Below are 72,089 nucleotides of genomic sequence, written 5' to 3'. Positions count from 1 at the left end.
CCGATAATATCAGCAACAAGACAGAAGAATAATTTCAAGAAACCGGAATAAACAGGGTAATAGAACCAACAAGACTATGACTAAAGGCCCAACAGTGAAAGGGCTTTTCATCCAAGAATACTAGAAAGCCGGGCAGGAAGGCTCAGGTTCTGGAATCTGTATAGACCTTCTGCATAGTCAGTGATAGGCAGAAGCACTGAGGAATTAGAACTCTGAGAGAAATTATTAAGAGTGATCTCAGTGACCAGCGCACACAGTCATACCTCTCATGGTGAAGATTCAGATAAACACTGTAACCCAGAGGAATATCAACTCAGCACTTTAGCAGAGCAATAAACATGAAGCCCAGAGTTGCCTGGATATAAAATGCCTCCAAAGGAAAGGAAAAAGCTTCATTTCCAAAACCTTCAAAATGTATTTCAGCTTTGAGTTAGTCTTTCTGAACACTGCCACAGTGGAATGTGACCCCTGAGAAGTGCAGGGTAGGGGAGAGTGACATCCTAGCCTTGCTTATTCAGAACTCTGTGTATGTCACTGAACATAACTGAATCTCAGTTTCCATGTGTGTAAAATGATCATCTCTGAACTTTCTTCTGGTGAAAAAAACAAATTCTTTATTCTATGGCAGAAGTAAGAGAATGTGAGCCAGCTGCCCCAAAACACACTTTACATTTCACAGAGTAATTAGCCAATCTAAAAAATTCTTTCAGCTACTATTTGAAATTGATATCTTTTTCATTTGCCACTTAAAAATCTTGCCTTTAGATTTAACTGGTTTTATTGGTGCGGAAATGAAAATTTTCAAGAGAACCATTTATTTGCTTCTGCCAGTGAACTCTGGTTTTAACACTTCTCTCCTGTTATATGATAGAGAAACTGGCTTAATGTTTAATACCCAAGGGAAAGACTTCCGCCTCTCATACACACCCCCACCCAATTTTTCAATTTCAATAATTTCATTGGCAAAGAATAGCATACCACAAGTGGCCAAAATTAATATGTCAAGTAACTAATATGTCAAGAATATCTCTAGTTTCAATTTGACAAGCCAATAACTAACTCAAAAAAAAGGGGGTGCGTAAAAAGAGAAATAGAAAATGAAGATAGAGCAATTTTTAACTAGAGCAATCCTATGCCCCTTAGAGTAAGAAGTGAAACACCAAGCAAAAAAAAAACCAAATATCAAACTATTGTAAATTAATTTTAAAAGAAAATATAGTAGCAAGCAATTAAAAATTTCTCATAAATAGAATTTTAAAAAGACTCAAAGTTTCTTATCAAAGGATCACATTTTTCATCACTTCTTGAAAAAGAAATATAGCAGAGAATCTGAACTAAAACATGGGGAAAAATTTAAGTTTCTTTTTTTTTTTTTTTGCTTTTTTGGGTCACACCTGGCAATGCACAGGGGTTACTCCTGGCTCTGCACTCAGGAATCACTCCTGGCGGTGCTCAGGGGACCATATGGGATGCTGGGAATCGAACCCAGGTCGATCGTGTGCAAGGCAAATGCCCTATCCGCTGTGCTATCGCTCCAGCCCCGAAAAATTTAAGTTTCTTAAGGGCATTTTGCCTAAAATGGTTTCTTCAAAACAGGAAGTTCGCTATTCATTATCACTGTATCACTGTCACTATCATCCCGTTGCTCATAGATTTGCTCAAGAGGGCACCAGTAACGTCTCCATGTGAGACTTGTTGTTACTGATTTTGGCATATTGAATACGCCACGGGTATCTTGCCTGGCTCTGCTGTGCGGGTGAGCTTGCCAGGATTTCTGAGAGGGGTGGAAGAATCGAACCCAGGTCAGCCACATGCAAGGCAAACGCCCTACCCACTGTGCTATTGCTCCAGCCCAACTTAAGGGTAGCACAAAGAAAATGCATTAGAATCATTTTACATTTTATGTGAGTTTAGTTTATTTCAAATGAATTTTCAGATTCATCATCTAAGTACTTAGGAGCTAGAAAGGAAAAATGAAAGCTTTGTAGGGCCTGTAACAAGACTAGAAAGAAAGCCCAAGAGAAATGGTGTTGAGCAGGTTCCCCACATTAAATGATAAATTGATCTTGTATCTTCATTCTTCTTCATGAAGGAGACTTAAGGAGTTTTTTGTAGGCTGGGTAAGGGTTCCAAAAGGGTATCTGGTATGAGTTATTCCTGGAACATTTCTGAGATCTGACATTTAATAACATACGCTTATTCCTGGAACATTTCTGAGATCTGATATTTAACCTCTTCTGAGATGTAATAGGTGTCTTACTGCTTTAACCTTTTTCAGGTCGTAAGTTACTGTGTCTGACAACCTTATTATGGCCACACCATTGTGGTTCATGAAATTAAACCATGTCATATTTTGGCTGGCATTTTGGACTACTTCTAGTAGTCTGACAAGGATTTAGCCTTCTATCAATTAATTTAGCCTTATATCAATCAATTTAGCCTTATATCAAGTGGGCTGAGATGATCCATTAATCATTTTTCTTTCCTGTGATTTACTGGGATTTGATATTATTCAGGATTGGGCCATTCTCCTCAGTAACTGACTCACAAAAATGTTTGACTCTTGTTCTTCCTTGCTATCCACATACTAAGAAAGCAATTTGGTCAAATATCTCAGCTGTCCCCATAATGGATCCTCTCCTCAATTGTTTCCTGGGTTAAAGAGTTAGGGATTGTCTAAAACTGTTTGAAAAGTTTTACATTCCTTTGGACCATTCTTGAGTATTTTGTTGCTGTTTTTTCTTTAGACTGGTTGTTAGTATAACTTAGGAGATGCTGGCTTGATTCCTATTCAATATAGTACTTGAAGTCCTGGCCATAGCATTTAGACAAGAAAAAGATATCAAGGGCATACAGATAGGAAAGGAAGAGGTCAAGTTATCACTATTTGCAAACAATATGACACTATACTTAAAAAACCTTACGGACTCTATAGAAAAGCTCCTAGAAAAAGTAGGTTGATATAGTAAAGTGGCAAGCTACATAATCAACACCCAAAAGTCCATGGCTTTCTTATATACAAATAATGAAAGAGAAGAAAGAGACATTAAAAAAACAATTCCATTCACAATAGTACCTCAGAAAATCAAGTACCTTGGAATCAGCTTAACCAAAGAGGTGAAGGACCTATACAAGGAAAATTACAAAACACTACTTCAAGAAATGAAATAGGACACTAGGAAATGGAGACACATCCCCTGCTCATGGATAGGGAGAATTAACATTATCAACATGGCAATACTGCCCAAAGCTCTATACAAATTTAATGTGGTCCCTATCAGGATACTTAAGACATTTTACAAAGAAATAAACAAAAACCTCCTGAAATTCATATGGTACAATAAACCCCCATGAATAGCTAAAGCAATCTTTGGGAAAAAGAAGATGGGTGGCATCACCTTCCCTAACTACACTCTACTACAAAGCAGTAGTAATTAAAACAGCATGGTATTGGGTCAGTAGCAGACCTGCAGACCAATGGAACAGAGTTGAATATCCTGTCACAGACCCCCAAATATATGGCCACTTAATCTTTGACAACGGAGCAAGAAATGCAAAGTGGAACAAGGAAAGCCTCTTCAACAAGTGGTTCTGGGAAAACTGGATAGCTACCTGCAAAAAAATGAACTCTGACCTCTGTCTAGTCCAGGCACAAAAGCCATATAAAAGTGGATTAAAGACCTCAATATCGGACATGAATCCATAAACTACATAGAGGACAATATAGGCAGAATTCTTCATGACATGGAAGTAAAAAGCATCTTTAAGGATGAAACAGCACTGACCATGCAAGTGGAAGCAAACATAAACAAATGGGATTACATCAAACTAAGAAACTTCTGCACTTCAAAAGAAACAGTGACCAAAATACAGAAAGAGCTCACAGAATGGGAAAGAATATTTATCCAATACCCATCTGATAAGGGATTAATATCCAGGATATACAAGACACTAGTAGAATTGTATAAGAAAAAAACCTCCAACCCCATCAAAAAATAGGGAGAAAAAATGAATAGAAGTTTCCTCAAAAAAGAAACACAAATGGCCAAAAGGCATATAAAAAATGCTCCACATTGCTAGTCATCAGGGAGATGCAAATCAAAACAACAATGAGATATCATCTCACATCAGAGAGACTGGCACACATTCAAAAGAACAAAAGCAACCAGTGCTGGCATGGATGTGGGGAAAAAAAGGACGCTCTTTGTTGGTGGGAATGACAACTGGTCCACCCTTTCTGGAAAACAATATGGACAGTCCTTCAAAAACTAGAAATTGAGCTTCCATATGACCTAGCAATACCACTTCTGGAAATAGATCCTGAGGATGCAAAAAAGCACAGTAGAAATGACATCTGTACCTATATGTTCATTGCAGCACTGTTCACAATAGCCAAAATCTGGAAACAACCCAAGTGCCCTAGAACAGATGACTGGTTAAAGAAACTTTGGTACATCTACACACTGGAATACTATGCAGCTGTTAGGAGAGATGAAGTCATGATTATAAATGGATAAACACGGAGAGTATCATGCTAAGTGAAAAGAGTCAGAAAGAGAGGGACAGACATAGAAGGACTGCACTCATTTGTGGAGTATAGAATAACAAGTATAGATACAAGGGTATAGAGGATTGCCCCATAGCTGGCAGCCTGCTTCATGAGCAGAGTGGAGAAGGCAGATGGAATAGGGAAGGGATCACTAAGAAAATGATGGCTGGAGGAACCAGTTGGGATGGGAGCTGTGTGCCGAAAGTAGATAATGAACTAAACATGATGACCTCTCAGTCATCTCAGTTGCAATCCGTAATGCCCAAAAGTAGAGAGAGAGTATGGGGAATATTGCCTGCCATGAAGACAGGGGGAGGGTGGGAAAGGGGGGGTATACCGCGGATATTGGTGGTGGGGAATGTGCACTGGTGGAGGGAAAGCTTGTAACTATCTCACAGTAATTCAATAAAATTATAAAAAAAAGAGAGATGCTGGTTTGGTCTGAAGGAGGCAGGAGATTGCATTTAATTCTGGCTTACAAATGTGATCATCTTTGTCACTTTGCTGTGGTCTTAGATGAAAACTTTTTATATACATTCAAAATAACATTACAATATATACTTAAAACATAAGTATGGATATTATATATTTGTATATAATATTTACGTTTTCTATATTTTAAAAAATATAAGTAAATACTTTTGGTTGAGTACAAGGTTTGTCAGATCTTACAGTACATCATGTGAGCCAAAATGAGTATATAATGGTCTAAGTTTCTTAAAGTTGTTCACACTATTTTAGTCTCAGCTCTTTACCAGAGGGTCAGATGTGAGTATGACGACTTGGGAACAAAATGGCCAAGTGACAAGCTTGGGAATGGGACATAGAAAAAAAAAGAGTAAGTCCAAGCACAGGGACACAACACATCTAGGAGCCAAGAGCATCTCTGAGTGTGGGCCTACTGGAAAGAGATGCATAGAATTATTTTCTCTCAGAACTTCTCCTGGAAACTTCTTTGAGAAGAAACAAAACCTGGTATGGCTTTTCAAATGGTTCCAAACAGCACATGCTGGTTGATCCGACTGTTGGTTCTTCCATTCCTCCCCTCAGGACTCTTGACTTCATTCCTTGACTGTGAAGTCCACTGACAGCAAAACACCGCCTGCTCTCCTGTACCCAACACAGCCCCGTGCTTCTCTACCTCCATGCTAACCTCAGTGAATCCAAATGCTTAGCAGCATACCACTCAGATCTTTCCTACATAATTTCCCTAGTTATCATTCATTTTCTGGTGTGACTGCCCCTCAGTGTCTCCCACTGAGGGGCAGAGGACTGAACTCAATTGCTGAACTGAGGAGGGGATTCTGAGGCTTACCAGGAGGCTAGGAGTCCCAGGAGGAGGTCACGTGACCATTGGCGTCCCCAAGTGATTAGGTCCCATTTGCAGAGACCTGCTAAATATCTCTCTAGAAAACATGGCAGCTTTCATCTTCCAGGAGAGTTTTCCAAGTGATGTAGAAAATAGCTCGTGGAGAGCGCAGATAATTGTGGACAATCACTCCAACATAAAGCTATCCTTGATTCTTTCGGAAAGCGCTCCATGGAGGTGATGGTCCATTTTGTTATTTATATAAGCTCCAGGGCCTAGCGTCCTAGAGCAGGAAATTAGTGCCTGTCTTAACTAAAATGATGGCCAATGCCCTCCTTTCCCCCTTGGTCCTGTAGACCAAGGTAGGGCTTATAAAATTGCTTGTACATTCTGTGAAGCCTGGATCAACAATTTGGACCAAGTTGTATGGTCAACACAGAAATGTAAGCAAGATTACTAGACCTGAAAGATAAATATTTAATGCTCCATGGCGTTTGTTCAGCCGGGGTTCTGTCTGAAAGGGACCAGGACCTTGGGAGACATAACTCAGGTCATTGATACTGGTTGGTTTTACTCTGAGACTTGAGTCCTGTTGTTAGTGGTCTTAATTCAGTGATAATTGAAACAAATTGAACTACTTTGTTTTGCAGCTAGATAGCAGGATTTAACAAGTATCACAACAATATGCTATATTTGGGAATGCATCTTAACCTCATTGTAGGAATAAACTAAGACTCTAACTTCTATTCAGAGAAGTACAGGGAAACATATTTCTGAAGGGTAAATTGGAAACAGCAGTTATTCTCTATAAATATAATTCTAGTTCTGCATATGTTAAAAGTACCAGGTCAAAGTCTTGCATATCAGCTGTCTCCATGCATCATCTCTGAATTTTCTTAAAATATCTGCATACTTTTGGCATTTTTTTCTTGAAATGTATGCATAGCTTTGGAAGTTTTGTTCTCTTATTACATATCAAAAAATTCAGTTTATGTGATAAAGACCATGCATAAATGTGTCCTGGCTAATGATATTTGAACATCTTCTTTTACCTAGCAAAAAATTCTCAATAGCCAAATTGCTTGTTGGCTACTAACTTGGCTCTCAGCTCATTTTGGTAGACTAAAATAGAAATGGTCAACTTTCTAGAAAGAATACAATTAACATATCAACTGACATGATCATTCTTACTAAACTTTTGAGAAAAAGGATTATCAATCCACATTTTACTTCACATTATGAAAGTAATAAAACTCATTCCAAACAAGAAAAAGTGTTATTTCTTTCCATTCAGACACCACCTTTTTCTTTGCAAAATTCCTGTCTACAATAATATAAATATCTCAATTTATCATAATGGAACATTATTTTTTCTTTGACCAGTTCCACTCTGCCATGTAAAAATGTATCAACATTATTTCAATCTTTGGCCCTAGGAAATGTTTATGTGGTATCACTGTGTCACTATCATCCCGTCACCCATGGCGTTTATGTGGTAAAGTAACACTAAGGTCTAAGATACCAGGAGAATGACTGAGTGGTTTCTTTAGGAGGATTAAACCTATAAACTCCAGTCTCAAACTTTGCAATCTTTTATTTGTTTGTTTGTATTTATTGAATCACCGTGAGATAGTTACAAAGTTTTCATGATTAGGTTTCAGTCATACAATGTTCCAACACTCATCCTTCCAGCTGTGTACATTTCCTACCACCAATATCTGCCACCTGCCCCCACCCCATACTCTATATCTACTCTATAATAAGCACTTTTCCTCTCTCTCTCTCTCTCTCTCTCTCTCTCTCTCTCTCTCTCTTTCTCTCTTTGGGCATTATGGTTTGCAGTACAGATACTGAGAGGCCATTTTATTTGGTCCTTTACCCACTTACAGTACACATCTCCAATCCAGAGTGATCTCTTTGAACCATCACTGTCATAATGGTCCCTTCTCTATCTCAACTGCCTTCTCCCCCAGCCCTTGAAGCCTTTCCAAACATGGACCACTTTTCCTGGCTCTTGTTTCTACTGTCCTTGAGTATTAGTCCCATACTGTTTTTTTTTTTTCATATCCCACAAATGAGTGCAGTCATTCTGTCTGTCCCTCTCTTTCTGACTTATTTCACTCAGCGTGATACTCTCCATCCATTTATAAGTGAATTTCATGACTTCATTTTTTTCCCTAAAAACTGTATAGTACTCCATTGTGTATATGTACCATAGTTCCTTTAATCAGTCTAGGGCACTCAGGTTGTTTCCAGTTTCTGGCTATTGTGATAGTGCTGCAATGAACACACAAGTGCAAATGTCATTTCTGCTGTGTGTTTTTGCACCCTGGGGGTATGTTCCTAGAAGTGGTATTGTTGGGTCATATGGAAGGTCAATTTCTGGATTTTTGAGGAATGCCCTTATATATGTATATATATATACACACATAAAAATATATATATATACATATATATTTCACAGCCACAAATACCTAGCTTTGAGAGATCCCACTGACAGGACAATACACAGCTCAAGATTAGTGAGAAAACCAGCTAAATGATGGCCTCTGCATGTATTGTTTGTGTAGAAAGGTTTGTGTAGAATATATTGATTGTGGGTGGTTCAGAATACAGTAAAAAAACATGATAACTGAGAATTACTATCCTATCACCAAATGGATAGGAGATCAGAACTGAAGATTATTTATATAAAATGCTTAGTTTCCAAGCACAGTTCAGTGAGTGGAAATACTTATGACCACTACATGCATGTATCATCCCATTCCTGGCCAACAAGACTAGCAATACCTTAAATTTGTTTACCTTTACTTTTTATCAAAAGGTTTTATATATGTTAGATAACTGGATCCTCACACAATGATTTCATAGGAGAGTATGGCGTAGCAAAGCTGGGATTTAGTCTAGAGTATGATTAAAGTATTCACAAAAAAATAGAATTTTTTCTTACACTGTATGTGATATGTGTACCCTAGCTCTGAGGGTCCCAGGGTTCTTGTTTGACATGTATATATATATATTTATATATAAATATATATATACACATATATAATTATTATTATGTATATATTTATATACATATATAATTGTTATTATATGTATACATTTATATATATACATATATAATTATTATTATTATGCAACCATTCCTCTGTCCCTCTCAGAGAGCCTGACAAACTGCCAAGAGTATCTCACCTGCACAGCTGAGCCATGGCATGTTCGATATGCCAAAAACAGTAACAACAAGTCTCACAATGGAGATGTTACTGGTGCCTGCTCGAGCAAATCGATGAGCAATGGGATGACAGTGATACAGTGTACAGTGATGCAACCATAAGGATTTTAAACATGTGTGACAGCAAGTATATTTTAACCAAGATATTAAAAGCATCAAGAGGTTGAAGGTCATTAAAAACATAAGCTATCAATAAACACTATGAACCAAATCCTCTCTAAATTCTATTAAGTTCTCACATACTTATCTGTGTCTTTCCTTTATATTTAGTTTCTATTCTTAAAAAAGAAATGGGGGCTTCCCCCATGTCAGAAAAGTCTGCATTCCCTCCTATACACATATGTCTAACTCTATTTTGTAAAAAAGTATTTTTTTTGCCACACCCAGCAGTGCTCAGGGCTTACTCCTGGATCTGTGCTCAGGTATAACTCCTGGCAGTGCTTGAAGATCCATAAGCAGAATCAGAATCACTCAGAAAAAATTTCAGAGTAAAGAATGTATAAGGGATGTAAGTGATTATTTCAGAAATATAAAGAGCTCAGTTCATCCTGGGGCCATGATAATTTTATGTAGTCATGAAAGCAATAGCAGAGCTTCAAAACACATGAAGCAAAACTGACAGAACTACAATAAGAAACAAATAGAGTTGGGAATGTAAGTGCTCCTATTTCAATTTATATAGCAGGCAGGCAGAAAGTCCAGTATCAGTAGTCTGGAAGACTACACACTTAGTCTAACTGCCATTTCCAGAGCACTCAGCTGAAAGTTTCAGCAAACACACTTGTCTGAAGCACACAAAAGCTTCACCAGGAGAGAAGGTGTTAGGGGCTACAAAAAAATTTCAATGAATTCAAAATGTTTCAAGTCATGCAAAATACGCTTTTTGATCAAAATGGAATTAAACAAAGATCTCCAGAAAATGTCCAAATATTTGGAAACAAGACAACATGCTTTCAAATAGGCTAGGAACCTAATCACTAAAATAATATTCAGAGTGGATTTTTGCCAGAAAAATAAAGTGAAAACACAAAAGTTTTACAAAAAAAATTGGAATGTCGTAAATAAATTATGGTGAGGAAATTTATAGCACTAAGAGATTCTTTAGAAAGTAAGGTTTTAAATCATTTTTATTTATTTATTTATTTTTTATTTTATTGAATCACCGTGAGACAGTTACAAGCTTTCATGTTTGGGTTACAATCTCACAATGATCAAACACCAATCCCTCCACCAGTGCACATTCCCCACCACCGATATCCCGGGTATACCCCCCCTTTCCCACTCTCCCCCTGCCTCATGGCAGACAATATTCCCTGTAATCTCTCTCTACTTTTGGGCATTATGGCTTGTAACACAGACACTGAGAAGTCATCATGTTTGGTCCGTTATCTACTTTTGGCACACATGTCCCATCCTGACTGATTCATCCAGCCTTCATTTTCCTAGTGATCCCTTCTCTATTCCATCTGCCTTCTCCCCTCTGCTTATGAAGCAGTCTTCCAGGTATGGGTATGGGGCAATCCTCCTGGCCCTTGTATCTACTGTCCTTGGGTGTCAGCCTCATGTGAGATGTTATTCTATATGCCACAAATGAGTGCAGTCCTTCTATGTCTGTCCCTCTCTTCTGAACTTTTTCTGTCTTAAGAAACTAAAATAAGTAAATTAAACCCAAGTTAAGCAGGGAAGAATATATATCAGTATGAAGTTGATAAAATAGAAAATAAAGAATCAAAGAAACCTAGGGCCCACATTTTCCTATTTATCAATGAAATTGATAAACCCTCTACACATGGATACAGAAAAATAAAGCCCCAAATTATCAATACCAAGAATAACAGAGATGCTATTGCCACAATTTTTACAGCTAGTAAACAAGTAAAGCTAATAAGGGAATATGCTAATCCATTTGAAAAATGGAAAAATTAGATACAAGTAACAAACTGAGATATACAACATATGAAAGCTCATTTAAGAGCATACCATAATATAACTGTCTAAAAGTTGCATTTATGATTAAAAATCTTCCCATAAGAAGTTTCCAAGTCCAGCGGGTAATGAAAACTCTAATGGTAGGTATCAGCAATAGCCATAGAAGTCCCAAACTTATATCAATACTGCTGTAAGCCGGGACATCACAATTTGAAAAATGAAGGGAGAAAAGTCAGTGGCTGGAAACACAGTATAATGGTTAAGGCTTGGCAGGCCCCTGACCCATGTTCCAAGCTCTAGCACCATCTGGTTCCTCAAGTCCCTGCACGGAGTGATCTCTGAGCACAGAGGCAAGTGTAAACCCTGAGCATGGTTGGGTATGGCTCAACTTCACTTCCCCTGACCAGAAAGACAACTCCAAACCCAGAGACTTTGCTGGCAAATTATATCGATAATAGAGTATTTAAAAAGTAATAAAAGTAATCACACACAAACTTTTGGAAAAAAGTCAAAAGAAGTAAACATTTTCCAGCTCACTGACCTGATACCAGAGCTGGATAAAAACAGAATTATAAGAGAATGAAACTACTGGGAAATATTCCTAATAAATACAGAAATAATTTTTCAAAACAACAGCTAATGGATCTAACACTACATAAAAACGATCAACCATGATCAACTTTAGCCCAGAATGCAAGGTTAACTATTTGGGAAAAAATGTAATTCATAATTTTAAGAGACTAATAAAAATACCACCGGAATCATATGATCATCTTAATAGATGCAAGAGCATGTGCATAACCCAAAATATATTTCTGATCAAAAAGTCACAGCAGAGAGGTGTGTGGATCCCTCTGGTTGGCCTCCCATTCCCCCCACCTGAACCCTGGCCCTCCACCTAAAAAAAAGCTCCTCTTCCCAGCCTCTCCCTCCCCTGCCAGCCACCACTCCAGAGCATCTAACTTGTCCATCAGGTGTGTGGACCCCTAGTGTCGCCTCCCTGGATCTACCCATCATGGCATACCTTTACAATCTCTAACCACAAAACCACAAGGTTGTGTCCGAGCAAATAAGTTACTGTGTCTGCACTCCACATTTGAGGTACCAGTTAACCCAGGCCTCACATATCTTTATCTATCAATAAGCAACAGTAATACACAAAGATAGCCCCATTGCAGGGGCAAAAACATACAACAACATGGAAAAAACTCCAAAACGCAAAGGTCATGATGGTTAAATAATGCAGAAACTCATCAGGCTCAATGATTGAAGTTGCTAGCCCAGATGAGTCAAATAGTAATAATAAACTATATAACCTCTCAGATAACAAATTTAAAATGGAGCTTTTAAGGATGTAAAAGGAGCTCAAAGAAGCAATGGAATGCACTGCTGATAAAATACAAGTAGGTGTGAAAGTGGGAGTGAGGAGAATGCAAACAAAAATACAAGCAGGAATGACAGACCTAAAAAACTTGGTAGGTGAAAAGAAAAACTCAGTGGTAGGTCTCAGCAACAGAGTAGCAGCTACTGAGGACAGAATCAGTGAGCTCCAAGACGAGGCGCAGAGACTCTCCAGACAAAGGCAAAAATGGAAAGGAACCTCAATATAAACCAACAGATCACTTGTATCACTTGTCATCCCGTTAATCTTTGATTTGCTCGAGCAAATGCCAGTAACATCTCCATTTGTCCCTGTTGCATGCTAGTGTAGCCCAATGGCGTCTGCTCACTCCAGGAACACGAAGAGCCTCAAAGCGTTCATTCAGGGTTTTGACGAAAAGTCCGACCATCTCGTAGGTGGTCGGCCATGTGGTCTCTTGACGTCCCTTGGAATCCAGTCGGTAACAGCTCTAGTCCAGCGGTCATCTCTGAATCACATTACATGTCCAAATGGCACGTAACAGATGTCAAGAGAAAATCAGGATGAAGCCAAGAGGAATAACATAAGAATCATTGGAGTCCCAGAGGGACAGGAAGAAAACCCTGATGAAGAAAAAACTGTCAAACACATCACTGCTGAGAAGTTTCCAGAGCTGAAGAGCACATGCAAATAGATTCAGGAGGCTTGAAGGGTACCAGGTGAAAGAAATCCAAATAAAATATTCCAAGAAACAACCTTATCAGAATGATGAAAACCATAGAGATAAAATTCTGAAATCACCATGATCAAAGAAAGAAATTGTTTATAAAGGAGCATCTTTAAATTACACAGCAGACTTACCTGATAAAATCCTCAGGGCCCCAAAACAGTGGTGGTATATAGTGAAAATAGTCAATGAAATAAATGCCTCATCAAGAATACTTTACCCAGCTAGACTCTAATTGATATCGGTAGAAAAAACATACAGCTTCACATACAAACAATAACTCAGGAACTTAACAGACTCAAAACCATGGTTACAAGAATAACTAAATGGGCTAATCTAAGACAACATGAGCCCCTCAAATACACCAAAATTTGGCAAAAAGATGAGATAAAACCCCATGACAATAACCTTTCTCAATGTCAATTAGCTAAATGCACCAATTAAAAGACACAGAATGACAGGATGGATCCTATACTTGAACTTAAAATTCTGCTGCTTGCAAGAAGACACATCTGAATAGTAAGAGCAAACACAGACTCAAAGACAAAGGATGGAAAACAATTCTACAAGCAAACAACTCCCTCAAAAAAGCTGAAGTGGCCATACTAGTATCAAATCACATAAACTTCAGACTGAAGAAGGTTACAGGAGACGGTGAAGGTCATTTCTTAATGACCAAAGGATTTGTATATCAGGAAGAACTTATACTCTTAAATGACATGAGCCTAATGAGAAACCAGCAAAATACTTAAAATGACTGCTCATAGACTTGAAGACATTTAAAGCAACACAATAATAATTGGATATGTCAATACCACTTTATCATCTCATGATAGATCAACCAGACTTAAGCTCAGCAAGGGCATACTTTATCTGAGTGAAGAAATGGAATACAGGAGTTGAGCATACATATTTATAGGACATTTCATCCCAAAAAATCTGAGTACACATTCTTCTCAAGTGCACATGGGACATTATCAAAGATAGACCACATGCTGGGCCATAAAACATACCTCCATAAAATTAAGAGGATAGAAATTGTTTCAAAGATCTTTTCAGACCATGATGCACTGAAAAAAAAAAAAAGAAGTGAATCACACACAGAAACAAAAAACAAAAATCCAAATCAACACCTGGAAATTAAACAGCTCACTACTGAACAATCAGTGGCTTAGAGAGAATATCAAAGAGAAAATCAAAAGATTCCTGGAAACAAATGAGAATGAAGACATGATTTACCAGAATTTATAGGACACAGCGAAAGCAGTGTTAAGAGAATAGTTTACAGCTCTCTAAGTGTAAAAAACTAAGGCACGCCGATGGCCGTGTGCACTTGAGGGCTCTCCGGGCGGCTCTGTTTCACCGCCCACGTTTGGTGCTCTGGAACCGCTGTGTATGGGCTGGATCGGGATGGCTGTTGGCCAAGGATAGGCGAAGGAAGAAGGAGGACCAAGCTGGTTGCTGATTAGTTACCGTTTATTCAATCTTCCATCTTTCTCATCTCCTGCACCTCTATCTCTGTCCTCTCTCTGGATCTATTGCCACCTTCTCCTTCACTAGTCTCTCCCCCTACTCCCCTACTCATCTCTCTCCACCTTGCCCTCTAGGCTACACACAGCCAGGTAGCAAAATCAACATAAGAAAGCCCTTCCTGAGGGTCATCAGGTTCAAAGGGAACACTACCTAAGGCATTCCAAAGCCCTTCCTGACTGTTAAGGTGTTTTTCTCCTTTCCTTAGTCCAAACACTCATTAACATCTTAATACTAATTATTTTTGTATGGGCATAGCAAGAGATACATTGAGGCTTGCAAGGCAGCTCTCCTGGCAACATCTTGCCACAGACTCAGACTACAGCACTCTGGCCAGATTAATCATTCTTAAACCTAGCAGGGTCCAAATCACTGTTTGGATCATGACAGCATTTGTCCATGACCAAGCTTTTAACTTATAGTTAAGCATTAGGCACTTTGGCCAGGCCCATCTCGATGCCAGGGTAGCACACAATTCACCGCTTGCCCTGGGTCCGTCTCGTCCCTTGTCGGGTCCCTGTTTTGGGGGGTGCTAGGAAGTAAGGGCAGCTGAGGCTTAGGTTGAGAGAACAGATGCCCAGGAGGAAAATATCATGTAGAGTCAAATGACTCCCAGGTTACAAAAGCATAGCATTTGCTAAGTCTTCCTGTATCCATACAAAAGGACATGTCTCTGAATAAACTATGCAAAGGACTCAAGGAAGGAAGAGTGAGCCCATATAAGTAACAACCTCACAGTTTAAGATCTTGGAGAATGACCAACAAAAGGAACTCAACACAGGAAGGAGAATGGAAACAACAATTAGAGCAGAAATTAATGACATGGAAAGCTAAAAACCAACCTGAAAGATCAATGAAACCAAGAGCTGGCTCTTTGAGACAGTAAACAAGATCGATTAACCACAAACAAGACTCACAAGGAAAGAGAAAGAGACCTCTAATAAACAGAATCAGAAACAAAAACGGGGAAACCACAGAAATTCAAAGGATTATTAGAATTTACTTTGAGAAGCTTTATGCATGAAAGCAGAAAGTCTCTTGCCCGCACACCTGGCTGTCTTCCCTGGGGCCCCTTGGAGGGGATGGGCTCCAGCTTCCCTCCCTGCCCTGAGCAGAGCTCCTGGTGGCCGAAGACCACCAGAACCTAGCCACAGCCATGCTCGAGGCCTCTCTCCACATGTTCGGACAGGCCTCACGCATGAAGGTATCGGCAGAGGAACCCAGGTGTGTGTAATCCCATCAACGGCCAACATCCAGAGACTTAAAAGCAAGCTCCCAGAAGCGAGCAGCCACTTTGCAGCTGCACAATATCTTGTAGCCTACTTCTCCCTCTGGGAGAAACTAGCAAGCTTCTGAGAGTTTCCTGCCCACATGGGACAGCCTTGCAAGCTTCCCCTGGTGTATTCATGTGCTAAAGCCAGTAACAAGCCAGATCTCATTCCCCTGACCCTGAAAGAGCTTCCAGTGCGACATCATTGGGAGGGCTGAGTCGAGAGAGGCTTCTACAATCTCAGGGATAGGACGAATGGAGAGGTTACTGAGCCCGCTGGACAAGTCGATGATCAACAGGATTTCGTGATTTGTGATATGCATGAAAACAAGAAAGCCTCAAAGAAATGGATATATTACTGGACTCCTATAATCTCCCAAAGCTGACCCAAGAAGACTTGGAATACCTCAACACATCTATCACTATCAAGGAAACTGAAATATTAATCAAAACTCTCCCCAAAAAACAAAAGCACTGGCACAAATGGATTGACTAGTGAAGTCTTCCAAACCTTTAAAGAGGGCCTACTCCCAATCCTGTTCAAGTTTTTCCAAGAAATTGAATAAACAGAGACACTTCTAAGGAGTATCTATGAGGCAAATATCACCTTCATACCAAAATCAGACAGAGACACCACCAAAAAAAAAAAAAGAATTAAAGGCCAATATTCCTGATGAATACAAATACAAATGCAAATATCCTCAACAAAATACTAGCAAATAGAATCCAGCACCTCATAAAAAAGATCATACACCACGACCACAACCAAGTAGGATTCATCCTGGGGATACAAGGATGGTTTAACATTTGTAAGTTAATCAACATAATACATCATATCAATAAAAGGAAATATAAAACCATATGATCATATCAAAAGGTGTAGAGAAGGTATTTGACAAGACCTAGCACCAATTTATGATAAAAATTCTCAGAAAAATGGGAGTCAAAGGAACTTTCCTTCAATATAGACAAAACCATCTACCAGAAGTCCACAGCAAACATTATTCTCAATGGAAAAAACTACAAGCCTTCCCTCTAAGATCAGGGACAAGACAAGGTTGACCACTCTTACCTCTTCTATTCAATATAGTACTGGAAGTACTTGCCATAGTAGTTCAGCAAGAAAAAGATATTAGGGGAATTAAGATAGTAAAGGAAGAATTCAAGCTATCACTATACACAGATGACATGATATTATACTTAGAAAATCCTAAAGACTACAAAAAAGCTCCTAGAAGCAATAGGTTTGTATAGTAAAGTGGTAGGTTACAAAATAAATACCCCAAAGTCCATGGCTTTCCTATATACAAATAATGAAAGAGAAGACAGAGATATTTTTAAATAGCTAAAGCAATCCTTGGGAAAAAGAAGATGGGTGGCATCACCTTCCCCAATTTCAAACTATAGTAATTTAAAAAGCAGTAGTAATTAAAACAGCATAGTATTGGAATAGAAACAGAAACACAGACCAATGGAACAGAGTTGAATATTTTGGCACAGCCCCTCAAGTATGAGATCACTTAATCTTTGATATAGGAGCAAGAAATGTGAAGTGGAACAAGGAAAGTCTCTTCAACTAGTGGTGCTGAGAAAACTTGACAGCTACATGAAAAAAAATGAACTCAGACCTCAATCTAATGCCAAGCACAAAAGTCAGATCAAAATAAATTAAAGACCTCAATATCATACCTGAATCCATAAGCTACATATGGAGGGACATGTAGAGAGAACCCTCTATGATATTGAAGCTAAAGTCATCTTCAAGGATGAAACACCACTGACCAAGTAAGTAAAAACAAATATAAACAAATAGGACTACATTAAACTAAGATGCTTCTGCACCTCAAAAGAAACAGTGACCTTTAACCAGTCACCTGTTCCAGGGTTGTTTCCAGATTCTGGCTATTGTGAACAGTGCTGCAATGAACACAGTGGAATACTATGCAGCTGTTAGGAGAGATGAAGTCATAAAATTTGCTTATAAATGAATAGACATGAAGAGTATCACGCTAAATGAAATGAGTCAGAAAGAGAGGGACAGACATAGAAGGACTGCACTCATTTGTGGCATATAGAATAACATCTCACATGAGGCTGACACCCAAGAACAGTAGATATGAGGGCCAGGAGGATTGCCCCACAGCTGGAAGCCTGCCTCATGAGCAGAGGGGAGAAGGCAGATGGAATAGAGAAGAGACCACTAAGAAAATGATGGTTGGAGGAATCAGTCGGGATGGGAGGTGTGTGCTGAAAGTAGATAACGACCAAACATGATGACCTCTCAGTGTCTGTGTTGCAAGTCATAATGCCCAAAAGTAGAGAGAGAGTATGAGCAATATTGTCTGCCATGGAGGCAGGGGGAGAGTGGCAAGGGGGGGTATACCAGGGATATTGGTGGTAGGGAATGTGCACTGGTGGAGGGATGGGTGTTTGATCATTGTATGATTGTAACCCAAACATGAAAGCTTGTAACTATCTCATGGTGATTCAATAAAATTTAAAAAAAAAGAAGAAACAGTGACCAAAAAAACCAGAATGAGCCCAGGGAATGGGAAAAATTATTTACCCAATATCCATCAATAGGGGCTAAATATCCAGGATATACAAGACATTGGTAGAAACTTGCAAGGAAAAAAAACCTCCAACCCCACCAAAAAAAAATGGGGAGAAGAAATAAACAGAAACTTTCTCAAAAAAAGAAATTCAGATTTCCAAAAGGCACATGAAAAAAATGCTCTACATTGCCAATGATTAAGGAGATGCAAGTCAAAACAACCATGAGATATCATCTTACACCATAGAGACTGGCACACATCAAAAAGGACAAGAACAGCTAGTGCTGGCATGGATGTAGGGAGAAAGGGACTCTCATTCATTGTTGGTGGGATTGCTGACTGGTCCAGTCTTTTTGGCTAACAATATGGATATTCCTCCAAAAACTAGATTTTGAGCTCCCATTGGACCAAGCAATATCACCTTTGGGAATATATCACGGAGATTAAAAAAAAAAAAACAACTACCCAGAAGTGGTATTGCTGGGTCAAATGGGAGCTCAATTTCTAATTTTTTGAGAAGTGACTATACTGTTTTCCGAAAGGGCTGAACCAGTCGGCATTCCTACCAGCAGTGTAGGAGGGTCCCTTTTACCCCACATCCACGCCAACACCGGTTGCTTTTGTTCTTTTGGATGTGTGCCATTCTCTGTGGTGTGAGGTGCTATCTCATGGTTGTTCTGATCTGCATCTCTCTGATTAGTGATGAAGAGCATTTTTTCATGTGCCTTTTTGCCATTCGTATTTCTTCCTTGAGAAAGTTTCTGTTCATTTCCATCCACCATTTTTTGATGGGATTGGGAGTTTTCTTCTTGTAGATTCCAACCAGTGCCTTGTATATCCTTGATATCAGCCCATTATCTGATGGGTATTGGGTGAATATTCTTTCCCATTCTGTAGATTGTCTTTGTACTTTGGTCACTGTATCTTTTGCAGAGCAGAAGCTTCTTAGTTTAATATAGTCCCATTTGTTTATCTCTGTTTCCACTTGGTTGGTCAGTGGCATGTCATCTTTGAATATACCAACAGTTTCAATGTCGTGGAGAGTTTTGCCAACCTTGTCTTCAATGTACCTCATGGATTCTGGTCTGATGTTGAGGTCTTTAATCCATTTTGATCTGAATTTTGTGCATGGTGATAGGTCTAGATCTAAACCAATTTTTTTATAAGTGGTTGTCCAGTTATGCCAGCACCATTTGTTGAAGAGGCTTTCTTTGCTCCACTTCACATTTCTTGCTCCCTTATCAAATATTAGATGTTCATACAATTGGGATTGTGTGTAGGGATATTCCACCCTGTTCCATTGGTCTGTGGATCTGCCTTTGGTCCAGTACCATGTTGTTTTGATTATTACCACTTTATAGTATAGTTTGAGGTTGGGGAGGGTGATGCCTCCCATCGTTCTTTTCTGGGAATATATCCTGGAGAGGCAAAAAAGTACAGTCGAAATGACATCTGCAATCGAATGTTCATTGCAGCACTGTTTACAATAGCCAAAGTCTGGGGAAAAACCCAAGTGCCGGAGAATGAATGACTGGTTAAAGAAACTTTGGTATATCAACACAATGGAATACTATGCTGCTGTTAGAAAAGATGAAGTCATGAAATTTGCATATAAGTGGATCAACATGGAAAGTATCATGCTAAGTGAAATGAGTCAGAAAGAGAGACAGACATAGAAAGATTGCACTCATCTGTGGAATATAAAATAAAATAACAGAATAGGAGACTAACACCCAAGAATAGTAGAGATAAGTACCAGGAGGTTGGCTCCAAGGCTTGGAAGCGGCCCCGCATGCCGGAGGAAGGGGCAGCTCGCATAGAGAAGGGAACACCAGGTAAAGTATGGTTTGAGGACCCGCACGGGATGGGAGATGCACTCTGAAAACAGAATATAGACCAAGCACGGTGGCCACGTAGTGCCTGTGTTGCAAACCACAACACCCAAAAGGAGAGAGAGAGAACAAGGGGGAATGCCTTGCCACAGAGGTGGGGTAGAGTGGGGGGTGGGGTGGGAGGGTGGGAGGGATACTGGGAACATTGGTGGAGGGACCTGGGCACTGGTGGAGGGATATAAACAAAATACAAACATAAAAGTTCATAAGTTTGTAACTGTAACTCATGATGATTCACTAATAAAAAATAAATAAAAATTTTTAAAAATCCCAGTATAAATGACATCTGCACTTGTATGTACATTGCAGCACTGTTCACACTAGTCAGAATCTGGAAAAATCCTGAGTGCCCAGGAACAGATGACTGCTTAAAGAAATTTTCGTACATCTACATAATGGAATTCTATGCAGCTGTTAGAAAAGATGAAGTCATGAACTTTACGTGTAATTGGATGGACATGGAAGATATCATGTTAAGTGAGATGAGTCAGAAGAAGAGGGACAGACATAGAATGACTGTACTCATTTGTGGAATATAAAGTAACATAAAACGAGACTAACATCTAAAGACAGTAGAGATAAGGCTCAGGAGGATCGCTCAACAATTTGGAAGTCAGCCTCATGTGCTGGGGGAAAAGGCAGTTGGGATGGAGAAGAGATCACTAAGTCAATGATGGCTGGAGGGATTGTTCAGGGCAGGAGATGTGTCCTGAAAGTAGACTAAGGATATAACATGATGGCCTCTTGGTATCTGCATTGCAAACAATAATGCCCCCAAATATAGAGAGAATAAGAAGAAATGCACTTGCCACAGAGGCAAGGGGTGATGTGGCGGGGCAGACACTGGAAACATTGGTGGTGGAAAATGTGCACTGGTGGAGGGATGGGTGCTCAATCATTGTATGACTGAAACTTAAATCATGAAAGTTTGCAACTGTATCTCATGGTGATTCAATAGAAAAAAAAGTCACAGCAGAGCCTGAGTGATCATACATAAAGCTTCTGTGTGGGATTATGGTTCCTGAAATATATAGCCAAGAGTAGCCCCTGGCCACCACCAGGTGTGGCCTTCTCCTACTGCCCCCCCCCCAAAAAAAAAGAGTCAACTTCCCAAGACAATAAAGATACTGTAGAGAAATTTTGAGGCTAAACATACTTAGAGTAAAAGAAAAGACTAGATACTTTCCCGGAAGAACCAGAATGAGAGAGAGCAAGAGTGAGTGAGCAAAAGAGACAGAGAGACAGAGTCAGAGATAGGGAGAGACAGAGAGAGACAGAGACAGAGAGAGACAGAGACAGAGATTGAGGCAGAGAGTAGAAAAGTGCCTGCCATAGAGGCAGACTGGAGCTTGGGATGGGGATGGCAGGAGTTATATGGGAGATAGTGGAGGTGGGAAATGTACACTCATGAAGGAAGGGTGTTGCAACATTGCATGATTAAAACCCAATCATGAACAGCTTTGCAATGGTCTATCTAATGGTAATTCAATTAAAACGAAAGAAAACCATGCTTAGATTGAAAGACCGAATACTTTACCCAAAAAGCCAGAATAAGATGATGTGTGTAAAGTTAACACTAATAAACATTTGTAGTAGAGGTCCCTGCTGGTGCAATAATACAAAGAGCAACAATGAATAACAACAAACTAACAGAGATAGTCAAACAGGAAAGAAAGCAAAAGGCAAGTGGAAAGTGAAACTGTGGATGGGATGGAAATAGTACGAGTAATTTCTTTTAAATGTTTTTAATTAAAAACATTTTCACATTAGTTATAATTTCACTTTTGGGTCAAAGTTCTTCTAGAACCATTTCACAATCATTTTAGGATTAAGATGTATTGCGTACTTACAACAAAATCACAAGGGTAAGAGTTCTTGATTCTGTTTTACAATGAAACTGGAAAATAAAGGAGAGCAGTATTCGGTTAAGCGCAGAGCAGGCCCTGGGAGAATCCCAAGAACTGGGTTGCAAATGTGGTGCTTGAGGCTCTGGGAGAGTTTCCCATCCCTATTATCAAATACCAGTAATAGCTATTCAAGCTCTTATGTTGATGGAGTGAGAACAAGTGAAGCTGGCTGACAACTTGCTAGCTTCATGGTACTCTGCTGACACTAAAATTACCTTACCTTAACTTTGTAAGGTAATTTTAGAGAACAGTAGAAAAGATAAAATATTATGACGCCAAGCCTTTGCATATGTCTCCTTGTCTTTATTTTATTAATTACATGGGAGATGTGTTCCGAAAGTAGATAATGGACCAAACATAATGACCTCTCAGTGTCTGTGTTGCAAACCATAATGTCCAAAAGTAGAGAGAGAGAGTATGGGGAATATTGTCTGCCATGGAGGCAGGGGGAGGGTGAAAAAGGGAGAGGTATACCAGGGATATTGGTGGTGGGGAATGTACACTGGTGGAGGGACAGGTGTTTGACCATTGTGAGATTGTAACCCAAACATGAAAGCTTGTAACTACCTCACAGCGATTATTCAATACAATTAAAAAAAATTCAAAATCTTACTTAATAGATTTCCAATATTCGCAAAGACGTACCCGAATGATTATAAAGACATTTCTGAAAGTTACCATTAATAACATACCATTGTTATTTCAATAAAAAATATTAGTCAGTAAATTGTATCTTCTAAAATTTTTATTATCACTATCAAGTTATAATCTGGCAGTACAGATCACTTTCCACAATGGCATTAAATGTTTATCAACTGATTCTGATTTATTCCTTCTGGGCTTCCACTTCTCCTGGGAGCTTCGTAAGAATCCACGACTTCAGTTTTTCTAGTTCAGCTCTATTCAGCTCATGGAAAACCCCTGGGAAACTATGAAACTTGGTGCTCACCCCCAGAGATTTTAACATTGAGTTTGTCTCTTCTCCCCAAGAATGAAGGACTAGTTCGTCTGCAGTACCATGGCACTGAAATAATTCAGGAAGGGTGCCTTCTGTCTTCTGAAGATCCTAGAGAAGGTACAAAAATGGAAAAGCTAAAGAAATTTATTCAAGAACATTAGTCCTGGAAAGGAGAGAGCACAGAAAAACACACTTTTACCTATGTTTAAATATTAAAGGAAGAAAAGGAGGTTCTGCTTTAGCACAAGGGCTGAGCTGGATGGTGGCAACACCTGGGTTGCTCAACATTTACTCCAACAGTCTTGAAATGGTCAGAGCCTTTCCTGAAGAAAGTATGGGACAGAAGAGGAAGGACCTCTTCATGTGGAGTGGGGGAAGGGAGACCTGGAGCTATAGTCCAAGCAAGGGGAAATTTTCATTCCAGTTCTTGCTTATAGTTTTGCTGATTCTATTGCCAGTAATGAGATATAACACTATAATGTATCAAATTTGCAAACTGGGATATTACTACAAAATAAATATTAGCAATGACATCATTGTGATTATCTTCATGACATAATAAGAAAACCAAGCTCTTAAATATTTAATCAAAGATATTTAATACCTTGAAAATATCTCAAGGGCACATATATATATACATACATACATATATATATATATCATGTCATATACCATACATTCTATCCTTTCCCCTTCGGTTTTGTGTGATGATCTTTGTCCAAGGCTTGACATTACTGACCATTTACTCAACAGGGCTGGCTACCTTGGTCATGAATTTCCAGGAATGGTCAATGTATCAGTTGTTATTATCCAATTACCAATTTGATTTTAATGTTTAGTTTTCATTAAAAAATCTCATGCTTTTTCGTTCCATTCTTCAAACTGGAACTCACCTGGTAAACAGCAGATGCTTTATTCAAAAAACTAGACAGAGCAAATACTCCTGCCACATCTTGATGGTTTCTATAGGCTAGATGCATTGCCATACACCCTCCCATTGAAAATCCTCCTGAAAGAAGCAAAAATTCAAAAATCTTATCAAAAATCTGAAAAATCTGAATATATGCCACAAAACTTTAGAACAAGATATTTATGTCAGATCTTCTGTAAATAATTTTAAATAGTTGGATCTTTAAGGAGAAAGAGTGGGAAAGAGAAAATTAGTGAACGTTAGATTTTATAGGCTGAAGGCTGTTCTGTTATTGCTGGGAAAGGATTTTGTCATAAAAGGAGATATTCTAGAAAAGAGAAACCATGCTTACTGAATTCATAATTTAAAGTATGAATCATAACACAAGGCTTGTTTATTAGCACTTCTAATACCTACATATATATCACTTGTCATACCGTTGCTCATCGATTTGCTCAAGCGGGTGCCAGTTGTCCCTGTCGCATGCTAGTGTAGCCCAATGGCATCTGCTCACATTCCAGGAACACGAAGAACATCAAACCATTCGTTCAGGACCTTGACGAAGAAGTCTGACCATCTCGCAGATGGGTGGTCAGGCGTTCTTTTGAAGTCCTGTGGAATCCAGTCGGTAACAGCTCTAGTCCAGCAGTGGTCTCCAAATCGCATTACATGTCCGGCCCATGTGATTTTCGACACCTTGACAAACGAGACAGTGTCTCTGATTCTTGACCATCGATGGAGGCCAGAACTCCGGATTCCTTCGTGATACCCCAAGAACAGCTCTTCCAATTCCTCTCTGGGATACCCGAATAGTGTTCTCATCCTGTTTTCGTAGGGTACAGGTCTCTGAGGCGTATGCTAGTGCATATGAGAACTTCTTGCTCTGGGCACATCTTTTTGACTCCACTGTTCTTCCTGCACTAAGATACGCACTAAATCTCTCTCTCTCTCTCTCTCTCTCTCTCTCTCTCTCTCTCTCTCTCTCTCTTTCTCTCTCTCTCTCTCTCCATATATATATACATATATATACATATATACACACACACATACAAGCCTACTTATATATGTATAGTTTATCATCACACCCTCCACCAATGTCAATGTCTCTCCACCCATGTCCTTTGTTTTCATTCTTTGTTTGGGGGCCGAAGCTGACCTGGCTCTGCACTCAGGAGTTACTCCTGGAATTGCTCGGGGGACCATATGGGATGCAGGGAATCAAATCTGGATCGACCACATACAAGACAAGTGCCCTGCCCACTATACTATCACTCTGCTCCCTTGGCAGACTCAGTTCTACAGGGAGACTGAGACACTGTTGCCATTGCCACATTGTTACATTGTTATAGTTGTTACCTACTACACTTCTCCATAGTCTACACAGGAGAGATCATTCTGTGTTTATCCCTGTGCCTATCCCTGACTTCTTTCCGCATGATACCCTCCAGATCCATCTCAGCATGATGCCCAGCGAATCCCCGGTGGAATAAGGTCAAACTTTATTAAATGTAAAACTCAAAACTGGACTTTTTACTTACAGCTTCTTCTGCTATGGACTGTGTAATAAAAGCTCAGGACACTGAGTGTTTACAATAACCAGAACACAAATCCTGAGAATAGAGATTTTTGTCTATTATTCATGGATGAAACTTCCCCGTTTAGAATGTTGCTTCAGTACATGGTAGGGGTTTAAAATATAAAAGTCAAACGCAGTTCCAAAAGGATATTTATGGAAGAAGACGCATTTTTATGGATTCTAACTCATAGAATTTTTTGTGATCTGACTTAGAGCTTAGAAAATCTAAGACTTGATGACTAGTTTGTTCCCTGCTGATTTCTAAATCTGGCTTCTTAAAAAGTAAAAATCCTAGAGTTAGTTCCAGACCCACTAACAAATCTCAAAGCCAACGAATGCCCATTTTTAAACATTCTTATACCCATAAGAAGTGTAAGAATCACACCTTAGAAAAGTATCAATAGCTGCAAAGCAGACAATTCAAAATTAAGTGTAATGAATAAAAACAGAAAGTAAAATGTGGCCATGATTTAAAAGAAATCCATATGTTATGAATACCAAAACGGCATGAAAAACGTTTTTGTTTTTGGGAAAAATTCAAGAGCTTGAATTATATTTCTTTAATCGAATACACCTAAGGAAGATATTAAATGAAGCTAGTATGACTGAGGAACTAAAGGTTCACTTTTACTTAATTTTAACAAGTTTATGTTTAGTTGATTGTGGCTAAGGGCTATCTTATTGAACAACTTAGTTCTAAGTAATCTAAAGTATTTCAACTGTAGAGAATTTAAAATTCGTAAATGGGACAAAAATAAACCAGATACATCATTTTAAAAGGTTGAAGTAATTCAAAATCTTATTTGAATGTGATAAATTTTTAAAACATGAAAGTTTGTAACTATCTCATGGTGATTCAATAAAATTAAAAAAACACATCACAAGAAAAAGTGAAGGACAATATATTAGTGAACAAAAATATATTAACAGATAAATTTAAACGTATATTTTAAAAAATTTGTTGACAAAAGAAGCCAGTCATTTCATCTGGTTTAAGTCTTCTTGATGAGACAAGTATAACAACCACAAAAATTTTAGAAAGAAAACACTTGCCCACATAGGAAATGTCATTATGGGCAAACATAAATGCATATGCAGACATTTAACTTCATGTTCAATTCACATAATTTACAGTGAAGAAAAATGTGCTCACTGAAATCTTATTATAGAAAGATTTAATCTAAGTCTCTGACCCCTTTATAATCTTGTGAAGTAATCTGCAATTTCTCATCAGCCATCTTTGACAATACAATCACTTTTCAAGTCAGAAACTACTGTGAAAAGGGACTTTGTGTATTTTTTTAAAAAGAAGAAAATTTAACACAAAGGACTAGTTATTTGAATTCAATTTCCAACTAAGTGTCTAAAATGCAATATAAAATATACTGTTGAATAAGTGGATACCAAATAGTAAACTCATTGTAGGTAATGGTTATAATGTATATTTATAGTTGCTGGCAAAGTATAAAAATGTCAAGAGTTAAGATTTCAACATACATTTAAGATTAACAAGCTGAATAAAACATGTTAAAAAATAATAAACCTAGCTTTTATGAACTCTTTAAGTAAAACAAAACAGTAACAATGTATAAAGGACTACACTGGGAAAACTAGGCTAATCTATCTAAGAACAAAATTCAGAGGAAGAAAAATACTTATAACTTTACTATCAATTGAATGGGATTTTAAAAAATGCAATAAAATCTGCCCTCTTACCAATTTTAGCAATTCTTCCATTTAATACATTTATTGTAATTATTCTTCAAACTGAACTATGAAAAAAAGTGATTTGGGAATACATAAACTGTGCCCATAATATTGATTTGTATATTTTCTTTCATACAAAATTTATAGGATAAATAAAATTTTATTACTTTCTATTAAAAGCGATTAGAATGGCAAGCCCATGTCTTTAAAGTTCTGGTAATTGTTGTCAAAGAAACATCAGATGTTTAAGACATATTTATGATAAAGCAAAGAAGAAGGATATCACTCTTGAGTTTTAGCTCTGGAAGAGCTACAGAAGGGAGCGCTTTAGAAGAAGCTTGATATCATCAGGCTGTCTGGACAGGGGAACAGAAATCTTGGAGCTAGGCATGCGTCTTCCCAGGAGTCACTATAGTTTCTTCATCTTTATCTTCTCTAAAAACTAATGCACTAATAGATGACCACTTTGTCAAGTGTTTCTACTATGCTATAAGCCATAATTTTGACATATATTTAAAAAATCACTTTCATAGCTACCATTCTACATGAATAGTATATTTTAGACTCTTCCCATAGAATACTGCTTTCAAAGTCTTTCAACAGAGCTAAAACATCATAATTATTTTCAATTCCCTGAGCACATGATAATTTGCACTTATGCACATACACAGTACTTAATGGTCACATAATGTTAAACTGTATTAATAGGCCATAATTTCCTACATTACTTAGAATTCCATGAAAATCACACAGGTGCACTTGATTACAGTGCTTCAAAATTTTGATATTATCAAAATCATTCTAATCTGATCATATAGTGGTCAGGGTCTATAGAGTCTAGATTAAAGTTAAACCTAAATTACATAATTTTAACAACAAATTATCACCACCTAGTGGACAAAAAAAGAATCTCATCATAAAAAGATTAAGTCAATGGATCTGGATTCTAGTCCCAACTCCTATTTTTATAATTGCCAGCAGTATTTTTTAATCTTCATTTCTTGACACACTAAGAAATTGCTCCCATTATTCTATTACAAGGCTCTGGATAAATAATTCTTGTGAAACAACTCTACATACATTAAGTGTAAAACACGGTTATATGAAAACTCTCCCTATGAATGTCCTCAATTTTAGTAGCATCTTTACCAAATATACCCCTTTTAAGCTTAAAGTAAACACAGGAAAAATGAAACACTTTTCTCCATCTCTAGATTTCAAATTATGCAGAAACATGCTAAAAGGAAAGTAACAGTGTTAACACAGATATTAAGAGGCAGAATATGTGAAATATGGTTATATTTGACACACTGCTCACTCCCAACATGTTAGAACAATAAGAAGATAGGATAATGTAACATTATTATTTTTATCAAGATACAAGATTTGAATCCCGGTTTTTCAATAAAAATGCTGCCAATATTTGGAACTACTTTAAAAGTCACTATTTCATCATCTGCATTTCTCCCTTCTCTGGAATCATGTGTGATGCAATTATAAAAGCAAAAAACCTAATACCTGACATTCTTAGTGCACAGAATAAGATCTGAGGACAAATCTCCTATATCTAGTACTGGGATAAAGAGTAAACCTATTTTATCTTGTTCTTCTCTTCTTACCAGTTTAGGTCTTTTTCTTTAAGAAAGGAAGCCATTTTCTATGAATGAAGACTGCAATGCAAGGAATATGTTTCCACAGCTAATATCTAATGTCTCCATGTATCGTTCTTATCCTGTGCCTCCAAAACCTTGAGACAGTGCACATCCAGCTGGATACTGCATTTGCTCTCGTGCTGTTCTCCTGGCCTTGTACGCTGCTGGCAAAATGTCCCTGAACTCTGTGTCCAGTTCACTAACCCTCCAGTTGGAGCAAATGCCCGGGGAGGATTTCCGAGGACTCTGATGTGCTCCACACTCGGTCAGGAAAGAGTTTCCCTCTCTGCTAACCAGTCACATTCTCGCTTATTCTTAAAACTGGTTGAAGAGTCATTTTCTAAGAACATGCTCATTCCCCTAAGATTTGCTTCTTTCTTCATCGTTTGCACTATATTTTGCACACACCTTTACAATATTATCACAATCTTTACAGTATTAAGATTAGGTATAATTTTTTTAGTAGTCTTTCTAGAGGGTATTCTGCATTTAGCATTTTTAGTAACTACACAAAGATAAAATGTAGCATGAATTTTTTTTACTATTTTTAAATTATTTTTTACTCTCAGCAGCTAGAGAGAATGATCCAGAGATTTCGGTTTCATATACTATATAAACAGAACTATTTTCAAAACTAAGTTTAGGGGGATTGAGAGATATAACAGAGGTAAGTACTTTTCTTGAAAAACAGCCAACCCAAGTTCAATCCCCAACATTCCATATGGTGCTCTAAGCCCTACCATGAGTGATTGCTAACAGAAGTAGTAAACCCTGAGCACTGCTGGGTGTGGTCCAAGGAAGATTAACAAAATAAAAAGCTGCTAAACAAAATGAAAGCATCACTTATTAAGTAAAAGAAATAAACACAAAGATTTTTGTACCCATTGTCTCATTTTTCCTTTTGAATCTTATCATTTTTCTACATTTAAAAATGTTTCTAGGGACTGGGGCAGGTAGGGCATTTGCCTTGCATGCAACCAACCCGGGTTCAATTCCCAGCATTCCATGGTCCCCCAAGCACCGCCAGGAGTAATTCCTGAGTGCAGAGCCAGGAGTAACCCCTCTGCATTGCAAGGTATGACCCCAAAAGAAAAAAAATTCTAATCTCATTATGGTGTCTATCTGTGTTTAATAAATTTACAGAAATTTTATTTGCATTTATTATAATCATAACTCAAGGAATGTATGCAAAAATACCTTAAAACAGCAATGACATGGCTGCTGCTTGTGCTATATTTTCAAATTAATGAAAAATTCAATTATATCAGGAAGACAAATAACAACTATAATAAACACTCCTTATGGGATTTGAATGCTATTTCCTCTGTACATCAACAGCAAAACTATGTAAAGAACACAATTTGCCAAAAAGATGGTAACATAATCCACACTTTGTCAGAGTGAACAGGTAAGGTACTGTGTGTTTTAGGCCATGTGTTTAACTCTAAATAACTGTTACTAAGATTTATTTTCACTGTCTATTTTTATAACTAACAATACAGTAACAAGGACATGTAAGCTGGGTCCTTCTGTATTTCAGGCTAAGGAAGTTAATATGCTCATCTCAATCCAAAATAAAGCGTAATCCCAAATTTAATAAATCATATGTATACATATATAGTATTTTATTATATCTTTAGAGTAAATTTTGATTTAATGTTGCAGAAACCTTTCCAAAATGAAATTTTGTTGCTAAAGCAATGAAGCTTTGGTAAAATTCTTATCATATTCCTAACATGTTTTACGAATAAGACTATTTTTTGTTTGTTTTGTTTTGGGGCCACAAACTAGCTTTTATTCAGGGCTTACTAGTGGCTGTATGCTCAGGGATCACCCCTGGCACTGCTGGGCCGTGAGGAGGACTATATGTGATGCTGGTATTGACGCTGGGTTCGCAGCTTGCAAGGCAAGAACCTTACCCACAAAACTATCTCTGTGGCCCTAAGTCTCTTTAACAGTTTTTCTTGGTAAGCCAGAAAATAATTAAAGTCCACTGTGTGCTAGAAAGAAAAATCAAAATAATTTCTAGATATATGAAGAATTAAAGATACATAAAGAATTAAACATAAATAAATAAATCACATTACAGGAAAAACATTAAGTCTATAAAATAATGGCCATACTTTATGACACATTCCAAGTGCAAAGCATGCTGATCTGATTTGGAGGTAATTATGTAGTGACTGATCTGATTTAGAGATATTATTAAGTGATTACCACAAGAGATTTCCTTAAACTGAGAAATTATGTGAAAAATAGGTAGGAAAGAAAAGACAGTAATTAACATATAATAAAAAAGTAAGGTTATTTTTTTTTGGCGTGTGTATTTAAATGTAAAAAGAATAACTAAAAGAAAATATCAAAATTTAGTATAAATTATGAAGTTTTATTTACTTATGTTTAGTAAAGTTTTCTATGTTTAGTAAAGTTTTCTTTCAAGACATAGACATATCATTTCAGTAAGAGTATAATGAGAGAGAAAATTTAATACAAGCTGTACAAGTTATCCACTGGTATAATTGTTTCATGAAAGGAATTGGATTAATATGTATTGTGTTTTAAATACATTTGGCCAAATGAAAGAATTATGGGCTTTGAAACAAATGCAACCTATATTACAAATTCTTATTAGCTCCTGCTCATATGATGACCAGAATGTTTCTGCAAAGATAAATAAATGAAATAATTTATGAATTAGGAAAGGCAGAGGAGGGAAGGGTAAGAGAGAAGTAGAGAACAGTTAAAATTCTACAGGATAAACTATTTTTTCAAATACAAACTGTGAAACACTTGTAAGAAATTTCTTAACACTGCATAACAGAACTTTCCTTTTTGTAATGTTGAATTACACTTTTATTGTAAAGCAGTTTCTTGGCCTAATCTTTCATTTTCCCTTCATCATTTTATGACTTCAGGAATCTCATTTACTAGCTTATCGTTAAATTCAGTGACGGGCTGTGATTCGCTAAAGTTCACATCTTTTCACTGAGCCTTTCAATAGGAATATTTTCCTGAACACCTTTCTAATGAGCTACATAGCCCAAGTGCAATCTTTTCTCATTTCTCACCAATTATCTACACAACATAGGGTAAATGGGGAACCAGAAAGAATTTGGTTTTGTGAGCCTGGAGTGAGCCAAGTACTTTACAAACATTATCTCCCGAGTAGAACAGGAATTGTATTATCACTTCAATTTTTTTCTTTTTGGGTCACACCCACAGGGGTTACTTCTGGCTCTGCACTCAGGAATTACTCCTGGCGGTGCTCAGGGGACCATATGGGATGCTGGGGATCGAACCCGGGTCGGCCGCGTGCAAGGCAAACGCCCTACCCACTGTGCTATTGCTCCAGCCCCTCACTTCAATTTTTGAGGCAGGAAGGAGCTTCAAATTGAAGGCAGTATAGATGTGACTTCTGAGCCCACACTTTCTTCAGTCTCTTGGTCTGGCTATTGGAGTTAAGAAGGCATGTTCCAGTCAAACAAGTTTCAGCTAAAGCGATGAACTGTTTCCAGAGAACACCCAGCACCACTGCCTCATGTGCATTACCATACTACTATCCATGCCTGGACCTTAACCTCTGCTCTGTTAGACCTGCTGGGAAGGGCTTCAACTCTGCCCATGCTCACTTCAGCAATTGTCAGACGAACCCTGACTCTTTATGTGTGCCCCAGTGAACACAAAACACAGTGCCCAGTAAGCATGCAGCAGAAGCGTAAAAAGATTTGCTAAATTCCTGAGTGATGGCTGTCAGGTGCATACACGCATTGTGAATTCTATGTTGTCACTCTCTATCCCCTGCACTGAGGCTGGGACCCCTCCCCAAGCTCTTCTCAGAACTCCCATAAGTTCAATGCCTGTTTCCATTCAGTTACACCATGATCTGGACATAGGCATATGAGAAGCTCAGAAGTGCAGAATCCAACATGGATAAAGAGACAGACGCCCAGAAAGGAGGCGCTGCTACGCTGGAGACCACAATGCTTCTAGCTAACGAGCGTGGCTGTTGAAGCCAAGACGGAAAATAATATTCTTTCCATTTTCTCATTTTTCCTTTGGCTTACTAATAGTTCAGATCCTTAACAAACATCAGGCAAGTTTATTAATTTACCCCAATCCTGTCTACATGGGGTCTCAGTGTGCACTTGAATGCTATTTAGAACAGGACAGAAATACTTTGTGTGTTCTGTGCCATCCGTATTCGACATAATCTCTCTCATCTTCATATGGACTCTAGAAATAGATTTAAATAGTTCTTATGTGTTCGTAATTACAGAGCAGAGGGCACCAAGTAGACTAGAGAAATTACATGAAGCTTTTTTTATAGCCTTGGAAACAGATCACTAAGGACACATTTAACAAAAACTTTTTAAGTAACTTTTAATGTGATATTAACCCTGAAGAAACTTTTTATGAACTTGATGTTACATTTTCAACTGTAATTTAGCTTAAGCCTTGGCAATGGTAATAGAAAGACTGTCATAACATAAGCTTATTAAAATATTTTTCATATGAAAATGAAGTCTCAATTATAAATACAATGTGGGATTCTCAAATAACATTATTAAAAAAAGTCAATTCATTGTTACAAGCCGTGGTTTATAATTCTAATGCCTTTGATTCCTTTTAATGTATAGTTTATCTAAAGTATGAATAGATCAAATGATATACAAGTACTTCTAAGTAAGTCTAAATTCAATGTACAGAATTAGACAAATATAATTACCAATTTTTAATGTTCTTACCTACTAAAATCCTGCTCTTCTTGATGCCACTTTTTACTTCCTCATCAATCAAGCCTGTAAGCACCTGGCACATTCCATCAATGGATTCCAGGTGCTCGGGGCAATCGATAGATATCTTAAACCTGTCAAACCAGACATTGGAGATCCCTCCTTTCATAGGGGTGTAAGGCCTGTGGGGAAAAAAAAAATTACAGACTTACAAACTTCCTTTTTTTAAAAAAAAAATTATTTAATCACCATGTGGAAAGTTACAAAGTTTTCAGGTTTATGTTTCAGTTATACAATATTCAAACACCATCCCTTCACCAGTGCCCATATTCCACCACCAAAATCCCCAGTATACCCACCGCCCCTGCCCCCTCACCCCAAACTGTATAACTGAAGAATTTCACTTCATTTTCTCTTTACCTTGATTACGTTCCATATTGCAACACAAAACTCACTATTGTTGTTGGAGTTTCCCCAAAGAAAGACAGGCCTACTAAGGAAGCATTTGATAATTGGTTTTCCATTAAAAGATTGCATGTTTTCAGTTCTTAGAAAAGATCGCGCGGCTCGGACGTGTCCCAGTCCCACAAGCCGGAGCCATGTTAGTTGCTGCTCAGTGTCCCCAGGGCTCCATCTGGAGAAGGTGTTGTGGCTGCACCTCCTCCGTCCGGATCCCCGGTGTTGTTGGCCCGGTTTTGAGTCCAGAGCATTTCTCCGGCCTCGACAAACTTCCTTTTTTAATAATTTAAGTTTAAAAACTTCCTTCTGCATAATGCATTCACTCTCCTATACTTCTAATGATTCCACTAGTATTTTCTGATGCTTAATCATCTCGTTTAATGTACCTTTTAGATTCATATGTTCTTCAGAAAATACCAATTAAAATGGAAATTTTATACATACTTATAAAATTATATATATGACATATGGGAATTATATACATATTTGTGTAAATATGTATACATGGTGTCTATTTTGTCTGATTAATTTAAATATATGACTAATCAGGCCTACTATATTTTTCAAATTTCTGAAAGTATCAATACTTAATAGTAAGTATTCAAAGATAACAATGTCTGCACAAAAAAATCTTCATTACCATGTGAGGGAAAATATGATCCCTGCTCCCCAAGTGTTCAAGTATTTAAAAATATTACTAATTTGTGGACTGGAGAATAGCACAGTGGTAGGGTGTTTGCCTTGCGTACGGCCGACCAGTGTGCAATTCCTCCATCCCTCTCAGAAAGCCCGGCAAGCTACAGTGAGTATCTCGCCCCACACGGCAGAGCCTGGCAAACTCCCTGTGGTATATTCAATATGCCCAAAACAGTAACAAGTCTCACAACGGAGATATTACTGGTGCCCACTCGAGCAAAATGATGAGCAACAGGATGACTAATTTGTAACTCTTTTACCTTTTTGATTTGGGGACACATTCAGCTGTGCTCAAGGCTTACTTCCAGCTTTGCTCTCAGGGAATCACTCTAGTGATACTTAGGAGACCGTATGTGGTGCTAGGAATAAAATTTAGATCAGCCATATGCAAGGTAAGCACCTTACCCACTGTACTACCTCTCCAAACCTAATTTTCAGCTCTTAAACATAAAATGTGTGTTAATAGAGCAAGGGATATTTTGTTACCATCCAGGCCCATTACCCTTAGAAAGGGGTGCTACAATAGGAATCAGAATCCAAGATTTAAATTAAAACATTGAGATTTGGAACTATAGGTTTAAAAAAATTATCTTTTCAAGAAAATAAAAGTTTAATGGGACACAAATAGCCTTTGGAGGTAATCCTCAGGTAAATATCCCGTACTGTTAGAGCCTTCCTGGTCTCAAATGGAATGCATTTTCAGACTGGCAAAAGGCAGTATATTGTACGATGTTCTGAGCTGGGTGTTCTGCTGAACAAGGGAGATTTTACAGGATGCTTATTGTTGAGGTATGAGACTGGCGGGTGACTCTTACTCTAGACACTATACAGTTGCATATTCGTATTGAGGCTGTCTGTTGAGATGTCCTTCTATCTCATACTAGCCAAGACTTTCTGTTTTACCAATTACTATGGGCTTGGGAGGGGCCTTGCGTTCAGTCTGATCCTAGTAAAAGCAAATGAAGAGGAAATAAACCCATCTCAGGAGATGTCTACAGGCAAACACTGGAATACAGAAGACAAACATGTCTTCTGTATGAATGGCGATTTCCTCCAGAGGAGAAATACAAGAGTCCAACTGAAAATAATGCTCTTCCCTTGATAAGCTGCTTCCTGTATGTAACTGAAAAGTAGGATCCCTGGGATGTCTGCAGATTCCCAGAAAACATAACAAGGGTTCAACTGTATTTTCTGTGATGCATCAGAAGTTACAGCAATGAAGACCACAGAGGCAGAGCACACCCTCTGCCGCCTCCCTTGCCCCACATTACACTCAGCACACATAAGCAGCCTTCAAAGCCAGAGAAGCCAAATGATCGTGGGAACTCCTGACTCCAATTCTCTCACCCGCTGCATCCTGAGAACCCCTGCCCCCTCAGTGTGGAATCTGCTTCCGGGAAGTACCCAGTCCTGAGGACCCTGGCTGTGCTGATGGGGATATAACCATGCTCATCTTGTTCTGCATTTCTCAGCCACTTCACAATAAACCAGGAAGCCAGAAGGCTACATGTGGGAGAGTTTCTCAGAGAAACCTGGAAACAAGAAAGGTGCTCTGACTCAAATTTAACAAGAACTCATCCACAGAAAATCTTTCATTTACTAGAAACCAGACCCATCCATCGCACAAACTACTTTGTTAAATGCCTTCTGAAATATGAAGGTATATCATAAATACCACTAAGTAGCACGGTAACACTGTCATAGCACTGTCACCTCATTGTTCATCGATTTGCTCGAGCGGGCACTAGTAACATCTCCATTATGAGACTTGTTGTTACTGTTTTTGGCATATTGAATACGCCAAGGGTAGCTTGCCAGGCTCTGCCATGTGGGCAGGATACTCTCAGTAGCTTGCCAGGCTCTCTGAGAGGGGTGGAGGAATCAAACTCGGGTCGGCTTCATGCAAGGAAAACGCCCTAACTGCTGTGCTATCACTCCAGTCCAATTATCACTATAAGTCGGTCCATAAAATCTTAACATTTTCTCCTGTCTTCCTAAAGCATGCATTTTCGTGTGTGTGTGTGTGTGTGTGTGTGTGTTGTGCTGTGTTGTTTTGATGTTTCTCACATAAATCTCGTTTATATTTTGTACCATTCCTCTGCTCGCTCACTCCCCGCATATCCTCCTTCCTGGTTCAGAAACGGTGCTTATGAATCTGGACACATCCTCTCATGTGGGTGGGCCATTCATGTTAACAGTTAAAACCTGCAGTTGCAGCAGGACTTTAAGAGCATCGTTTGCTCTTCAGGTGGTACCTAATGGCCCCTACAAACCTCAAATTGCACAGCTGGGAAGAAACTGAACCATCAGGCCCGTTCTACTGGACTGGACAAGATGGAGAAGGGAGCTGGATCCGAACACTGGCTGCGTGACCCCTACTCAAAATACAAATTAAACTCCGAAGCTTCCCCTTTCATGAATACAAAACTTTATCCTCATCAAGCCTTTAATTTTATAACTCGAAATTTTCTAGTCTCTCTCAACCCTGGTTCTATAAGATGATGGATAGTGGCCCAAGGCCAACGGTCTAAATTGTGTAGCATGGATGGATTACCCTGGATGTATGCAGAGTGGCCCCAGTTTGGCTCTATGCTGGGAAAAAAAGAAGAAAACCATGACTCAAGTCATTTCTTTGACTCTCTAATCCAGAGGAACTCTGGCTAAGAGATTTGATTCTATCCCACTCATCAACCGGACACTGGGATCCCCCTTGTCCTGTCACAGTGCTCTCATGGATTCTCTGAAGCTGGCTGAGCATGCCCTCACCTCACCCCCAGCCAGACACAGTGAACTTTCCACATCTCTGATTCCTAGTCTCTGCATTTATTCTTCTCTCTCTGGTGTCCAACACGGATGAGTGGACCTCATGTGAACAAAGTTAGTAAGATGGGCACAGAAAAATACCAGATGGTCTCAGTAGTCTGTGGTATACAGGACCAAGAACAAGGAACTGAAAGCTATTAAAGGTGGTTAAAACCCTTAGCCCTAGACAGAAATGAAAATACAAGAGAGAGAGAGAGAGAGAGAGAGAGAGAGAGAGAGAGAGAGAAATGAATGAAAAGTTGAAGCAAGAAGAGGTAGAAGAGAGGTAACAGGGACAAGGGAGGGTTTGGCTGTGGACTCATGCAGGATGCAAAGGTATCTCCCTATGTCTAACCATGACAGTCAACATTACTGTAAGCATGGGACCCAAATTACATAATTCAACTTTAAAAAAGTATGCCTGAGAAAGGGACAGTTTGTGGGTGGGCGGGAACCTGGGGTCATTAGTGAAGGGACGATGATGCAGGTGTGGGATTGAAGTTGCAATGTACGGCCAAAACTCTATTGTCAACAATGCAAATCAGAGTGCCCAAGTTACTAAAGAAAAGAAAAAGGGAATATAAGCCAACCCCTAGTTAGCAAACTTTATTGTGAATGGTCAAATAATTCCGACAGTCCATGTGATTTTTTTTTTCTAACTACCATTGCATAATTGTCAGGGAATCCACATTTTGTGGCATGAATTTGAGAGCAAAGTGTTGCAGGCTGAACACTTCCCCAATTTGCCCATGTTCTCTGTAGGTACCAAAACCTAAAACCCTACATCAGCTCTCTACCATGATCCTTACAGAGCCCCCACCCCTGCCCCCTACCCCCTTGGTCCTGGAGGCTTCTGATCTCAGAAAGGGCCTGGCTCACGAGAGGAACATAAACTGGAATCAGAAGAGGAAGCATCCAGGTGCCCAGCCCCGGAAGCCCTGCTCAGGATGAACGCTGTCAAAGTCCTTTCAAAGCGGGTGTTTCCCACGTGGCATTAATGTCACTGTCAGACGCATTAAAACCCCAAACTGAACGCAGTCACTGGAATCACAGGCACTCATGAATGAAAACTGAGCATATCACACTGACTTCAGAGCCTGAACTAAGTTAGTCTTTATTTCTACCTTCGCCTTCGGTTTCTTTCTGCTATTTCTCTGTTTGTCTGTCTAAGCACTTAAATAAAGGTGATATCATAGATCAAATTATGAATCATGCTGGGAGCTTAGCCATGACAATGGCATTCACTTCCCTGCATGTCTATGATGCTACCTAACAATCAGTGATAGATTGTCCAGGAAGGTGAATCCCAATTAAACTTGACTGTAACACCACACAATTGCTTTCCCTTATCTCAATTCTCTATAAACATTAAGACTCTGCTCAAAGCTGATAACTGAAAACAATGAGACAAAGAAAAAATCTTGAACTTTCTGTAAACAAAAGTTAATCAAGCTGACATAATTCTCCCAAGGTGCTAGAATTACTTTTAAATGAAGCACGAAAGGATTTGTTTGTGAAAACAGCAAAACAAAATGGCATGTATGTCACACTCATTCACCATTTTCTCTCAAATAAATCACGTAATTATCTGGGATAAAATGGCTAAGCCATGTACCACAATAAATACATGCTTGGCAGAGGACAAGTGTGGCTTCTCAATCAATCAGTCAGACCACGATACGTCACTAAAATATTAAGCTGGAACAAAATAGCCCATGGTTTTAAAATATAAGAAGTTGACATTCAGCTCCATACCAGCTCAGTTTTGACCCGAATTCCCAGTCCTGAAATGGCACAGTCGCCCTTATCCTCTGGATGAGAGCCCAGCTCACGGCAGAGCGCTCAGCTTCACCAGCAGGTCTTCACTACTCTCCAGACTTAGCCTCTCCCCTGAGGGCTCACTGCCACATTTCTGCATGTTGTTCCCACTGAACAGGATTTAGATGCAGTTCAAATGTCCCAGGCAGCTCCCTACCAGGTGCAGGAGTGGAGCGCTCTTTTCAGACCCTACCACTGAAAGCAGATCTCCCCTCTGCCCTACCAGCACAAACGCCTGTCTATCCCGTTTCCCTGGCTATGGTTTTAACAGAATCCATATTTGAAACTCACACATTAATTTCCCCTTCATTCATACAGAGTGCAATCTGCCTTTCCCAACTCCAGGGCACCGAGTGAGTATTTGCCGAATGATGGATGTCAGTGAGCATTTCTGTCAGCTAGAAATAACAAAATATCTAAGCAGCCTCACTTAGCTCTGGAAATTCTGTGGCTTCAATTTTTGGAAAGTTTACACTGTGGGAGGGTGTCTGCCTTGCACGCGGCTGACCTGGGTTCGATTCCCAGCATCCCATATGGTCCCCTGAGCACCGCTGGGGTAATTCCTGAGTGCAGAATCAGGAGTAACCCCTGTGCATTACCAGGTATGACCCAAAAAAGAAAAAAAATACACTGTAATTTCTAGAAAAAGTTAACTTTCCTTTATTGATCTTATAGGACACTTTGGTTTAGCTTTTTTATATTTTAATAAGAGTTCCTTAAAAAAGAAATAATAAAGCTTAAGATGGGTATAGAGTCAATGCCCAAATCACCAAAATACTCAGGCCTCTACACCAGTGTTGCTGTGTCACCTGAAATCGGGTCCTTTTACCTCTCACATACTTGTAGGTATTTAAAGATATTATCTGAAATACTTAATCATAGAATTAAATGATTTCTTCAAAAAGCTGTGTTCTCTGCAGATTTGCTAATCTGTATTTGACCCCGGGGAGGCCAGCGCCCTGCCCAGAGAAATCCTCAGGCCCGGAGGACAGACAGACCCACTGTCCGCTGCACTAGGGAGAAGTGCCAAACCCTGCTTTGGAATCCAGGTTTAATAGAAAAGCATAAACATGCAACCCATGTGGAAAAATCCCAAATCAAAAAAATAAAGGCACTCTGAAAAGCTACTGTTCTTCAATACAAGCTATATCATCATATAAATTATTAAGGGCTTAGTAAAAAAAAATTGTTATTAGTTTTAAGATGGAAATTCTAATAGTAAACCCCAACCAAGCAAACTTCTAATTACAAATCCAGCTGAGGTATGCCACAAAAATAAAAAATCTTTCTTGAACACTTCAATTAAATAGACTGCAAATTAACATCTTGAAAAAAAATGAAGCCATTTTTCCCACTTAAATCAACATAAAGTATATTTCAACTTCTACCTAATATGCCCTGAACTTGGCTGATTAAAAACATCTATTACATAGAGTTGAGGGAAATGACTACTTTAGTGCCAAAATGCCAATTCACAGCTTAATCAAGTCATGCTCTTGCGCTGTGACAGACTACAATTAGGATAACTACAACAGACTATTGTTCTTCTCCTAAGTTCTCTAACAGATACACAGAGAACTCCTCAAAGCAAAATTCACATCCCTAACTGGCGTTGTTTTCAGTGTTTGTAAATGGACGACAAGCATAAAGAAGCCTAAGGCAGGGGAAAGCCTACACTGTATGAAGTGGTAAAAATAAAGGTATCTCGGGGCTGGAGAGATAGCACAGCGGGTAGGGCGTTTGCCTTGCACGCGGCCGACCCAGGTTCAAATCCCAGCATCCCATATGGTCCCCTGAGCACGGCCAGGGGTAATTCCTGAGTGCAGAGCCAGGAGTAACCCCTGTGCATCGCCAGGTGTGACCCAAAAAGCAAAAAAAAAAAAAAAAAAAAAAAAAAAAAATAAAGGTATCTTTCAACCTAATGCAATCATGAAAATAAAGAAGAGATTAATGACCATGGATGGTTTTAAATAATGAAAACAATCCAAAAAGGAAAAGGGACAGAAAGGAACACAAGATGTAAATACAGACATATCAACAGATAGCTACATCAAAGGCAAAAGTGATTTCTTTAGACCATTTATTTGCATTGGAGTATCTATGTTGATCTGGAATGAGACATCAACAATAATATCTAGAATTTGCCCAAATACTTAACAACAAACAACATGTCTTTTTGTTTCGGTTCTGGGCCGTGCCCTCTGCTGCTCCGGGCATACCCCTGTCTCTGTGCTCAGGGATCACTCCTGGTTGCCTTCAGGGGACCAAATGGGATGCTGAAGATCAAACCCTGGCTGGCACATGCAGGGCAAGAGCCCAACTCACTGTACTATCTCTGCAGCCCCATCAAAACAACACATTTCTAAAAAAGCCACAGACAGGCTCGGGAAGCTCCAGAAGTACATGCTCCACGTTTGCAAAAGGGTGTCTCACCCCACAGGCTCTTCTCAGGGCATGAGACTAAGATGCCGGCTTTAATGGAGTCATCAACCTCTTCCTTGGGGTCTGAGGGTCCTTCTCGCAGTACAGGAAAGGGCACTGACTCTTTTCCAAGATGTGGTCTACAACAGCACCACTGTTTCTTTCTGGTTTTCTTTGGGAATTGGCCGTGGGTGTCCAGTCTAAAACATGAGCTGAAGGAGAAGGCATAGAGGGAGACGAGGCGGCCCCAGTGAGTGTCTGGAAGCTGGTGGCATGTAGGATCTGAGGGGCTCTTGGGCCTTCAGGCGCTCAGATTTCTACAGAAGCATTCTGCTACCAGAGAAGAGCGTTTTCTCACCACCCCTGTCCCTTTTCAGAATTTCTATGTCTCAGGTTTACTAACTTAATATAAATGTGACCTTTGCTGGTTTTGTACAGAGTTGTGATAATGAGAACATAAAAGACATTAGAAAAATAAGTTGATATAAATCACTGTAGCACTGTTGTCCCGTTGCTCATAGATTTGCTCAAGCAAGTGCCCGTGATGTTTCCATTCGTCCCTGTGATGTTCAGGTCAGGGGGAATGAGGCCCATTATGTTCACTGTTTCTGGCATATCGAATATGCCACGGGTAGCTTGCTAGGCTCTGCTGTGTGAGATTCTGCATTGCTTTCTTCCGGGAGCTTTGTTTTATAGTCTCTGAATCTTGGCAGTTGATGAGGTTACATGGTTACATGGCCCCAGGGGCAGTGTGTGGGTGTGGCTGTCAAGCTACTGGAAAATGGGAAATCTGGGTGGAAGAGGCCCAGTCCTGAACTGAGCAGCGCTGGAGATCTCCGCCACAGGTCCCGAATACCTGGTTCCTTCATGGGGTGAAGCTCGTCCGAGCATGTGGAGAGTGGCCTTGAGCATGGCTATGGCTGGGTTCTGGAGGTTTTCAGCTGCCGGGGCTCTGTTTGGGGCAGGGAGGAAAACTCAAGCCGCCCTTCTCTGAGGGGGCCCCAGTGAAGACAGTCTGGCGTGGAGGAAGATGATATAAATAATACTAATTAACTAAATGATACTAAAATTACAAGAGAAAGTTACTGGGAATTAGATAAAGTTGCAATAAGTGAGCAGTTTAAAATTTTAATCTGGAAGGGATTGCTATTTCATTATATAAAGAAATGATAATGAATTCATTGACAAAACTGCCACATAAGAAAACTTCAAGTCTAGATGATTCCACAAATGAATTTAATTAAAAACTGAAAGAAGAAATGGCACAAATTCAGAAAATAACACAGAGAATATGGTCTAGCCTATTTCAAGACAGCAGTATAATCCTGACAGGAAAACTACCTTTTACTATCTCTCATGAAGAGAGAATACCAGAAAATCAATTTAAGCCACATACAAGGCATCAAACATAATTATAATCAAGTGGGATTTATTCTAGGAAAGAGTGGGTTAATATTTCAAAATCCCTCATGTACTTATCCATGCCAACAAATGAAAGGTAAAAACCATGATATTCAAAGCTTACATGAAAAGTATCTAACCAATTAAAAAGAGAAAATTCAATCTAAGCAAAGATATTTCCTTGATATAATAAAAGGTCCACAAAAATATCTGTAGCCAACATTACAGCAAGTGATGAAATGCTGAATGTCTCTCCTGTAGGACAGTACCCAGGAAGGCCCTTAATCCTACTGAACACGGTGCTGGAAATACAACAAGCAGTAATGCCAAGGCAGTGAAATGAAAGGAATGAAGATGGGTAAGGAAAAACTTTTATTCAAGATGCTATAACTACAAAAAATTATAAGGAACCCACCAAGTAACAGAAATAATTTAGGAAGACAACAGGATTCACAAACAACAAACAAAAATAAAATGTTTTTTATAAACCAGAAACAATTAGAAATAAAATTTAAAAATAAAGATGAAAATAAATGGTCATATATACCAGGAGTGTGAAGCAGAAAACATGTTTTTACATAAACTGAATTGCATGCAATGGCATGCAATTTCACTAAAAAAATCCACATAGACATTTTTATAAAATTGATAAGTATATTCTAAAATTTACATGTAAAGAAACCCCCCCAAAAAATCAAGTGCAAAGAACCAAAGGTAAACTTTTCCAACAGAACTTAAGCATTTGACTTCAACATTTCTTTTAAACCTAGAGTAATCAAAAGTTTTGTATTGGCATAAGATTAGACAAACAGTCCAAGGGAATAGAGTTTAGATAAGAATCAAAATGTTCATAAAAAAGACTTGTAACAAGAATATTTATGGAAGTATATCTCTTCATATTTAAAATCTGAAAATAATCCGAATGTCCAGTGACAATAAAATGGAGAAATCGTGTATAGTTCACACATAAAACCTACTCAGGATTTTAAAAATGAGCTATTAATAACACACACAGATGGATCTTAAAAATTCTAGGCTGATGGAAAGAAGCCAGACACAGAAGATTAAATCATTCCATTTAACTGAAATTCAAGAACAGGAAAAACTATGTCACAGTGATGAAAATCAGACAACGGGAGCCTACACGTAGGTGGGAACTGAATGGAAAGAGGCATAAGAAAACTTTCTGAGCTTTGGGGACATCTCTGTCTTAATTCACCCAAATATCCTGTGCTATACACTTAAGATTGTTTGTATTTCATTGTGAATTTTGCCTTTCAAGAGACATTTCAGGACTGTTATTCATGGGTTTTCATTAAGTCAGTGAAAGTGCAAACCAGAGAGATGGGTGAGATCGTTGGATTTATGTATCTACCGTTGCCTCCAAGCTATCAAAATTACAGAGCCCTAATTAATTGGTCATGGACAACTGAATAAAGACATGGTGAAAGGGTTTCAATGGGAAATGGGCATTTTCAGGTGATTTAAATATCCAATAAACATACAAACAAGGACTCAACACCACTCATATTAGAGAAACGCATATTATAAGCATAAAGTGATAACACTGAAGATCAACTAGAGTGAGTAGGAAAGAAGAGTAACAATGGAGATTGTTCCTGAACAAATGGCTGGACACTGCTGGCAGAACTGTGGACTCTGAGCTGCCGCCTCTGCAAAGACTTATGCCACTGCCACCAAACCAATGAAGCGAGACCTGCTTTAAAACATTTCTTTCTCATTCCCGTCCACAAATGCCTCACTGAGGTAATGTTTCATTACAGTCAGCATCATTTTGATGGGGGGAGAGTTGACAGCAAGCTAGGGCAATGGTCACGCCACTAAATCCTGGCTTTCCAGTGAGACGCCTTTCACAAAAAGACTCAGAAAGGCAGATGATATTGTCAGTCCATCCTGTGAGGAATCACCCAGTCTATTTATTAGTTATTCCTAATTGACAGAGACTTTAGGGCTCCCAGCTGATGAGAGCAAAAGCAGAAGAGATGCGAAATACTAGAAAGGGGGATGCCACCGGAGAAGGTGGCAAACGATCAATGCATGCAACCCTGCTGCCCTTTTCACTGAAGGGAATGCGCAGTGAGACACTCATGAGCATGCGGTCCAGGGAGGCCTGGGGACTATGCGCCACAAGTCTCCTGGGGCTCCAAGACGCCAGAGAATAAGGTGGACTGAGCCACACACTCCCTCCTGCTTCTGCTGGCGGCAGAATCCTGGTATGTGGGAGAATTTCCTTACCAATATGCTAGTGTGTTGAAATATGACTGGTGGCTGGACAGGGGGTACAGCTGCCTAAGAAGAGGGATTCCTTAAAATGCGTATCGCGGGCTTCATCCCGTCCAGTCAGAATCTAGGAAGGTACAGTCTAAACATTTTGTATTTTTGATAGATTTCTCAGGTGATTCTTATTGGAATTCATTTACACAGTTTGGGAGTATGGATTACCCTCAGTTTAAAGTCTGTGTCTCAAATTAACTGTACAGTTTTTTTCTAAATCCTAATTGGGTGCTACTTCATAAAAACATGACCAGCATGCTATATATAACCTTTCCTCCCACATACACACGCACAAAATGAATAAAACATGGCAAGTTTGGTCTTCCCTGAGATCCTGCACTTTAACTTCTCACTGCCCTAATTTGCAGTGTCTCCTAGCTCCTGTGTGTAAATCTCCCTTGCTGCAACTGTTTTAATTGCAGCTCCCCCACTGCTGAACAGAAACCAGACTCCTGCTTGCTGGACCAGTGAATCTCAGTTTTGGCTGTTAGCTGCAAGAACATTTCTGATTTGTTTTTGTTTACGTTTTCAGTGCTCAACAAATACGGCCAAAATATACCCACGCATCTCTCATGTTTTAATCACTACAATGTGTGCACAAGATAAGTGAGTGGGATGCATTTCCCATTGCCACTGGGACTATAACAAGTTGGAAAGCTATTGTTCTAGACCAGGATGGAGGAGTAAGCCCACGGCTCTAGGGCATGGGGCCTGGCCCAGGGACAAGGCTGGACAGACATGGATGTGTCTCTGCTGTCTGCAAGCATCTGCTCTTATGCGGCCCTTGAATGATGTTATAAGTAGTCAAGTGGGCTCTAGGAGAGGGAAAGAATAAGATTCCAGCCCCTGTCCTAGGCAGGCTTCTTCAAGTGTCCAACTTAAGTTCCCCTTTGCGCAAGAAACTTTGAGGCAATTCTGAGAATACAGGTTCATCAAACAGGTCTACAACTCAAACATTTACTGATACATAAATTACAAAGAAATCTATTTTAAAATGACCCCCACTCCCCATTCAGGTTAACTATCCCACAAGGGTCACGACTGCCAGCTGAAGAAGTTAGGCTCCAGACTAGGGTACAGAAAATTTTTTTGGCAAAAGGTCAGACAGTAAGATTGAGGCTCTGGGGTTAACGACTGGATTCTGAGATGCTGCCGCAGAGCATCTAGAGACAGTGTGTAAATAAATGGATGTGACCATGTCAGAAAACTTTTCTTAACAAAACAGGCCAGGGTTTATTATGAAGCAGGCCTCAGGCTAGTTTGATAGCCCTTACTTTCGACTATCAGAACATTTAAGATTTCTATTTTGTTATTCAATGTACCTATTATACTATTCTGCTTTATATCAGCTGGAAAATCAAAGCATCTCTGCATCTTTATGAAAATAGTAGTGCCACCCCAATTTATGGTTGAAACTATAACCAAGAAGTACAGTTCTGGAATATTCCCTTCAAGGTTATCAGTCATTAATTCTTGGATAATATTGCTGCATTCTGCCACAGATATCATAGAGAGACGACTGTTTAAACTAACAGGTATTCAGGTATTCAGGTAAACTCTGAATAACTTTATGTTAGATGGCATGCTGAAGGATTTATGTACATGTTCAACTCTCACTCCTCTTTGAGGTTGATACAATGATGATCCCCATTTTACATTTCAGAAAACTGGTCACTCAGGGAAGAGGGGACAAACCTGATTCAAGACTTCCCATGTGTAATTTGGCCTATCAGGATTCACAAACAGATCTAACCCCCAAATTAATTCTTTACTGCTACTCTCACAGTAATCCCACGGCTTCTCAATGCCCTGCTGGCCAACATTATATCTTGGGAATTCCTCTGAACTTTTGATCTCAAAACTAGAGATCTCAAAAATATAATATCTGTATATATATTCAAAATAAGGAAGAAGAATAACAGAAAGGAAAAGAAAAAAGATGTCTGACAATGCTGGATTTCCTTGGTCCATGTCAGAAACATTATGAAGTGCTCCAAATGAAACTCTATACGGTTACTGGCTGCAAAAGAATTCAGAGACCAAGTTCAATCTGCTCATGTTTATTTGAAAATTAAGATCCAGAAATGACCGATTTCTTACTATTCAGCTTTTTTCCAACAGTGGCCTACTTCCGGCCTTGAGTCCTTGCCATTCGTCCATGCCCTGTAGCTCTCTAGCCTTGTGCACAGCCCACCATTTATGCAATTTTACCTGTAGCCCAGAATATTCTGGTGCTGCACAGGAGACCAGGTGACCCCTGGCTGAGAAACTCCGATGAAGATGACACGTTTCTACAAGTCTGCACTTCTCTTCCTTAGCAACTCACTTCTCTAAGATTTCATATTGTACAGTCTAGACCAGAAAGTCGGTTTGAAATAAGTGGAAGGAATAGCAAATTAATTATTTATTACTATATTGCTCATTTTGGATATATATTCCATATTATTTCTTATTAATACACAATGCATTGGATGCACTACAACGTATAACTAAATGTGCAAATGTGTAAATATCTGTGACTACATATTTACAAAGCTAATATCCATTAACTAAGTATGCAAATTATTAACAAATTAGTGGTTTGTGCCTGTTTTCACGCTTTACATATTTTCTTCAAAATCATGTTTCTAATCAGTTAATTATGTGAACATGAAAAATTTGATAACTCTTGAGCAAACACGGAAAAAATGCTGGTCTTTTTATCTTAAAGTATTAGGTTAATAATAGACTACATGATTTAATAATATTGAAAGCACTTATTATTTAATAACTGATAACCTTTTGAGAGTCTCAGTAACAAAAGCAGAACTAATTTTTAAGATAAATTACTGCTAATAAGTGTTGAGTGAAATGAGTAATATAATACACTATTGGCAATAATGCAAAGTATTTTTTGAAAAAAATTTGGATAAGTTAGTTCATTGAACAACAAAAAAAAATAAGATTCAGGACCCCTGAACAAATATGCTCTAGGGATTTTTCCAAAAGGACAATTAAAAATAAGGTAAAAAGATATTTATAGAGACAAAAGGAATATAAAAACCAAGATAGTGAGACAGTGTAAAAGAGGGAAAATTTTTTTAAATGTCCTATAACTACTAAACAGTTTTATAAAACCATTACATGATAAAATTTTATAGTAAAATATTATATATTTGAATGAGAAAAAAGCAGAATTTATAATTACTTGTTTATTTTGAACTTTTATTTATAAAACTAAGTAAGGTATCAAACATATTAGGGATTATAATAAATTCTTAACAGTATTCATCAGTTTTTTACAATACTTATAGTTTACTCAAGTTTTGGTTTTATCTAGAAAAGTTTTCTAAAACATTGTACCAGCACAAAATTTTATTTATTCTAGTTATACTAAATTGCCATTGAAAGTCCTAAAGCCTGGGGAACTCTGGGTTGAACTGAAGGAACAATTTTGGGGAGCTAAAAGAATCTGGTAACTAGCAAACATAACCGAACAAAATGGAACATAATAAGAAATAAAAATTTCTGAAGGGAAATCATTAGCTCTATGTTGAGATATTGTGCAGAGGGCTGAGGTGCATGCTTGGTATGTGAGCACCCTGGGCTTGGTCCCCACCACCACCAAGGTCCCCAGGCATCCCTGGGAGTGAATCCCGAACCCTAAGATGAACCAACCTGCAGAATCCCAGCCCATCTGAAAATTAGAGTATTTTAGCTTTTTATATCAAATTGCACATCGAAGTAAACTTTCTAATTGCTCTGAGAGTGAAACATTTGGAAATAAAACTTGATGATGTATATACTACTCATAAAACTAAAGTAATGACTTTATAGCAATGTTAAAATACCCTTTCAAATATGACCAAATATTAAATCAGTTTTCCTTGTCATTATGCTCACAAAATCCCTTCTGACACTTAGAAAAACCTAAATCAAAAGTTTCACGACCATTAAGAGTCAGTGATCAATGTAATTTTATTTCTAATATGGAAAACAGTGAGAAATAAAGCAGACCTACAAAAATGTGCAATGTATCGAATCCAAAATGATTTTGCTGGGTCCACAGATGATTCTGATATTTACTGTTGAAAAGAGTACTTAAAAAACTTACTCGATCTGCATATTAGTAGTGCACCATAACTGGCATTATTATCCTTAATTTTTATTTACTCCTTGGTGACAAGGATAGAGATTTGAACTAGAGTGTTTTACAATATTTAGTAAATGTCTTATTTAGTAAATGTGTGTGAAATACATGTGTATAAATATACAGTCTTTCTGAGATCTTTATTTCTTCATTTTAGTAATCTCAGAAACAGTTAAAATAAGGAGGCAAAGTTTCAGAATGCCATTCTTACAGGATAAAATTGAGACTTAAAAGCCTTTTGATGAAAGTGGGATTGTTTTTTAATGTTTCTAACCTAGATTAAGTCTAAAAATAAAGGAAACAGTACTACAAAGACGAAGAGGTCTTTATGTTTTCAGGTGCCATCTCAATTTCTTCTTGTGTTGATTCCAACACAATGATGCTATTCACACTTTCACTGCCTTGGATTATTTGTTTTTCTAAAATATACACAGCTGACCACACTGCAGCCCCTCAGCTCCCCCCCCCCCCCCGCCAAGAACAGAGACACTAATCACTGAGAACGTGTCCAATGGAGGAGCAACTTCAAACAGGCTCTGTAAACCCATGTCCCATGGAGATGCTGGACTGGGTACTTTAGGGGGAGTGGACAGTCCTTAACAGAACAGAAATTTAGCTGCTAGAGGCCTGCACCCATTAGCGGCCTATTGTTCTGGTCTAACATAACTGCACAAAGAAAAACAAAGATTGTAGAAGAAAGTACTCCAGTTTAAAATACTTTAAATTCAGCTAAGCTTATAGTACATCCAGCTGGTCCATGTATTTATATGTATTTCATGCCACAAGAATTATACTGAGCACAGGAGATAAATTACTGCATACCTGGGAGGCGCTGTTGGATAAATAATTTTGATGTGCTGGAATGTTAAATCTTGATTTAAAACCTGCTTGATCCACCGTCTTACTCCTTGTCCAGAATCACCTGATGAATCACAAAATCTAGATTAAGACCAAGCATTTTGATATCACCGAGTATTTAAAAGAAATCCATTAACTCTTATGTCACATAAAAGCTGGACAGGAATTTTAAAAACCTCCAGACTTTAAAAAAAAAAGGCTGATGTGAATGAGATGGTAAAAAAGGAAGGAATATTTTTGATAGTGACATCTTTGGAGAACTTGTTTAAGTGTGAGTTTTAAACTCAGGAACCAATCAATAAGCCAAGGATAAAAACAATTTAAAAATCACTATATCTGGGTGTTCTTTTTTACTCTTATTGTCTCAAACAAAAATTTTCTCAAGAATTTTTAAACAATGTAGTTGAAGCAACCATAGGGCACCCTTTCTTGGTTAAAACAACTCCAATTTTCCCAAAAGGGCATTCCATCTTCTTTTCATTTTGAACTTGAAGAAAATTAAATTTTTATAACATGGTGACTAACATGACCTAAAATAATGAAAATACACCTCCAGGTAAGAAAATAACGAAAACTGATTCAAGTATTACTATCTGTTCATTTGTATGCACCTCCAAATCTGGGAAGAAATAGAAGTTCTTCTTAGACCCAAACTGGACATTTTAATGGTAATGCTTGAGTCTTTTATAGAATCTTTTCATGAAGATGAAAATCCAAAATATATTTCCTGAATACTTCCTAGTGCCTGGCACTGTGCTGAAGGTGTTGGGAGGAGTGGGTTGGGGAGAAGCCCTCTCTCGGAGCAGTTTCTTAGGAAAATCGGACATGGTATCCATGCTCACACTGTGAGGACAACTCCATGTGCTCACAGAATTCAGTGCTGCCCCCGCTGAGAGGGCAGGAGAACTTCCCCAGCATCTAAGCTCCCCAGGGCAAGGGCAGCTGTGGGGTTTATTCCCATGGTTCTTCGCCTAGCAAGTGCCAAGGACCCAAGGGAAGGAGACAAGCAGCTAAGGCTCTAACCCCAGGATGGTGGAAAGGGACGCACAGGAGGACCTCAGATGGCACAGGACAGAGGGCGCAGGCCAGGAAGGTTAGAAAATCAGTGAGTGCAAGAGGAGATGGAGAAAATCAAGGAACTTGGTGAGCCCTTGGGCCCAGAGGGATTTTTTGGAAAGAAGAAGGGGAACACTTATATGGATGGCTTCAGAAGTGCATGAAGACAGCAGGACAGAGGCTAGAAGTGGTGGGAAAATCGGGCAGGAGAACAGGGGGACAGATGCTGAGACTCAGGTTGCTGCTGTGTGTATAGAGGCTTGATATGGCAGAGACAGAGACGGGCTCCTCTGCAGGGGTCTGCGGAGAGGGTGACAGGGATGAAGGCACAGTGAAGTGACACTGGAAGCAGCTGGAGGAGACACCAGGTCCTCACACACAGAGGCTCCTGCTCCTGACACACTCCAGGCCCCATGCAGCCGCAGGACGGATCCCAGGTCCCAGGAGTTGAGAAGCTCACTGTGGTTTGCACAGTTCCAAAGAGCTCTTTAGACAGAGAACAGGACACTCGCTAGGTCAGTGACTTCCTACACCAAGAACATCAACATCAACACTTATGTAAGTCACCACGTTGCCTCCAGGGCAAGAAAAAGTCCAAGAAATCTATTTTTTCTTAAAAATATATTTTTAGAAAAGAGATAAAGGAGAAAGAACCTAGAAAAGGAAGCAGTGTGAAACAGAAAAATATGGGCGTGATCTGGCAGCCTATGAACCATAAAACTATTGTTACCATCCGAGCCTTTAGAGAAAATTCCTGCTCTGCCCTACCTGGGCACCAATGTCCCTCACTACCTCTCCTGCAGGACACACCGTGCACACAGTTTCGAACTTGCCAGGGAACCAGCTGCATGTCCGGTCATTTGTCTACTCAGTGCTCACATGGGGTCGGGTTGCTGGCGGCCATCTCCTGCTCCTCCGTCCTTTCTTCTCCTGGGTTGTGGCCTTTGAGTTGACACTATGCCCCCTACTGGGCCGTAAACATCAGGAGAGCAAACGCGCTCATCTGAGTCACTCGCTATTGCATACACATGGGCCTGGAGTCCTGAACAATGGCAGGGACGCAAGAAGGAGTTCATGGCTAGGAGGCAGCTGGAGAAATATGTCCAGAGCTCAATGGGGAAGAGATTGGAGACATAGACTTTATCCTCTCTGAACTTAGGTATAACTAGCATCTCTAAGTGCGGATTTTATCCAGTGGAAGAGAAAACAAAAAGCAAAGGAAGAATAAGAAGGGATCTCTGATGAACTCTGAAGAATCACAGTTAATGATGTAGGTGGATAAATCTGCTCAAAACAAAACAAAAAACCCAGAAAGCATAAATAGAAGTAGAATAGTTTAAGAAGAAAGCTAAATGTTCCAATTCAAATAAGAGGAAGATTGGAAGCAGTCCACTGTATTTGGCAATACACAGGTCACCGGGAACACAGGCTTACTCAGTTCTCAGACGCTGAGTACAGGGACAGAAAACCAGAGAACAAACACGCCTGTTTGACTCTCATGTAAAGTTTAGTGGGGAATAGAAACACTAAAGTAGGTAATTAAAGTAGGTAATTATTGAACACATAAGGACAGCCAGAGCACCCCAAGGGAGTACAGAATTAGGGAGAGGGGCTGGTGCAACAGCACAGTGGGGGGGGGGGGGTATTTGCCTTGCACGAGGCCGACCCAGGTTCAATTCCCAACATCTCATATGGTCCCCTGAGCACTGCCGAGGTAATTCCTGAGTGCAGAGCCAGGAGTAACCCCTGTGCAATGCCAGGTGTGACCCAAAAAGTGGAAAAAAAAAAGAATAGGGAGAACTAATCTCATCTAGACTTTTTAGTCTTGTAAAGCAAAACGTAATGTCGCTTACCCACGTCCAGTGCCCCATTCATAAAGTTCACATTTTAAAAAGCCAGCACCATATTCTGTGAGTATAGTGAAAACTGGTTTGTCTATATTTAGATTAAACAAAAGTGCAAACATTGTAATATAACTAGATATAATGAAGTCTTCTGTAAAACCATATCCCATATAGTTTTATTAACTAAATGGAGCTCTAAAATAAATAGGAATTGGGGCTGGAGAGACAGTACCGTAGGCACATGGGCAGACCCAGGTTTGAACTCAGCACCCCCATATGATCCCAAGTCTATAAGGAGTGATCCCTGAGCACAGAGCCAGGAATAAGCCCTGAGCACAGTGGGGTGTGGCCTAAAAGCTCAAAATACAGTTAACAAGAATTATGTACTCTGCTTGTATAGTTGGCAGAACTATTTGGATAATTTCTTTATTAAAAGTTAAAAGGGGAAAATACACGTATAATGTTTTAAGAGACAAACAAGTGATAAAAACTGCCAGTCACTTGGAGCTGATGAGTCAAGTGTGTTTAGAGAATCTGGCCCTAAAGGGGGAAAAAAGAGACATACAGGCGTGTGTACTCTCTGAAGATCCTATAAAATGATGCATACTTATTGAAAGAACTGTGATATAGGGGGATTGGTGGGTGCTTATAAATGAACACCACTGGACCCCTGAAGAATGTCCTTGAAAGGTACTGTTTGTTACTTGCCAAACATTTCATTAGTCAGGTCCTTGCCTTCAAGCGTGTTTGGCCCGGTGCTTTCTCATTTGAAGCACACATATCAGTTCAAGGTTTTTTTCACCTTAGCTCACAAAAACATTGATTTGGGGAGTTAGAACTGCATCCAAATTCCACTGCTACTTCTCGTAAAGGACAAGCAATCTCAGGTCAGAAACTACCTAGATTTGACTCTGCCTGGAATCATTTCCAACCTGGCCTGATTTCCCACAACTGCCCAATTTCTTATCTCCATTCCACTGTTCCAATCTCCTCCAGGGCCTTATCAGCAAACCCCAAAGGTCACAGAGAAACCATTTTCTCCATCAAATCTCTTGGCCCAATTTTTTTCCCTTCTAATTTACTTGGCATTAAACCATGCACCTTCTTATGATGTCCACCAGTGACTCAAACGAATTGAGCTGTTTTGTTTTGCAGGTAGCCCCTTAAGGACACTCACTGGCTGCATCTCATTTCATTAAAACGAAAAACCGAGTCCACTAGTGGTTTAAGGGTGGGCAGCTAAGACGAGAGAGACAGAGAGAGACAAAGAGAGAGAGAGACAAAGAGAGAGAGACAGAGAGAGAGAGAGAGCGAGAGACACAGAGAGGGAAAAGGACAGGAACCAGCCAAGGAAGGAGAAAGGCATCGCAGGACAGGCAAGAGTGTCTCTCAGAATAAAGAAGATTTCTAACTGAAACTGACTCCACTGCGGGCTCAAGCAATGCCAAGTCACCCGACGTGGCTGAACACAGCAGCCAGTTACCGAGCCCCTGGGTGGTCCTAACTCATCTCTCCGGCCACTTACCTGCCTAATACTTAGTGTGCAGGTGAGGGGCAGGCAAGGGGAGCAGGGCTGCATGGAGAGCACCGTGCACGGCGATCTCGCCGAGCGGGGCGCTCAGGACCCACAGACGGTGACAAGGGCGCTCGGGGGCCCAGAGGGTGACCGGGGGAGCCGGGCTGCAGGGCGCGGGTGGCCTTGCCCCGCGCCCGGCCCGAGCCACCGCGTCCCCGTCTGCCGGCGCCCACGAGGGCAGGCGCCTCCTCCCGGGGCACGACTGGGGCCCACCCGGCAAGGAAGGAGTGTCCCGAGGAGCGGGACCCATCGTGCACCTGAGCCGTGCAGGAAGATGAGCGAGGCGCTGTGCCTGCCCGCCGGAGAGACCCAGCAGCGCTGCAGGCGCGCGGAGCCCGACGCAGCCGCCATCGCCGCCGCCGGCCCCGCCCCGCGGGCGCGCGCACGCACACACGCAGCGGGCGCGCGCCTGGGCTCGCGCGTGCTGCGTGCGCCGGCCCGGGCCTCCTGGCACGCGGCGTGCTCCCGGCTGGGCCTCCTGCAAGGTTGGTGCACCCGGGGCTCCCCGTGTGTGCTCACGGGGGGCTTCCGCCGGCCACCGCCCTGGTGGCGTACCGGGGAGGTACTAGTCGGCCTGCTGCGGTGGTTGCGCTCCGAAAAGCCAGCCCCTTCCGGTACGCACAGCCCGGGGGCTCTTGCTTAGGCCGTGGACAGGTCGTCGGCAGCCTGTCCAGCGCAGCCTGAGATGGTCCCGTAACTTCTGTAGTTTCTGAATCGGCGCAGAGCTAGCTAAAGCGCTTACACTTTACTCCTACTTAGGTGACCTATTATTATTAGTTATTTTCCATTTATTAATTTTTAAATGGAATCATTGAAACACATTTCCAAAGTTGTTCGTGATTGGGTTTCAGTCATATATGTTCCAACAACACTTGCCCCTTCATCTGTGTACATTTCCTATCACCAATGGTCCTAGTTTTCCTCCTGACCCACCCTCCCACTGCCTGCCTCTGTGACAGGCACCTCTGTCTGTGTCTGTCTGTCTGTCTCTCTCTCTCTCTCTATTTCTCTCTTCCTCTCTCTCCCCCTCTCTCCCTCTATCTTTCCTTTTGGAGGTGGCTTTTATTAAAAGGAATAAAAAAGAAGCAGGGGCTGGAGCAATAGCACAGTGGGTAGGGCATTTGCCTTGCACACGCTGACCCAGGTTCGATTCCCAAGCATCCCATATGGTCCCCTGAGCACCGCCAGGGGTAATTCCTGAGTGCAGAGTCGGGAGTAACCCCTGTGCATCACTGGGTGTAACCCAAAAAGAAAAAAAAAAAGAAGCAAAAAGCCAATGTGGATGTGGATGTGAAAGTGGAGGTGGAAATTGGAACTCTGGAACTCGTACATGTTACATGGCAGGGTGACTGCAGTCTGCACTTAGCAAGTTAAAGACTTAATCCTGTGACACAGAAAATTCTGTCACTAGGCGAAGGAGATGAAAGAAGGTATGCCCACACCAATTACCTGAACCTCAGTGTTCATAACAAAAATCAGAGTAACCAAAAATCAGAGACAGATGCTCATCGAAGGATGTGTGGAAAGCAGAATATGGTATATGCATGCTATGGAATATTATCCAGCCCTTCAGAAGTAGTGAAATTCTGACATCTACAATCTGATGAATTTTGAAACTAAGACGTTAAGTGAGATAAACCAGATCAAAGGACAAATCGAGTTACACGAGAATTTGTCCTTTGTATCTAGATTAGTATCTATACTAGGTAAATTCACAAAGACAGACAGCAGAATAGTGATTACAAGGTGTTGAAGAGAAAAGAGAAAAGCAAGATAATGCTTTGTAGGTATAGATTTTCTGTTTCGTAGGATGAGAAAAATTTCTTAACAATTGTTATACATGGCTGAACTATACTCTTAGAGTGTTTCAAACAGTAAGTTACATTTTATCACCTGTTTTCAACTACCAAAGGCAGTTATCTCTGTAGTGATTATCTCTACCATGACCTAACCATCGGCATCCTTTGATACTGAGGGCTGTAGCCCTGGCAAGAGGTTCATTCCTCATGTAAGAACCACAGAGAGTATCATGCTAAGTAAAATGAGTCAGAAAGAGAGGGACAGACATAGAATGACTGCGCTCATTTGTGGAATATAAAATAACATAATATGGACAATATACACATGGGCCAGGAATACTGCTCCATAGTTGAAAGCTTGTCTCATGAGCTGGGGGAGAAGGCAGCTGGGCTAGAGAGGCAATCACTAAGTCAATGATGGTTGGAGAAATCTTTCAGGAATAGGAGATGTGTGCTGAAAGTAGATAAAGAACCAAATTTGATAGCCTCTCAGTATCTATATTGCAAATCATAATGTCCAAAAGTAGAGAGAGAGTATGGGGGAAATTGTCTGCTGAAGATTGGAAGAGGGGGGTAATAATGGGGACATTGGTGGTGGAGAATGTGCCCTGGTGGAGGCATGGGTGTTCTATCATTGTATGACTGAAACTCAAACATGAAAGTTATGTAACTGTACCTCACTATGAATCAATAAAATAAAATAAAATGTTATTCATTTACATAAAAAAAATGTCCTGCAGAACTTTCAGTGGTCTCCCACTCATTGTAATTGTCATCATATTCAAGCATTTACAACTTCTCTTTCATTTGTTCAGAGGTAATCATCCTACTTCTTGAGATTAAACTTCTCACTTTCACTGTTTGGTTGCCAAAATACACTCCATGCTATCGAAGTTTTGTACCAAGGTTGTGAAGGAATTGGTCTTTCATGCCATTAATTAACCAAATCGAAAAGGAACTCTGAATTATTTCAGTCAAGCCTACAGATCTTTGGCTGAAAGCTCTCCAAAATTAAGTCATGAATAGGACTGTCTGGGATGGCTTATCTCTGACAACCAATTTTTTAGAAAACGCTTCTATCTCTATACCTGCCTGGATTACATGATTCTCAGTGAAATGCAAGATCCGAGTGAGAGGAGGACTGTGTAAGAAGAATGAGCATGGAGAGATAGCAGGTATACCTTTTATACACATGTATATATAAGGTATATATAATATAATAAGGTATATATTTGATAACACTTTTATAATACTACTTAATGCCAGAAATTCTTCCTGGGTATTACCCCCAAGTTTTAAAGATAGCAAAGAAAAAAAAAATCTAAAACACCATTATTTAACACTTAGGATGGTGGCAACTGATGAAATGTAATAAAATAACAAGCAGGTGATAGCAGTCAGGACTTACAAGGTGCCAAGCACTATATAGAGTAAATTTCCACAAAACTCTGTACTATTAATATCTGTTATTGCCAATGTGAGGTAAGGTATGGGGCAGAGGTCACATGGTCTGTATTTGGGAAGCCTGGATTCACATGTTGGGCTTGACTTCAGAGTCCAGGAGTTACTGTTACCAGTAATTAATTGTTAGCTCATGAAAAGACGACAAGGCCATGTCCCAGATATTTTACTTAAAACACAAACTTCTGGCATTTGGACTGAGATCCTTTCTAGTCCATTTATTAGGAGTTTCTGTGATTTTTCAGATTTACTCTAGTCTTGTTTAATTCTGATTTCTCTTCCACCTGGATTGGAACCAGTCTGAGCAGGTAGATGAACAGAACCTGCAGGTTGGGATTTTGAATTTCACCTGACACTTGAGCCTTCCCAGACTCAGGACAACTATTAGGATCAGCCAGATTCTTCTCAACCTAATCAAAGTGCTCTTTTATTCCCAGTGATTTAAATACTTAGCTATTGTTGCTATTCCTTTCATCTTTATTTATAGAACAAACAGAAGGCTTTAGATTACTATATTTAGAAATGCCATCTGGTAGGGAAACTATTGAACAAACTTTTTATGTTTCTTTCATGTAACTGCATTACTTTGAAATGTAATTAAGTTTCAGAATGGCTGTTTGCTTCTTTTATGGCAGCTCTTTGGTCTTACTAGATTGGGGAGGGAAGTTTATCTCTGGAATATTTTTGTCCATATATTGTTTTACCCTTTCTGCATCTCTTCCTACATATATTGTTTTAATCTTCTACTGCTTATATTTTATATTTTATATTTTATGTATATATATTTTATATGTTTTACTCTTGTACTGTGTATATTTTATCTCTTTCTGCATTTGCATTTTTTGGTTGTTACTTATTTGTTTTTGGTCAAAATATAATATATACATCTGTTATCAATGCACCCTACTTTATGAAAATTTCAGTGTTTAAATCAAGAAAGTCAGGTAAAAAGCAAAGCAAAGGATAAAAGTATCTCACTTTATTCAGGGTTTCAGTATTTATTGTAATTATACAAGTGGTAAATCAATGTTTGTTTTTATGTTTTGCTGCTTTAGAAATATTTTTTGAACACTTCTTGGCCTTAAAAGTATTTAAAAGTGACAGATTAGCCAATTGAAGTAGTAAACTTTGTATTCTCAAATAATTACAGTGAAACAATTTGCATTTATCATGTAGACAGTACGCAGTAGGACCCTGTTTTTCTCATTCTTAAACAATGTCATATTTTCTCCCCATTGGTTGGTTTTTATCTATAAAATTATATGAAATATGGGCAAATGACTCAGTTTTATATATATTTAAATTAAAGCAAACTCCTTTATTTCATGAGAGAAAATGTCAAAAGAAAAAAGAGATCCATGAAGTTTCTGAATTTCTCTTAAACAGCACAATTAAACTCTTTAGAAAAGAGCAATAATATGCTTTAAATATAGTTAGAACTTCAGCTCTGGGCACCTAAAATGCTTTTAGTTAAATCCTTCAAGTTATACATGTGGCGTTTCCTACTCACTCCACTACCCCTACAAGATACTCGGGACTCAATGCGTTACCTGAAACTATGTGACTAAGTTGAGGATTGTTGTTGGTCAGGAAGTCTTTGATTTCCTTTCTATTCCCCTAGAAGAACCTAGAACTGTATCTTAGAGATTACTTTGGGGGTTAAATTTTGCATTTAATTAAGTCATATGATGAAGAAAGAGTGAAATTTTGCTCTCTTTTAGTCTGCTTATGTGGGGACATACTGGCAGAATCCAGGAAGAGCTAGAGAGGTGCCTGGCCAAGACTTGGAGAAGTTAAGGACAGCCATCCATCAGGGTTCCAAGTAGAACTGCTGTCCAGCTTCCTTTAAGAAACAGATATTTTTTGGGCTGGAGCAATAGCACAGAGGGTAGGGCATTTGCCTTGCACGCAGCCATCCAGGTTCAATTCCCAGCATCCCATACGGTACCCCGAGCGTAATTTCTGAGATGCAGAGCCAGGAGTAACCCCTGAGCATCACCAGGTGTGACCCAAAAAGAAAAAAGAAGAAGAAGAAGAAGAAGAAGAAGAAGGAGGAGGAGGAGGAGGAGGAGGAGGAGGAGGAGGAGGAGGAGGAGGAGGAGGAGGAGGAGGAGGAGGAAGAGGAGGAAGAGGAAGAGGAAGAGGAAGAGGAAGAGGAAGAGGAAGAGGAAGAAGAAGAAGAAGAAGAAGAAGAAGAAGAAGAAGAAGAAGAAGAAGAAGAAGAAGAAGAAGAAGAAGAAGAAGAAGAAGAAGAAGAAGAAGAAGAAGAAGAAGAAGAAGAAGAAGAAGAAGAAGAAGAAGAAGAAGAAGAAGAAGAAGAAGAAGAAGAAGAAGAAGAAGAAGAAGAAGAAGAAGAAGAAGAAGAAGAAGAAGAAGAAGAAGAAGAAGAAGATGTTTTTTGAAAAAATAAAAATATAAAGCCAAGAAATCTTGTAGTTGGAAGCAAAAGAAGGAAAAGAACTTTGTTGGTTTTCAGGGATAAAAAAAGGAAAGATCCATACTTCAGGAAGTCAGGTTGTGAAAAAGGGGCATGTGTGACTGGAGCATCAATGTCAGTGTGTCTGTGGGAAATGGCTACTATCTCATGATACTGACCAGATTGATGATGGACCAGCATCTTAAGGTTCAACTTAAAATTAGGGACTGTCTCAAGTGACTGGAACATCACACACACACACACACACACACACACACACACACACACACACTTGTGCGCTTTTGTACATATTTTAGAAGACTCCCTAGGAATGTATGGATCTCAGGCTTGACTTTCTAGTCTATGATTTCATATGCTCAAAGGCAAGGATATATAAGATTAATTTCTATAGCTCATTCCAGTTTTGAACCAGGGAGAGTTTAAATGAAAGACACTGTACTTAATACAAAAAGAGTAAAAATATGTTCACTTGGCATTAGCAACCGTATTATCCAGTTTTCATAGAAAAAAACCTGACTTCTATGCAGATTGTCTTTAAGATTTATTCAATGACTCATGAGTAAAAAATAGTTTATGAATAAATGTTATGATAAAAATAAATAGGATATAAATAGCTCTGATATTTATTATTCATTTATAAACATGAATGCCCTATTTAGTAATACAATATATGATAACAAATAAAAGTAAAAATTTTTTAAAGCTATGGCATGAAAATAAGATCAAAACAAAAAATAGTTTCTTTCCACTTTCCACGCATCTTACACACTCTAGATTAAGTTACTATTCTTAGAAAACACTGTTTTTTAGGACAATGCTTGCCAATCCAAGCATAGGAACAACAAACAAATGAGGTCACTTTTACATGAATGTTTCATGTTAAGAAAGTATGTTATACATCTCAAAGTCTAAATTTACAACATAAACTAAATATGGAATAATTTCTATTTCTCTGAGTGTCTATTTGTGTGACATTGAATGCAAATGATTTTTTTCCATCTTATATTCCCACTGTCTAGACTATTGGATATTACTCAGAAGGAAGGAGTTTTAATTTGGACTCATGTATTTTTGGTATTTTGGGAGCCACACTAAGCTTTTCTCAGGGATTATTCCTGACTGTATTGCTCAGGGATCATTTCTGGCAGTACTCGGGGAACCAGATGTGGTGATGGGATGGAATCCCAGATGGCTGTATTCAAGGCCTTATCCATTTTCCAAAAATTCTTCAGGGGCATATCTCATGCTCTGATTGATTTAAAGAGATAGTAAATCTCTTTTCCCTCTTACTATGTAAGAGGGGAAATAGATGATATTTCCACAGATGCTGTACTTCCTCCTCTCCCTGTGTCTTTATCTGTTTGATTTCTCAGCCAGGTATTTTTACCATTAATTTTTTATATGTACCATCCCTCATTTCCATATTGTGCATCTAAAAACTAATATCAACAAAAATAAAGAGCATTTTTCTCTCACTGGAAGGCAGGTAGTAGAGGTGCATGTTTGTGTATCTTTATGGAGAGAGAGAGAGAGAGAAAGAGAGAGAGAATTTTCACCTAATTCCCTCCAATAGTCCCCATTAATTTATATTTACATGTCATTATAAAATACATTGTAGACAAAGAATGTTTAAAATATCAGCAAATATAGCTGCACCAATAGAAAAAGAGTGAGAGATAAATAAGCAATCTACTCAGTAACTTTAATTTTCAGAAAACACTTGTCAATATTTTGCAGACTTGCCTATCTCAATTTCTTGCTTCAGTTTACACCAATGATGGAATCTGAAAAATTGTTAACATGGGGATCAGTTTCTTTGAGCAATTTGTGTATTCTTCTACTTGCAATGAAGTCTGAATTGAAAAAAATTAATGATTGTTTATGAAGACCAGTGGGGTGGCTCTAATAAAAATATTGATTCATGTCTCGCTTTTCAGTGACAAATGCCACCCATGAAGCCTGCTACCTTTTCTTCTGATAATATGATTGAAGGAAACCAGAAAAAGTACATACCTTCACTTGCAAAAATGTGAGTCATTTATTTTTCTTAACATGTAATATGTATCACTGTTTAATTTTAACTGAAAAATGCTCACAGTATATTTTTACCGAGGTTATATGAAACATTAAAAGAGAAAGATAAAAATCATATCTTACAATAAACTTTAAGAATGTGTATTCCTTTGTATCAAGCACAGGAAATTTAGATAAATAAGTTAATCACTAGGAGATAAATTATAGTCAATTTTTGTGTTAGGTCTTAAAAATTGTAGATTCATATGCTATCTAGATTTTAATCTTCCCCATCTCTACAAAAACAGTATTTTATTTGTGCATGATTTTTACATCATGCAGGTGGAGTGGATAGAAAAAATCCCTGAGTTTCATGGTTATTAAAATCACTGTATATACTAATAATTCCCTTCTTTGGCCATTTTCATCAGAGAATAGTTCTGTTCGGTCACATGGTTAACATCTGGAAGCCGCTCAGAGTAATAACTACCACCAATGTGTTGCTTATTCAGAGAAGACATGCCAGAATTCCAGGAGAGAGGGCACAATCCATGTTTCCTCTGACACACACATGGACTTAAATCTCATCATTGTCTTAAAACTATTCATCAGGATTGTGAAAAGATTGAACTGTCAATAAATATGTTCTTTGTCTTAAAACAAACTTCCAGAAAACATAAAAATACATTGCAAATGAAATATCTTGCTTATTGAAGTTCACATAGGACGTGATTTTTGTTATGAACCCTTGGCCTTGACCATAAACACAAAATGCCTGCAGTTTTCCCTACAAGTAATGCTTTGTGTAAGGCGCAGTTTCCCCAGTCACATCATTAAGGGGATTTATTCATTTCTGAAGAAGAGGAAGGAACATAAGAAGAATATGGAGTGTGATATTAAAGAATTAATTCATGTCTCGATGATTTTAGTCATGCATCTACTATAAATAATTGAAGCTAAATAACTGGCAAAAACAACAATAAACTAGACTCCTTGACATGGAAAAAACATTGTGGCTATCCGAGGGAAAGGAAGATGGTAGGAAAAATGGGTAGATGGGTGGTTTGGGTGGTGGGTTGACTCTGGAATTTTGATGGTGAGTGTGATGAATCCTAAACATATATGGTATGTTAAACTGTATCCCCTAGAACCCTGTATTTTTGTAAATAATGATGATAAAAGGGAAAAATAGTGTCTTTAAACCTATCATAACTGTGTCCTACAGATCCAAGCATTTCTGATAGTGTCAATCTAAGAAGCTTTTACAGATGTTTCATTTTAAGAGTAAAGGACAAAACACATAAATCCTAAAAATAACATGTTTTCCCCCTTTTAAATAGTGGTCCACACCACAAGTTAGAAAATACATTGTTCTTTCCATTTCAAGATTATGCTAATCTTGGCAATTATTTTGGGATCTGAATCTTACAATGAAGTCCTTTGAAGTGGAAAATGTTACTGTGACTAAGGCTATCTGTCTCAGAATGTCATTGTTTATAATTATTGTCTTGTTTGACCTGTGGTTAACTAAATCCTCTTCTCAAGGGAGTCCTCAAATTCCACAATCCTTCTTCTCACGCTGTTGTGTTGAAATTTCTGGCCCACCTCCCACGTTGTTTGAAGATGTGCTTTGTGGCCTCCGTAAGAGGGTTCCAGTCAGCCTGACTATTTTTTCAACTGAGTCACTTAAACTCACTTGAGTCTTTGGGGGTATTTTGGGTCCAGTGCAATGAGTTTGTATTGTGATGACTTGAGTTCAAGTGGCTTCGAAGTCTCATTGAAAGTAATACAAACCGGTGATGACTGACCTACCTGGACATCTTGTGTTGGTGTCAGATTCCAGTATTGAGCACTTCCTGAACATTCTTATGCTTGATAAAATGATCAGATTCTCTCTTTCAGATTAAAATCAGCAATTTTTGCTAGCATCCACGAGATATTTATGGATATGTGGTAATATGCCTTTACATCTTATGCAATGCCCCAAATTTCACTGGACACCCTCATTTAGGAACATCAGCAAGGAATTGCTAGGAGACATCTTTCATTGAACTTTACCTACTTCTCTAAACTCTCAGTGGCACCAATAGACTGTAGTTTTTTCCTCAGCTGTAACGCACAGATAATTCTCAAGTCTTCTCCTTTAAAGAGCTTGCGTTTTCTCTCTGTGGATCAGAATCTAGAAAAAAATTGTTTTTGAAGATGATCTGCTTAAAAGTGAGTATCTACTAATACTCATCCATGTTTTTTTTTTGGTTTTACCATTTAAGTATTTGATATGCCCAAAACAGTAACAAGTCCCACAATGGAGAGATTTACTGGTGCCCACTTGATCAAATCGATGAACAAAGGACGACAGTGCTACAGTGCTACCCTTTAAGAGTAGTGAAACAGAGTAACAATAGCAACAAAATAGATTCATTCTTCGAAAGCATTTGTCACTTGCAAAATGTGCATTTGTCAAGAAATACGTAGTTTTTTAAAAAGTGACGTAGCACTTTATTAAGTGATGTAACATACAAAGGGCAATATGACTCAGCTCGTGAATTGTAGTCTTCATTTGGTATATAATATATGCTCAAATGCTTTGGGGGACCTGAGAAAACTGTTTTTCCCAGTGGCTTCTTCATTTTATAAGTGCTAATAATGTTTTTCTCCTTTTATCTTGATATTTGCTAATCTGCACTTGATACGGGTACTCATGGTAATTTTCCCCAAATCTAAGTCTGCTTTCAGTTTCTCACTTTTCACAACCACAGGTTTTATTTGGCACATTGAGTATTTCATTAGATATTGGCTGAGTCCATTAAAGATATTCCCACAACTAATAGCCATAGAATGTTTTTAATGCACAAAAGTTAACACTGTTGGTGAACTGAGTCATCAGGCTTTGATATTATTATGAAGTAGTTTGTATTTAGTGGTGAGAAAAATTGTGTAAAAGCTATGAAATTAAGTAGATAATAATAACTCTAAGTTGTTTATGGACAAGATTTTAACAACTTCAGCAGAGAGAAAAAAGTATTTCAGAGTACAGAAAACCAGTTAAGACAGTTATGGAATATGCAATTACAGTTGTTCAAACTCTAATCAGTAATTCTCTGCCCCAGGAATCTAAGTATACCTAGAGGTCACAGGATTGATTGGACATGTGGCTCCTCTGTCTCCTCTTTTCACTCAACTTTAAAAATGCATCTTCATGGAGAAGGAATATACACTGGCAATATACTTGCTTGCTTCTCTTCTCTTCCTTATATTGGCTCTATCAAGTTGATTTCTAACCCTAAAATAAAAGAATTCCTTCTCATGATAAATTTGATATATCTTCCACTAATAGTGAAGTTACCTTAATTTAGTAAGTCTATGTGGCTTGGACATTTAAACCTGTGGAAAACATGGTAAACATGTTTGCTGATTGTGTGTTGAATGAATAGCTAGTGAGTGATTGAGTGTGAGAGTGAGTGAACAGCAATCAGTTAGGAAGAAAACCCACTCAAGAAAAACAGCTGGGTCCTGGTGATATTATACCATGTAAATCACACAAGCACACTTAGAATTACTCTTTGAATTCTATTATAGTTATTAATGAATATTTGTCAAATGTCACATTCCTCAAAGTCCTTGATCTGCACATTCCTAGTATGGTATTTACGTTGTTAGGGAAAGCTTATTCTCTTGATAAAAGAATAATCCTCTTTCACTACTGGAGAAATAGATCATCAGACAGCATTACCAACAGTTTCTCTGGAAATCACTCCTCTGAGACTCAAAAATGGACAAATATGATTAGATTTTATAAATGTTGTACCACTTCTTATTGCATATAGTATCCAATAAAAAGAAAATCCCATAAGAAAATTCTGTTTGTCTCATGGGTATAATATCATAAAGTCTTATTCTTACAGCATCTCCATTTTGGCATTTGTTTGTCAAAATTGGGGTGGAGGTAAAAGGATTCTTTTTGCCAGTTTATGTGATGCCATAAAGCAGCATTTTTCATTTTTCAACACTTATTAGCTCAGCTCCCCAGCTGTGTGGCACCAGGCCCTGGTGTGAAATTGAGAGCAAAAGCTCAGACAAGTTTATATTGGCCTAAATTTATGACTTTTCTTTAGGGTAGGGGATGGGATTTTTATGGACATTGTTATTGTGTGATTTTGCATCACAAAATATATAATATGAAGTAATATGATAATAATTGTTAGTGTATGTATAACGTTTGGCTCCTTTAAGTAATTATTAATAGCTACATAATGAGAGAAAATGTAGATTAAGAATTTAATGAACAGATTAATGAATCAATTGTATAGCTAATCTAAATGTGTTTGCATCCTGCAAAATGTATGTATTTAAAATATTGCAAAACTTCACTTAAATAGTTGGATTTTGATATAATTGCTTCAGATATTCCAAGGGGGCAATTTCAAGAAGGCAGAGTTAATTGATTTCAAAGAATTTGGTTTGGCCAGCAGAAAATGTGTTCAAACAATCACTGTAGCATTATGTAGCACATTAAAATGAAATGATTGACTACAGGCTAAAATTTTTAAGGTAAACAAACTTAATCCTTGGCTGCCACGTTCTTGCTCTCTCACACACCCTAGCATGTGACAAACAAAGGGGAGTGTCTGTAAGCTTTTTTAAAGCTCCATCTTGAGTACAACTAAGCTTGGCTAAACTCCTTCATAGTTATGTTGTGAGGAAGGCTTAAAAGTCAACACACAGTCAGGCTTTCTGTCTTCTTCTCCATAAAGCTTCTCATTGAAAAGTAGAGTGGAAGAAGAAGAGCTTTGCAAACCTAACGAGCCTTGAAAAATATGCTCAAATTCCCAGCCAACCACAGAAGGAAGGGAGACCCATGTGTCAAACGTGCCTACTTGTAGGTTGGCACTGACAATGATCCCCTTTATGTGCTCCCAGAGAAACCAGAAGCAGCCTGATTGTCTAGATGACTCTGTTTGCACGTGGGAAATATAAAGTGGTCTTTGTAAACCATCTCAAAGAATCCGAATGCCCCAGACTATCTTTAATTTAGTGAATTGTTTTCATCCTTAAACTGCTAATCTTATTCCAGAAAAAAAAACAGGACACTGGACATTTTGCAGGTATTTTAAAGAGCTACATTTTTCATTTTTATGCCAATTGAAAAAAAAGAATTTTATAGAAATAAATGAGACATCTGAAGATCTGTTCCCTGAAGTCTACTTTTCATCTTTAACAAACATGGCTTGTGAGGTATAAAGAAATAACCATGGGAAATAGGTGGTTATATAGCCACTTGCTGGGAAAGGTCCATCTTTGAGCATCTGGAAAGCAGAAAAAATGGCTTCAAGATGAGCACCTGGTACTTTGAGCAATAAAAGAAAATAGGAGCCATCACTCAAATAAAAATCACACAGGCAAAAATTTTACACTGGTTTTCTCAATCAGTCTTTATGTATAGTTTATGTTTTCACTCGGGAAGACAAAAGAAACCATTTACTACTTAGAAACGTATCTTGAATCAGAAAAGTTTTTCTTTAAATGTAGGAGTTTGTATCATCCTGAATGTAACTAACTGGTTATGGTAACATAAATAAAAATAAATTTAAAGATAATTTGTTGGATATTGAGAAAGGTTATAAAGAGATTCTCATTAGAAGTTGTTTTTATTCCCCCCAGTAGACTGGGAGGGAGGAATGAACTAGTGGAGAGTTTCAGTGTTTTCAGGATAGAAGTGGGATAGATTAGAAAGCTGGAATGTTAGGACTTTATCTATTGGATTTGGAGTTGAACATTTTGTTTAAGCTATTGAAATAAATATATAATATAGAAAAAAGGAGCATATGCAGAGTGGAGATATTGAGCCCAATTTTTCAGTTTCTTTTAGGTCAGTTGAAGTTTGATGAGGGTGGAAATATGATGGGTCGGCATCTTACATTAGAATGGAAGTAAATTTGGGAAGTCATAAGCATATGCAGATAAAAATTAAGAGGAGAGGAGTAGCAAGAAAAAGAGGACGTAGGATTTCCGAGAAAATCTGTATTTGAAGGGTTAGGTCATTGCAAAACTCTCAGGAAAGTCAGGAAGTATTGAGGAATGTCAGGAAACCACAGGTGACAACTGCCCTGAGGTGAAGTAATCCAGTCTGGGCAGAAGCCTGAGGATTAAACAAGGGTTTGGATTTCTCATAGCCTAGCTGCACATCAGAGCAGTTCCAGTGGAGAAGCAAGACTGACTAAAGTCAGAGTCAATCTGACTAAAGGATTTCAAGCTGGAGTCTAGAGTAAGTTTGAATAGACATATGCAGATAGTACCCAGAGACAGTAGAAACAAGGGCCAGGAGGACTGGTCCATGATTGGAAACCTGCCTCAAATATTGGGGGAAAAGGCAGTTGGGATAGAGAAGGAACCATGCAGAAAGGGGGGGGGGTTGGGAGAGAGAGGGGAGAGAGAGAGAGATAGAGAGAGAGAGAGAGAGAGAGAGAGAGAAAGAGAGAGAGAGAGAGAGAGAAGAAAAGTGTCTGCCATAGGGCAAGCTGGGTGTAGGGGTGGGGGAAGCAGGAGGGAAACTGGGAATGTTGGATGTTAATAGTGGGAAATATACACTGGTAGAGGGATGGGTATTGGAACTTTGTATGACTGAAACCCGACCATGAACAGCTTTGTTACTGTATCTCATGGTGATTCAATAAAAATAAATTAATTAAAAATATTAGATAAGCACCTTTTAATTCTTTAAAAAGGCTTACCTGTATAGCTTGAAGAAGACAGAGATTAAAAGTAGAGTATTTTCACTTGTGAGGATAATCCAGACACGATGTTGACAAGAAAAACAAGGACAAGGTAAGGGAGTAGAATTTGAAGAAAGTGGAAGGGGATGCAAAGAATGCGTTGGAGAGTTGGGAGATTCTTCCTCTAAAATGAAAAGGAATTGGCAAAAATATGAAGACACAAACTAATGTGAAGAGAAAAAAGCTAAAAATTATAATACTTTATAATATCCATTTACTAAAAATGAATGGAATAAGGAAGAGGCTAAGGTCTTCAGAAAATCTAAGTTTATAAGAGAAAGAAGCTGAATAATAATGAGGTAAAATTTTTGTTTTGTTTTAATTATTTATTTTTAAATTGAATCACTGAGTTACACAGTTACAAGGTTGTTCATGATTGGTTTTTAGTCATACAATGTTCCAATACCCATCCTTCACCAGTGTACCGTTCCCACCACCAATGTCCTTGCTCCTCTACCCGCCTTCCTACCTGCCTCTATGGTAGAATTGGGGCAGAATTTTTAAATAGACACACATGGAAATAGAAAGTATTAAGGAGCTAATATCCATCATAATCAAATCTATACCAGTAGCTACTAAAAAGAATTAAGGAATGCATTGATCTTGTATTGACTATGAAAAAGAATTATGTCAGGTAGGGTCAGACTATTGATCAGATTGATGACAACGCAGTATTGTGTAGACTTTGTAGTAAAAGAATAAAGTCATGAAAGTGCAGATGGCTAGAAAAGGTAAAAAGAGGATAAAGCCTGAACAGGGACACTGAGTGAAATGAGTAAAATAAGGGAATGTGAGCAAGAGAAGGAAGAACAGGAAGTTACATATAAAGTACAATGAACATGGATAATTTTAGACCTGGAACATTCCTGGGTTGCATGGGATAGGAAGGAGAACAGTAGAGGATATTTAGGAATTGACAGAATGTTTATGATGAGAAAGAGGGAGGATATTGTGTGTCCAAAATAAAAAAAGAGTTGGGATCAATCTGAAAGCAAAACCACAAAGCCATCTATAAAGGATACAATCTCTTGGGAACTGCAGCTAGATTGGAGCTTAGAAGGAAAAGAAATGTGGACAGGTGCAGTGAACTACAAAGCATACGAACTTGGAGACCTATGATGATATTCGAAATTTAACCTAGAGTCGATTGAGGCCACCAAGAAAGTCCGATTTGGGGCACATCTATTTGGACAGATATTGTTAAAGGGTCATCCATGCCCATGATTGTCATTTAGAAAGACCAGGTGCCTGGAGAAGGAACTGGGAAAGTTGAACCTGAATGTTGGACATGAATGACAACAGCATCAATATTGATGACGACTACAATGATGACGATGATGACCACAACGAAGGGAGGAGGCAGACAGGACTTGATGACAAATTTGATGCAGAAAACTTGCAGATGCAAGATGAGGATCAGATCACAGAAGACCATCCTGACAGGGAGGGTTGTGAAGGGCTCTGGAGTGTGTGGCCCCGGGAGAGTTTTGGGCCTCAGAAGGTCTGCCTTCACCCCTGGCTCCTTGTTTGTGCTATGAGAAAATAAGCCCATGTCTCATTCAGGAAGCCAGAGAACATCAGAAGCCCATAAATAGAGTTATTATTATGTCTTTCACTTGTACTAAAACTGACTAGTGACAGCGTGGCTCACGGCAGAGAGATGTCGTGGAGAGGCGTCGGTCTGGCATCGGGAATCAGACTAGGGTGACTCCTTTTGTCATTTGGGGACCAAGATTTCTGGTGTACGGGCACTACTAATGACTGCTACATTCCAATAAGAAAACTATATGGGTGGATAATGTGAAAAAGACCATTTAATTACACCTGGAATTTTTTCCAGTCTCAGCTGCACGTGAGTAGCAGCCACCATAGTGTGAACACCCACTTTGATTGTAAAACATACAATTTTTACAAGCTCTTTTTTTTACCTAACAAGTTAAAATTTTGGATCGTTACTATGTATCACTTGAATGATAATCCTGTACAATATACCCCAAGTGCATCAATAGATCCAATTAAAATGTGCTTTTTTTTTTTAAAAAAAAAAAAGCACTGTCTGTAGCACTGTCATCCGGTTGTTCATTGATTTGCTTGAACAGGCACTAGTAATGTCTCCATTGTAAGACTTGTTGTTACTGTTTTTGGCATATCAGATACGCCACAGGTAGCTTGCCAGGCTTTGCCATTCGGGCAGGATACTCCCAGTAACTTCTTGGGCTCTCTAAGAGGGATGGAGGAATCGATCCCGGGTCGGCCGCATACAAGGCAAACACCTACCCACTATGCTATCACTCCAATTTCTTTAAAAAAAAATAAAAGCAAAAGCCCAAAACCTTAGATTGTCCCTATTCTTTTACAGGAAAGTACAGATTCATGAATATTTTAAATGAACTTTACTGTGGAATGTATTTTAAACTGTAGTGGTAATAATCACCCATAATGAGTATTTAAA

General features: G+C 38.9%; 1 protein-coding gene across 1 annotated transcript; it reads right to left on the bottom strand.

Moving 5' to 3' along the window:
* Window positions 1-22,269: 22,269 nt before the first annotated feature.
* On the bottom strand, window positions 22,270-55,531 carry LYPLAL1 (lysophospholipase like 1). The gene is made up of 5 exons (XM_004613055.3): window positions 55,412-55,531; window positions 50,643-50,742; window positions 33,812-33,981; window positions 24,115-24,230; window positions 22,270-23,329 (listed from the first exon to the last, which is right to left on the bottom strand). Exons 1-5 carry the CDS (start codon window positions 55,503-55,505, stop codon window positions 23,090-23,092), a joined length of 720 nt encoding a protein of 239 aa, XP_004613112.1. The 5' UTR covers window positions 55,506-55,531; the 3' UTR covers window positions 22,270-23,089.
* Between the last annotated feature and the right edge of the window lie 16,558 nt (window positions 55,532-72,089).

Source organism: Sorex araneus, chromosome 7 (assembly GCF_027595985.1).
Source record: "Sorex araneus isolate mSorAra2 chromosome 7, mSorAra2.pri, whole genome shotgun sequence".
In the NCBI taxonomy this organism is placed as follows: domain Eukaryota; kingdom Metazoa; phylum Chordata; class Mammalia; order Eulipotyphla; family Soricidae; genus Sorex; species Sorex araneus.
The sequence above is the reverse complement of the archived record's forward strand: the minus strand, read 5'-3'. Positions and strand labels throughout refer to the sequence as shown.

Coding starts and splice junctions, on each gene's coding strand:
- LYPLAL1 (XM_004613055.3), bottom strand. CDS start 55,505: ATGGCGGCTGCGTCGGGCTCCGCGCGCCTGCAGCGCTGCTGGGTCTCT. Junction 33,982..50,642: donor TATCCAACAGCGCCTCCCAG/GTATGCAGTAAT, acceptor TTTTCCCCACAG/GCCTTACACCCCTATGAAAG. Junction 23,330..24,114: donor AAGCATCTGCTGTTTACCAG/GTGAGTTCCAGT, acceptor TACCTTCTCTAG/GATCTTCAGAAGACAGAAGG.